Source organism: Megalobrama amblycephala, linkage group LG1 (assembly GCF_018812025.1).
Source record: "Megalobrama amblycephala isolate DHTTF-2021 linkage group LG1, ASM1881202v1, whole genome shotgun sequence".
In the NCBI taxonomy this organism is placed as follows: Eukaryota; Metazoa; Chordata; class Actinopteri; order Cypriniformes; family Xenocyprididae; genus Megalobrama; species Megalobrama amblycephala.
This window is the reverse complement of record NC_063044.1, coordinates 33,489,147-33,561,235: the sequence shown is the minus strand read 5'-3', so window position 1 is coordinate 33,561,235 and position 72,089 is coordinate 33,489,147. Positions and strand designations below refer to the sequence as shown.

The 72,089-nt window shown below is 37.8% G+C and overlaps 3 protein-coding genes and 1 long non-coding RNA gene across 5 annotated transcripts; 2 read left to right on the top strand and 2 right to left on the bottom strand.

Moving 5' to 3' along the window:
- Positions 1–11,524: 11,524 nt before the first annotated feature.
- On the top strand, positions 11,525–12,865 carry LOC125266283 (SH3 domain-containing protein C23A1.17-like). Its single transcript, XM_048186839.1, has one exon. The coding sequence runs from the start codon at positions 11,525–11,527 to the stop codon at positions 12,863–12,865; it is 1,341 nt and encodes a 446-aa protein (XP_048042796.1).
- A 19,868-nt stretch (positions 12,866–32,733) lies between these two features.
- Positions 32,734–46,644, top strand: LOC125268269 (zinc-activated ligand-gated ion channel-like). Of its 2 annotated transcripts, none has more exons than XM_048190337.1 (10): positions 32,734–33,170; positions 33,265–33,327; positions 33,470–33,603; positions 34,041–34,085; positions 37,420–37,526; positions 39,847–40,019; positions 40,142–40,266; positions 40,601–40,811; positions 45,123–45,278; positions 45,366–46,644. In XM_048190337.1, the coding sequence occupies exons 2-10, from the start codon at positions 33,273–33,275 to the stop codon at positions 45,692–45,694; spliced, it is 1,335 nt and encodes a 444-aa protein (XP_048046294.1). In that variant the 5' UTR covers positions 32,734–33,170; positions 33,265–33,272; the 3' UTR covers positions 45,695–46,644. The 2 variants fall into 2 exon arrangements, with proteins under 2 accessions (XP_048046294.1, XP_048046303.1); XM_048190346.1 differs by having other exon boundaries at positions 32,736–33,170; positions 45,369–46,644.
- An 11,774-nt stretch (positions 46,645–58,418) lies between these two features.
- LOC125249936 lies at positions 58,419–59,287 on the bottom strand. Its single transcript, XR_007180691.1, has 2 exons — positions 59,236–59,287; positions 58,419–59,105 (listed from the first exon to the last, which is right to left on the bottom strand). It is a non-coding gene; the product is annotated as an uncharacterized LOC125249936 (long non-coding RNA).
- Positions 59,288–65,892: 6,605 nt separating this feature from the next.
- On the bottom strand, positions 65,893–68,513 carry LOC125266140. Its single transcript, XM_048186623.1, has 2 exons — positions 68,406–68,513; positions 65,893–68,324 (listed from the first exon to the last, which is right to left on the bottom strand). Exon 2 carries the CDS (start codon positions 67,720–67,722, stop codon positions 65,893–65,895), a length of 1,830 nt encoding a protein of 609 aa, XP_048042580.1. The 5' UTR covers positions 67,723–68,324; positions 68,406–68,513.
- Between the last annotated feature and the right edge of the window lie 3,576 nt (positions 68,514–72,089).

Here is a 72,089-nt window from a genome sequence, read left to right as displayed (position 1 = left end):
GTATTGCATCAGTCTCCTGTTATCAGAATATTTCCCAAATGATTTTATGTGAAGTTTTTGTAACTTGATCTTTTACGTTTAAGGCAGTAATTTGACACACAGCACAAGAAACTCGTATATGTGAAAATCAAAACAAGATTTATTGACTACTTCTAATGATTACAGGAAACTAAGGCTAAACACACACACACACACACACATACATACATGCACACACATTCGCGGAGTTGATGAGTTATGAAAAGTCCCAAGTTCAGTGCTAACTTAACTCATAACCTGAGGAAAATCACAAAAGCAGAGCTTTGGCTTGATTCTTTAGGTTTAAAGGAGTTTCACCAGTTTCCAGCAAGAGAGAGAGAAGTTTGCTTGTACCTGCGTTTGCTGTGACAGCTGAGGTAATCGGGTTGTTCCGTGACTCGTGTACAGCGGAATCCCGTTCTGGATTGGCTGTCTTTCAGGTGACGTCTTCTCGGGAAAGCCCTGTGGGTTGCGCGGAAGCTTTGAAGGATGCTGCTGGCTGGTGCAACGTGCTGTTCTGAGCGTCTGGCTTGAGCGGCTCTCTTCTTGGGAGACTTTGGTCAGATATTTCACAGAGGGTTGCGGAGTCTAGATGTGACGGCTGTCGAATGATCAGCGGCGCAGCTCGTGGTTGAAGTCGGTGTTAGATGGAAAATCAGCCCCGGTCAATCAGTTATCAATGACCCATGCGACTTTTCCGCCGTGGTCAAAGTAGCGGTGCTTCGGCTAACGGGCTTCAACGACTGTGCTTCAGTCCGGCTTCTGACCGATTTCGAGCGATTTCTGACCGACTTCTGACTGATTTCAGACTTCCAGCATTAGCTTGTTCGGACAGCATAGTTTTAAGGGAGCGATCCTCCAATGAGACGTTGCTACGGAGATTAGACACGCCTCGTCTATTGTCTATTGATCACATCGCGTGATATCTGCAGAACATTCTCCTGTTTTATTAACAACTTTATAAAGTTTCTTAATATTTTCCTGATACTGAATTTCAATGTTTCATTCACACAGAATTACAGAGAATTATAAACTCTGTATTTAGAGCTCAAACATGACACACTTCTTCCACACATATAACTAGACTGACCTAATTAAAAACAATGATTAGAAGAGAAAGAAAATGCATACGGGAATACAAACATATAATGCATTGAATCCAACATGTTAGTAATCACATCATAGCAAATGTTATTCTGGATATAGTTAATACTTTAAGTAATCGACAATTGTCCCTTTTGAGATTCAAGATTGAGTCCTTAAGCATAGTTTAAACTTTGACCGGAGTCACGAGTGACCGGGTCAGGATGGATTGCTCACACAAGGGAGGTATTGATAGGACAGATTCGTCTTTAAATCCGTTGATGGGTGTTTTCCTGTTCCGTCCGATAATACAAGAGGGTTTTGTGAGAGAATCAATAGATTTAATGTGATCAGATCCACGTGATGGGTTCTGATTAGTTTATTGCTGATGAGCTAAGAAGTCCTTTAGACAGAGTCCTTTGTTAAAAGAAGTCACGTCATCACTTCTGTTAAGGCTAGGTGTTTCCTGTCAGGAAATGGATCTTTTGGACCAAATGAAGCTTTGTTCAATCATGTTGTTCATTGATAAAGTCATTGGTAAGTTCTGTCGAGCGATGCCCTACACATTCCACAATGAATGTATTGAAAAAATAATGGTAACACTTTACAATAAGGTCATTAGTAAATGCATCTAACAATGTGCAATATATTCTTACAGCATTTATCATTCTTTCTTAATGATAATTAATAAAAATGTTCATCTTAGTTCCCAGTGTTTAACTAATGTTAACAGATACAACAGTTGATATTAAAAATGTATTAGTAAATGGTGAGATTAACATTAAGATTAATAAATGTTGTAGAAGTATTGTTCATCGTTTCTTCACATTAACTAATGTAGTTTACAATAAGGTTTCATTTGTGAACATTATAAGTGTTACTGTTTCTGCAGAATTGTTAGAAATACAAAAACAACAAATAATCATTTACAGTGAAATGAAAAGAAAAAAGGATGACTGTAGGTTAATTGCTGTATGACTGTACACATTGCATCATGGGTGTAATGTGAACAAATGTCATAAAAACAGGTTAGTGACGCATTTTGTCTGATAAAAATGAGGAAATTGCAGCAATGTTGCACATAAATGTGGATTCATCCAAACTTTGACTGACAGTGGAGGAGTTGGGCATGACTGTTTTGATGATGTTTCTTATTTACTCTAGAAAAAGAGAGACAGACAGTAAGACAGGGATGTAAACATGAAGGATCAAGGGAAAATAAGGAAATTATAAAATCCTAATAGTCCTAATAATAATAATAATAATAATAACAACAACAATAATAATAAAAGTTTAATGGCTCCACAAAGGTCCACACCTTTTGTCCACAAAGAGAATACTACAGAAAGAAATGCAGATATTCACAGAAATCATTCACATCCTCAGTCCTTATGAAAAAGAAATGCACATTTAGCACATTTTTAAAAAAAAAAGAGTTAAACTGAATGTAATGTTTGCATGTTATTTACAACAAAATTAAAATGTATCACAGTTTAAATGCATTTATGAATACTAGAGTGCGTTTTGACCCACTTAGCATTCAAGTGCATCAATTTTATAATTATTCTTTAGTCTTTGAAATATGGTTAAAGTGTCCTGATGAATGTACTGACAAGCATTTATGGTAAAATATACTTTAATGTAATTTCTATTTAAGTCATGTATTTACGTATATTTGTAATTATACATTTGTAATGAAGTTGCAATTTAGTACATTTATTAAAATATATAAATTTTAAATGTAATCAAATAATACATTATACTTGCTTTTGCATGTTAATCAAAACATCAAAATAAGCGTACCTATTTATAGCACCTCAAAAGATTATTAAAACATGATTTAAAATGTACTGCATAGTAAAACTTTTAATTTGATACTATTATGAATTACACTTTATAAAAAGTGTGCTAAGAAACAGTCATGTAAGTGTGTAAGTATTTCATTAATATTATACGATCTGCAAGTAGGGTAAGCGTACCTATTAAGCCCACTTAATTCTAAGTTTAGGTGTTTTTCATAGATATTGAAATGGTTTATAAGAAAAATAATTGTTTAAAATTGATTAAAATGTATTGTATTCCTCATTGTAACACATAAGGTGGGCTTAAATGGTACCACAGTGAGTAATGGTGAAAAAATACAATGTTTTCTTTAAAAATGTAAGATATGTTTACAAAGATATGGATGGAGCTTAAATATAATGTGGACTAAGCATCATAGTCATTTTCATTGTGCCCACATTGAGAAATGTTAAGTTCCCTTTCAAGGGAACTCGCACTGCGTAGTCGCTATGGGAACGCCTCTGCGTGATGTCGTCATGAAGCACATATGAAATCTTTCCAATCAGGGAACGGTACGTCACCGGCGGGTGACATCACTGACCAGGAACTATAAAGCCAGCCCAAACACACTCTCATTCAGTTTCTGTGTCTTCAGCAAGCGCGTGTGATCTTGTCTGTCCTATTTATTGTTGTCTGTCTACCATCATTAATTTTGAAAGAATATTATGGCGAGCGAACAGCAATTTAGGAAGTGTGTGCATCCTTGTCCCCATTTCATCATGAGCGGGGACACACACGACCTTTGTGTTGTTTGTTTGGGAGGGCAGCATGCCCAGGCAGCTCTCGAGGGGGCTGCCTACATGCATTGTGATCAGTTCCTGCTGAGAACGTTGCGCTCCCGCCGAGCCCTCTTCGAGGAGGGTGGCTCGGTTCGTGCGCCTCAGGGCTCGGGCCCCGCTTCTGCTGAGGCAGGGCGGCGTCTTATGTCCTGGGGCTCGCAGATGGATGTACCAGAGGGGCTAGAGACGGGCCCGGCCTTATCTCTGCCCTCACCTGCTGCATTCGTGGTGTCAATTTGGAGGCAGGAAGCACGCGTTGCGGTTTCTTCTGCTCCAGTTGACACCGTCACATTAATGGCGTCTAGTTCTGAGGAGTTACACATTGTTAGTGTGACAACGGGAGAGTCTGAAGACTCGCCACTTCCCTCTCCCGCGAGCGAGGAGCTCATGGAGGTGCTTACTCGCACTGTTGCCAAATTGAACATCGATTTGCCAGCCGAGAAGCAAGAGCAGCAAACCCACAGTAAGCTTGATGAACGCTTTTTACCATCAAGGTCTGCTCAGCCTCCACGTCGGGCGCTACCGTTTTTTCACAATCTCCACACTGAGGTGTCGAGATCGTGGAAGAGACTGGTTTCATCCCATGTCTACACCCCTCAAACCTCCACATACAGCAACGTGGTTGGTATGAGGAAACACGGGTATGGGGCGATTCCAAGAGTGGAAGAGACGCTTGCGAGCCATCTCTCTCCGCAGGTGGCGTCGTCCCTTAAAGCCCCGACATTGCCCACTAAACCACTGAAAACTACCTCAGCGTTAGTGGGCAAAACGTACTCGGCAGCGGGTCAGGCGGCGTCATGCTTGCATTCTATGGCCATCATCCAAGCATACCAAGCCGACCTGCTGAAGGACTTGGGTAACAGTGATGAAGTTAAGTCAAGTCAAGTCAAATTTATTTATATAGCGCTTTTTACAATTGGTAATTGTTTCAAAGCAGCTTTACATATTAGAAGCACAGAAAAAAGAGAAGTGGTTAAAAATAAGCTGTACAAGCAAGCGTGGTAATATGTAACATATACAAGATGGTGCTACATTAAGCCAATGTCGGCTGACTCCCAGGGGTGGAAAAAACCCCCATAGGAGAAAAACCCAGCGTGCTAACACTGGGAAAAAAGTCCTAGGAGGGAAAAAAACCCTTGGAAGATATATATAATATATGTAAATGGATATGGAGATCAAAATCTGAATTATACATTTTTATTATAGAGATTAAAAATAGATTATAAATAAATATATGTAAGCGGATACGGAGATTAAAAATCTGAATTATAGATGCAGCCAGAACTGGATCTGTAGGCCCATTGTCTCCTGGGCTACGTTGTAGTCAGGTCCAGACACAGGTTCTCATCTGATCTGGATACGGCCAGGATCCAGCACCCGGCAAACCTCAGGATAAGCAGAGAGATGCCATTCTTATTCTGATGTACAGGTATATCTAGTGTTATAGGAAATGTTCTTGGTTCCGGCCGACCTAATTATTGCAGCGTAACAATCCTTTAACGGATTTTGAAAAAATGTTTATGTATTGATAATGTGTTATGTGTATGCAAGAGCAAAGAGATGTGTTTTTAGTCTAGATTTAAACTGACAGAGTGTGTCTGCTTCCCGAACAATGCTAGGAAGATTGTTCCAGAGTTTAGGTGCTAAATAGGAAAAGGATCTGCCGCCTTCAGTTGATTTTGTTATTCTGGGTATTATCAACTGGCCTGAATTCTGAGATCGCAATAGACGTGAAGGACTATAATGCACCAAGAGCCCGCTTAGATATTGGGGAGCTAAACCATTTAGAGCTTTATAAGTAAGTAGCAAGATTTTAAAATCTATACGATGTTTAATAGGGAGCCAATGTAATGTTGACAGAACTGGGCTAATATGGTCATACTTTCTGGTTCTAGTAAGAACTCTAGCTGCCTCATTTTGGACCAACTGTAGTCTGTTTAAAAGCCGAGCAGAACAACCACCCAGTAGAGCGTTACAGTAATCTAGTCTTGAGGTCACGAATGCATGAACCAACTGTTCCGCATTTGTCATTGAGAGCATATGTCGTAATTTAGATATATTTTTAGATGGAAGAAGGCGGTTTTACAGATACTAGAAACATGACTTTCAAATGAAAGATTGGTATCAAAGAGCACACCCAGGTTCCTAACTGAGGACGAAGATTTAATGGAGCACCCGTCAAGTGTTAGAGAGTATTCAAGGTTTTTTCGTGAGGAAGTTTTTGGTCCAAAGATTAGGATATCAGTTTTTTCTGAATTTAATAATAAGAAATTTCTTGTCATCCAGTTTTTAATGTCAGCTATGCATTCTGTTAGTTTTGTGAATTTGTAGGTTTCGTCAGGGCGCGAGGAAATATAGAGCTGAGTATCGTCAGCGTAGCAGTGAAAACTAACACCATGCTTCCTAATTATCTCTCCTAAGGGCAGCATGTACAGAGTGAAAAGCAACTGTCCTAGTACTGAGCCTTGTGGTACTCCATATTGAACTTGTGATCGATACGACATCTCTTCATTAACTACTACAGACTGATAACGGTCAGATAAGTAAGATTTGAACCATGCCAAAGCAATTCCACTAATGCCAATATAGTTTTCAAGTCTTTTTAAAAGAATGTTGTGATCGATAGTGTCAAAAGCAGCACTGAGATCTAATAACACTAATAGAGAAATACAGCCACGATCGGATGATAAGAGTAGATCGTTTGTAACTCTAACGAGAACAGTCTCAGTACTATGGTATGGTCTAAATCCTGACTGGAAATCCTCACAGATTCCATTTCTTTCTAAAAAGGAGCACAGTTGTGTTGAAACTGCCTTGCATCACCTATGGCTGAATCTGTCCGACATTAAGGACAGAGATAAGTCCTTTCTCTTGGATGCCCCACTGAATCCTTCTGGCCTTTTCGTGACGCTATCAATACTGTCACTGAGAGGTTTCAGGAGGCGAAGAAGCAGGCTGTTCTTCCTCGCCGTGCCCAAGTCCCTTCAGCTGCTGAGCGGGAGCAGCTGAAGCCGTGTACGAGCTCCTCGCACAAGCACAGGCAACAACAGAAGCAGAGTGTTGCTACCCGTGCTCCCCCTCCGAGGAGTTGGGAGTCGGAGCGGCGATCTCAGCCGAAGCCTTCTAAGGGCAAGACAGACCTGAGGGCTGTCATTGCGGCTAAGAGTGCCTTGGCAAAGAAGTCCTGAGGGTGGTGCCCTCCGGAGACAAACGGTGTTCACCTCTTCCATCGGTGCCTGTGAATCTTCGGTGCCCTCAGGGAGGTGCTCTGCTAACCCCGCTGTCAAACCGCGGCACAGTAGTTCCTCAGGTGTCACCCGAGGGTGGTGCACTTTCTCTGCAGTCAGCCCAGTTGTTCCCTGCCGAGGTTCCGCTTCAGGTCACTGTGCTGGCTGCCCATATAACACCAGAGGCCAGTCTCAAGAGGCTGGTTCCCTTAGTAGATTTTTTTGTCAGAGTGGAAAAATCTGTCAAAAATATCTCAATGGGTCCTGCACACGATAGAAAGAGGGTATGCGATTCAGTTTCGAACACGCCCACCTCAATTCAATAGGGTCATACCCACTGTGGTGAATTCAGAGCAGGCTCTGGTGATGGCACAAGAAGTAGAGACTCTCTTGCGAAAGGAGGCTATAGAAAGGCTTCCTCTTCCCAGCAGGGAGTCAGGATTTTACAGCCGCTATTTCATTGTGCCAAAGAAAGACAGAGGGTTGCGTCCGATTCAAGATGCTGACAGTCAAACACATCGTGTCACAAATCTGATCCGAGGACTGGTTTGTCATGATAGATCTGAAGGACACATACTTTCATGTATCAATCCTTCCGCAACACAGGAAGTTCCTGAGGTTTGCTTTCGGGGGCGAAGCATACCAATACAGGGTTCTTCCCTTCGGCCTAGCATTATCACCCCGAACCTTCACGAAATGTGTAGATGCGGCGCTGGTGCCCTTGCATATGCAGGGCATCTGCATACTCAACTACATAGACGATTGGTTGATTCTGGCTCAATCAGAGCAAATGGCGGTTCAACATCGAGATGTTGTTCTCGCTCACATGAGAAGGTTGGGGTTGAGACTAAACGTGAAGAAAAGTGTGCTTTCTCCAGCTCAGAGAACCACTTATCTAGGCATGGTATGGGATTCGGTGATCATGCGGGCCCGTCTGTCTCCGGCACGCATGACATCAATCCTGTCGAATGTCTCACACATAAAGCTAGGCCAGTCACTCACTGTCAAACAGTTCCAGAAACTGTTAGGTCTTATAGCAGCAGCGTCCAACGTGATACCTTTTGGCCTGCTGAACATGAGACCACTACAGTGGTGGCTCAAAACCAATTGGTTCTCACCGAGGGGGAATCTTTTTCGTATGATCAATGTCACGCGGTGATGCTTACTTGCTCTGGACATATGGAAGAAACCTTGGTTTCTGTCCCAAGGACAGGTGTTGGGTGTCATCAGTCATCGAGTTACTCTAATGATGGATGCATCCCTCACGGGCTGGGGGGTGATAATGAGTGGTCGCTCGACTCAGGGTCTGTGGCAGGACCATCATCTCTCATGGCACATAAATTGCTTAGAAATGATGGCGGTATTGATGATGGCTTCCTCCCAGACCTCAGAGATCGACATGTGTTAGTTCGATCAGACAACACAGCTGTGATCTCATATATAAATCATCAAGGGGGTCTGAGGTCACGCCCACTTTACAAGTTCTGGCCGGCCTGAGTATGGTTTTCGGATCTGATATCCCTTCTCGATGGGTCTCCGATGGAGATTCCGATCAGGAAGGACCTTCTCTCTCAGGCGGGCGATCTGATACTGCACCCCCACCTGGAGTCATGGATGCTGTGGGCGTGGCCTCTGAGGAGGCACAGCTCATAGATTCCGGTCTCTCAACTGAGGTTGTTGAGACCATACTCCAGTCCAGAGCTCCCTATTGTGCTGCAGGCATTCTGTCCACCTCCCTTTGAGTCACCGGACCAGGAAAAGTTAAATTTGCTGTGCCCAGTTTGAGCACTGGATGCTTATGTCCACAGAGCAGCCATGTGGAGAAAGTGCGATCAATTATTTGTGTGTTTTGGAGCACCAAGGAAAGGGCTCCCGGCATCCAAGCAGAGAATGAGCAAGTGGGTGGTTGAGGCCATTTCACTTGCTTATGAGTCAACTGGACAGCCTTCGCCATTGGCTGTTAGGGCTCACTCTACGAGGAGTGTGGCTGCCTCTAAGGCTTTTTTATCTGCGGTTTCCCTATCTGACATTTGTGATGCAGCAGGATGGTCATCACCACATACGTTCATGAGGTTCTATGAACTAGACCTCGGCTCCACTCCAGGGGCACAGGTGCTTCTGTAATGTGTGCACCTTGGCTTCACACGTACGGTCACTTGCTCATATGATAGAAGTTGGTATTGTCGTTCCCATAGGGACTACGCAGCGAGAGTTCCCTTGAAAGGGAACGTCTCAGTTATGTATATAACCTTAGTTCGCTGAATAGGGAACGAGACGCTGCGTTGCCATGCCATACTCCCAGCATGCCCGTAAGCGACTTGCTACAGTATTTCAGAAGCTGAATGAGAGTGTGTTTGGGCAGGCTTTATAGTTCCTGGTCAGTGACGTCACCCGCCTGTGACGTACCGTCCCCTGATTGGACAGATTTCATACGTGCTTCATGATGACATCACGCAGAGGCGTTCCCATAGCGACTACACAGCGTCTCGTTCCCTATTCAGGGAACTAAGGTTATATACATAACCGAGACGATTTTTTCCTTCAGGGTTAGCTTGTGTTGGCGATAGTTTGCATGTGTTTTGTGTCGCTGTACCATTTAAGCCCATCTTAAAAAAAGTTAATTTATGAAAATAATCTGAACAATTTATGATGTATTTATTTGTAAATTAATTGTAAAATCAATCACAAAACATTTAGTGTTTGTTGTTCACATGCTTAATTCTTTGACAAGCTATCTTTTAGTAAGGGTAGTGGTTTGACCTTAAGATTAGCTTTGTGAGCAAGCTAATAAAACTCATCTTTCCATCTAAAGGAGAATGATGTAAAATGATAAAGTACTATTTGTTCATACACAAAAACAATTCAATTCGAAACCGGCTATCTCAACATTGACAAATGTGATTTTGCAATAAAAAATGTCAAGGAAGTAACAAATAACTGGATTTGCTAAAATAATGAGCGGCATAAAATATGATTTGCTCTTTATTTGAATTTTACTTCAAAGTTGAAAGCGGACTTAAAGGATACATGGGCTTAATGGGTAGACTTTAAAGAAGACCAAAAAAAAAAAAAACAATTCTCAGATTTGCGAGATATAAACACACAATTGAAAGAAATAAAGTCAGAATTGCAAGATATAAGCTGTGTCCGAAACCGCTCACTCGTTCACTCATTCACTCATTCACTAATCCCTATATAGTGTATGTCATTTGAGAGCACTATATCTGCATGGAGTGAACGAAATGAATTCGGATGCTGACGTATACACTGTGTGTCGGAGAGCTGGAGCTGTCGCAGAAACGGCTCGATGCGATTAAACTATTTTATCCTACATGTTACTTATGTTATGCAATAATGTTAATAACAATAACAATCATAATGACTTTATTTTGTAATCATACATGCCTCCATGCCAGCTTTGTAGTTTCATCGATTGTATAATTGGTTTGTCATGTTTAATGTGTTCATAATCATTAAATACTATAAAATACTGCAAACAAAAAAATCAGAGAGAATTGTGGGTATAAAGTAGTGAACGAATGTAGGGAATGAAGTCGTTCACTCAGAATTCGGACACCACTACGAAATGGCTTACACCCAATATAGTGGACTATATAGTGGATAGGGGGCTGTTTCGGACACAGCTATAAACTCAAAATTGACCCTTCGCCGAGAGTTTGATTGACAAGCGATCTAACCAATCAGAACGCCGCATCCGCCATTTTGTCCGACAAAGCAGCCAGTAGTTAGAAGATTTACCTCGGTGGAGTTAAACTTGAAAAATTGTGTATATTGACCTATCTACACATTTGAAACAACATTCCTTCTCATGTTCATTCATGTTTATTTGATGCTATAAATGGACTAATAGGAAGAGATGATTGGTTAACGAGCCTCTTGAGCTGAGGCGCTACCGCAATCTGTCACAACCATGGTCACGACATATTAAAGAGCCACAAATTGAATTTCTTTAATAACTACACAGTTTGAAAGCTGGGACTTTGTTTAATATCATAAGTAACCTGCTTTGTCTTGTCTGTCGACGTGTTGTCAGCTTCCTCTTTGTTCTGCGATGTATTTTTCACTGTGTGTGGAGTGACAGCGCAACTTGTCGGACAAAGCAACAATAACTAAGGGGGGCGGGTCTTTGCGAAGGGTCAATTACGCATTATAAACTCACAATTGCGTGTTATAAATGACATATAAGTGATATAAGTGACATAAGTGACATATTGCCTTTTATTTCAGTTTAAAAAAGATAAAAATCTTTGTCATTTTCGTATATCACTTGACAGGCAGTTTGGTCGCTCTATCTAGTGGACTGCTGTTTTTTCAGGACTATGTTAAAGACTTTTGTGAACTTGCTCATCTTGTGGACTTTAATAATGTGGCACTAAAAGACATTTTTCATTTTGGGGTTAATTAACCCATTAGGAATATATTGATTATGCACTCTTGCTCAGTGGTTCATCATTTACTGTGGGTCTTGCAGATGTGGAGCCCTGCAATCCCACAGAACCCTCCATGCCAGAGTGTTTACATGCCCCTACTGTCATGTCTGGTGTTGTTCACGTCATGCCTGCCACACCTGTTCACGCCATGTCTGCCAAGCCAAGGCCTGTTCACGCCATGTCTGCCAAGCCAAGGCCTGTTCATGCCATGCCTCCCAGGTCAGTAACTGTTCACATCAAGTCTGCCATGCCAGGGCCTGTTTACGCCATGCCTCCCAGGTCAGTACCTCTTCACGTCAAGTCTGCCATGCCAGGGCCTGTTCATGCAATGCTTGCCACGCTAGAGTCTGTTCACAACATGACTGCCATTCCAGTGTCTCGTCCCGTCATAGCCACCAAGCCAGTGTCTTCTGACAAAATGGCTGCTCTGCCTGTGTCTTCAGACAAGATGGCCGTTCCACCTATTTCTTCAGACAAGATGGCTGCTCCACCTGTGTTTACTGACAAGATGGCTGCTCCACCTGTGTTTACTGACAAGATGGATGCTCCACCTGTGTTTGCTGACAAGATGGCTGCTCCGCCTGTGTCTTCAGACAAGATGGCTGCTCCGCCTGTGTCTTCAGATAAGATGGCTGCTCCACCTGTGTTTACTGACAAGATGGCTGCTCCACCTGTGTTTGCTGACAAGATGGCTGCTCCGCCTGTGTCTTCAGACAAGATGGCTGCTCCACCTATTTCTTCAGACAAGATGGCTTCTCTGCCTGTGTTTTCAGACAAGATGGCAGCTCCACCTGTGTTTACTAACAAGATGGCTGCTCCACCTGTGTTTACTGACAAGATGGCTGCTCTGCCTGTGTCTTCAGACAAGATGGCTTCTCTGCCTGTGTCTTCTGACAAGATGGCTGCTCCGCCTGTGTCTTCAGACAAGATGGCTGCTCCGCCTTTGTTTACTGACAAGATAGCTGCTCCACCTATGTCTTCAGACAAGATGGCTTCTCTGCCTGTGTCTTGTGACAAAATGGCTGCTCCGCCTGTGTCTTCAGACAAGATGGCTGCTCCACCTGTGTCTTCAGACAAGATGGCTGCTCCGCCTGTGTCTTCAGACAAGATGGCCGCTCCACCTATTTCTTCAGATAAGATGGCTGCTCCACCTATTTCTTCAGACAAGATGGCTTCTCTGCCTGTGTCTTCTGACAAGATGGCTGCTCCGCCTGTGTCTTCAGACAAGATGGCCGCTCCTCCGGTGTCTTCAGACAAGATGGCCACTATGCCAGAGTTTCTTTATGTCATGCCTGCCAGTCTACAGACTGTTTACATCATGCCTGCCCAGCCAGAGATTGTTTACGTCATGCCTGCCCAGTCTGAGCCTGTTCAATTTATGCCTGCCACGCCTGAGTCTCTTTACAAGATGGCTGCCATGCCTAAGCCCTCAGTCAAGATGGCTACCATGTCAGAGTCTCTATAGTGCGCAGCATTTACAATTGTGGCCACAGCTATCCTGTGTGTATGGGGCACACACACATCCATGCCAGAGCCTCTCTACAGTATGGTCGCCTCGCCAGAGCCCTCCATCCCTCCCCCAAGACCTCCACCACTCCACAACCTCCTCCTGGACTTTTGAGTCATGTCTAGTTTTGTTTTGTTTTGTTGGGCGTCGGGAGCCACCCATAGAGGGGTGGATCTGTATCGATAGTTTTGTTTCATGTTCTTGTTTCATTTCTTTTATTTTGTAGTTTTATTCATGTTGCTTGTTTGTGTCAACTGCAACCAGCACACAGGCCAACCTAGGTGTCCTGTTACAGATATATGGTACTTTTATGATCCGGAAGAATGCTGTAGAGACTAGTGACTTATTCTTCCTGAGAAGGACAAATAAACTCTCTTAATCCTATGTATTCTCTATATAACCACTTGGGAAGTGTATAAACACGTATCCAATTTTCCCATCTCATGACATTCCTTTTATAGGCTTTATTCTATGCATTAATTCTCTATTTTGAACTATTTTGGTATTAATCCATAGTTCCATAGTTGCAAATGTATAGTTAACTGAGATCACACTGGCAGCATGTTTGGTGTCTACGGACTCCAATTTTCATTTCCTATTTGGTAATTTATGTTACGTTACTAACTCTGTGACACGTTAGTATTATAAGAATCTAGAAGGTTATTCTCTCATTCATCCAATCCAGTGTCTTATGCTAATATCTTGCTACAGAACAAAGACTCGTAAAACTTCCCTCTGAAAGGGAAACTCCTTATTAGCTCAGACACCTCAAGAGGGTGTGACATCTTCACCCCTTATATTCACTGATCACAAGATCAAACCCTCTTCTCTTCCTGCTCTTCCTCCTCTTTTTCTTTTTTTACTGACTAATGCTGACGTCAAGATGACGCTTTAAGAAGCTAGAAGCTTCTAAGGAACCCCAAGCTTGTGCCAGGCTTCGGCCTAGACCTTCCATTCACCAAAGATCCTCTGAATCCAACTGGTTCTCTTTCATCAAGACAACATCAGCAAAGATTCAACGGGAGCCTCCACAAATTGCATCAGGACAGTTTTAATTCAACTTGGAGAGACATGCAAGTATCAAACTTAGTCTCATTATCGGATACATTGGGTATCCTTACCCCTTTTAAAGAAGGGCCTGTTAAAACTAAACTGATGGTTTGCTCAAGGCTGTTGATCTGCTGAATGTCCAACAATGCTGTAACTTCTTGCTTCCTGTACTCTGCTTTAGCTCTCTCTCTCTTTGTAAACTGTATGCATGTATGTGTGTGAATGTTAGAGTAGTTTAAGTGTTTAGTCTAGTTAATAAAGTCTTGTTCATGTCACATGTAAAGTTGTCTGTGTTTTGTGCTCATAGACTGGAGTCCCTATTCATGTCGACCCTGACTACAGGCTTTTAGTAGTATTGTACATTAAGATTGTTATTTCCCATAACCTGGAAATGAACATTTCTTAGAATTAACAAAACAATTAACACTGTGCGTTCATTGGACAACAGGTTAATTGATTGTAATATTATTATTACATTAAGTTAATTTTATTAGCTGATTCAAATATTAATAATTAATTATAACTAGTTATGATTAATTATTCATATTTATTTTGAGCTAATTTGCTACAAATGGTGGAGAATGCGGGCATGAATAAACAAAGGTTGTGAGCTTAAACCACTGTCAACTTAAAAGTGTGCATTTGATAATTCCAGTCAGAATATGTCAGACGATGCGCATTTTGGTCACTAATTGCTGGCTTGTTAAATGCTGATAAAGTGATAGCTTGAATTGACTGACATCTCTACTGTAACTGAAAGAGTCTTGACACATTTTAGCATATGTTCAAATGGTATCAGTGTAAAGTTAATCTGATTTTAGCGAAGAAATCCTAATCTCAGTATTAGAGCATAAGCCTGTGTTGACAAAGGAATCTCAGCTCAGCGGCATGTAAACTGTACCAGAATTGATTATTCTGCTTTGGTTGGAGAAATACCAATTGCAGTATTGCTTAACCTGTTTCTGATGAATGACTCTCAGTACAGTGTTATATAAATGTAGATTTGGGTAATGCTCCCCTTTTATAGTTAAGATTGATGTCATTCATCTAAACTTTGGCTGCATCTACAAGCATAGCTACCTTTTGACCAAAACTGTGTTTCACTCGCTGAAAGGAACATCAGTATTCATGCACAAGATGGACTTAACTATATATGCTTAAACAAGCTTTGACTTACAGCAAACTGTGTAATTACTCTTTAAACAAGTACAAGACGTTGTTTAAAGTAGAGAGAAAGGTTTACATGAGTAAAATTTGCAAATTCGAAAACAAATTTCAATTTTACTGAATGTAATATCAAGTTTTTGAAAATCTGAAAGTATAAGCGTCACATTTTAACTCTGTACTTAACTAGTTTGAAATGAGCAGACAGTCTTCATGAACTGTTTGAATTGCTGTGGTGTGCATTGGTTCCCATGACAACGACTTGTCACAAGAAGTGCTAACTCATCACCTTGTGACGCCATGGTGTAAACAAACCAGGCTAGTTGGCTAAGCTAACCCCACCTAGCAGCCCCCCCGCTCAGGCTAAGCTAACTAATAGCTTCTACAGTTAGCGCTTAGCATCATTTACGTGAAGCCTTTAACTACAGCTTGTGTGTATGCAGTGTGAACTGATCTAAACCCATTCTGCTGTTTTAGTCACTTCTTTAAATCTTTTTATTGATTTTAATTACAATAGCAGTCAGCTATTAATTTTTACTAGTATTATTTCTTTCATCTTTGTGATTTATTTACATCTTCCTTTTTAGTCTTGTGTGGTTTAATTTCCCAATATAACCACAAGCAACTAGACATACTCTCCTTCTTGATTTTGTTTATTTACAACAGTTGCTTCAATTTTATGAGCCAGTTACAAAGGAATCTGAATGATTGCTATGGCATAATTTTGACCACCACTAATAAGCACAATCTAATAGGAAAGCTCTCCTCTTCCTCTCCCTTTCTCTTTTCCATTTGTTCAGAGGTCAAGCCTGTTGTGAGCCATCAGTAAGAAATACTAAGAAATAATTTGACCACAAGAACCATCTTAAGTCATTTATTAAACCTAGCTGTATTTTATACACCTGGCTGCTCACTGCCTTTAGCCCTAAATTCTGTTTGATCTTGCAGTAGTCTCTTGCCCTTACTCTCACCACAAGAGTGCCTAAATGCTGCAGATGCTCAGCCTAACTGCCCAGATGGCAGACCGAAAGGACTGGCTAGGTGTCGTGAGGAACACCCTCCTAACCAGTGCTGCTGATCAATTACAGCACCAGAGCCAAAAGCAACTGAACAAAGATGGAAGAGAAGTAAAGGCAGATGACTCAAACCAGAGGTGTGATCACAATGATCTGACTGAAGTCAACTTCTTCCTGGCCCACATCCTCACTGTTTTGAAACAGGAGGTGAACAACCTCAAACTCCAGATCACAGAGACTCACAAGGAGTTGATGCATGCTAAAAGCCACATAGACCAGCTAGAGATGGAGGCTCGGGACAGACACAAGGACCCTGACAGAATAGAGACACAGAAGAAAAGCCACAAACTGCAAACAGCTCTGACAGCTGCTCAGCAACGAGAGCAGCTGGAAAAGGCAGCCAGAGAGGACCTGGAAAAGGAACTCTTTCACAAAGAGTCACTGTTAAAAACAGCAAATTCTGAACTCTCGGAAAAAGACGCCAGAATCAGGGCCTTTGAAAGTCACCTGGATAACACCCAAGATGAACTTGGCATGGCCCAAAGAGAACTGAGACTCTCTTACCTGCAGCAAACAGAACCACTGCAGGAGAAACATCTCACTTCACCACATGGAGTCAGCAGAAGAACCTCCCCAGCCAAGCACAGAGGTACAGAGGGGGAAGCCAAAGCCTTCTGCTTGACACCTTATCAACCAATTTCCTGAAATCCTCTGCAGCTGCAAAAGGAGAAGGATTAATTCAGACAGACTCAGGTACCAGACCTACCACAGGGAGAAGCCGGGGATGGAAAGCCGGGGATCCTCATCCTGCAGACCCCGCAGGACCTCCAACAGCAGGCAGCAACCACCTCTTCCTCCACGCCCTTCACACAGCAGCCATCCAGATGCTGCACAAGGACGAATGGACACGCCTGCATCGGACCCACAGGAGCTTCTAATGCTAGTAAAAGAGCTCCTTGAACAGTTCTTACCTGAGAAGTACTCAGAAGCACAAGATTCTGACCACTCACACAACACCACGCAGCCCTGCTCAAGCCAGCCACGCCACAAGAGCAGAGTGACACTGCAAACTTCGGTAACACTTTATAATAACGTTCAGTTATAAGTCACTTGTAAATTATTAGTTAATGATGAACTAATCATTTACAAAACATATTTATATGTTCATAAATGATTGATAAGTGATATGTTAACATTTTATGAATGTTTTATTAATTCAGTTATAGGTCATTTATAAATTATTAGATAATGTTTAACAAATCATTTACAAAACATGAATATACATTCATATATGATTAATAAGTGATATACTAACATTTTATGAATGTTTTATTAATTTGGCTATAAGTAATTTATAATTTATTAATTAATGATCAGTGATTAGTTAATGAGTATTAGTAAATTATCATTAGTAAATGCTCAGTATATGATTTATTGATGAAGTTGTAAGCTGGTCAGTGTTCAAAAGCACAAACATGCAGGTATGCTAAAGCACTATTTTTAAGAGTAATTTATTTGTTTTGAAGTGGATAAACATTTATAAATGCCTTACAGTCAGGTGATTCCAGTGGATTATATTAAATCCTTTCACTCATCAGCACAGACTTGTGTTCTGTGTGGAGTGTGTGGGGTCTAGTGATGAAGTTAACTTCTGAACCGATTTTACCTTCCACTGAAGCTCACATCAGGTGCACAGAGTTAAACACTCCATGTGTGTCAGAGAAGACAGCTGTCTATACCCTCACCAGTCAGCACTTACACTGCACTACACATTACAAAGTGTTCAACACCTGTTATAGATGGTGTAAACGCATGAATAAATCATTTACAAAGCTTTCTGCATACCCTATTCTAAAGTGTAAACTATTCTTCACTTGTAAATGTGTTTCGTGTCATTTGTAGACCTTTTTTTCCTGTTACAAATTATTTGTATATGTATACAAGTCATTTATAACACTTTCTGCATACCCTAGTGTAAACTATTCTTCACTTGTAAATGTGTTACACATCATTTATAGACCTTTCTTACCTGTTACAAATTATTTGTATATGTATACAAATCATTTATAACACTTTCTGCATACCCTATTCTAAAGTGTAAACTACTCATCACTTATAAATGTGTTACATATCATTTGCAGATGTTCCTGTTACATGATCCATCTCACTCCATCACAAAAAAATAAATAAATAAATAAATAAATAAATCAATCAATCAATCAATCAACACTCTGCCACCGTTTAACGAGCACTTAATCATTTAATTTTTATCTTGTTTTTCATGGAACAGCTCCTCACCATAACATAAACTGTTAATAAACGTAGTCTATTATTTTGTGCATTATTTTTAAATCTTCAGAAGTCGTACGACACCATCGTGTGAGGAAAATATTCTTGTAACCTAATATAACCATTATACATTAATAAACGTATCAATCCGCCGTTTCATAACTTTCAAAGTAAAATTGGCACGTCTAGCAATATGACACAGGTTTGCGGCAATGACGTCAAACCTCGCTCCTTATTGGCTGTCACATATGATTTGCGACTACCATAGAGTGTTTGCGACATGCCGAATTTAAGTTGCTGTGTTAGATTCAACGCAACGCTTAAAAGGATGGAAATGCAGATCAGAGGAATGTTTGCAGCGATTAAACACTTTAATTTCATTCTGTAACTCACACAAAATTATATTGTCAAAATGGTTATGCTTAAGGTTATAGGGTGGAGTAGGGAGCTTAAAATTATTCTTTTTATACAACAGTATATCAACTAAGATAACAGTCACTGTTAATATATCTATATTACGTTTTTATTTTTGTGAAGTGGCTAAAAAGTGGTCGTGTTTAGGTATAAGGGGTGAGTTAGGGGCTCAAAGATATCTATATGATAGTAAAATATATTTGCATAAAAATATTATAATTTGGTAACACTTTAGAATAACTCACGCTATGAAGTATTAGTTAAGCATTAGTAAATTGTAACAAACACGCCAGGTTCCAGCACCGTCCAATCACAGCGCACACCTTCCCCTGAGTACTGATCACCGTCACCTGCACCTCATCAGCGCACTCATCACCAGCACTATTTAAGACACACTCACACTCAGCCACATTGTCCGGTCTCATTTGCATCAAAGGACTTACCTGTATGCTGACCTCAAGGACTCTTCTGACTACTTACCTGTTCTCCGGGTTTCCTAAGCTCCTTCCTACGATTCTCGTCTGGCGTGAAGTGTTGTCTGAAGTCATCAGCTCCATTCAGCAAGTATCATTCTCCATTGTCACTCTGCAACTACAAAGGACTGTGTCATTCTCCATATCACTCGTACATCACCAAAGTGCATCTGCTACTCACCTGTCTGCATCATATACTCTGCTTGTGTCCAATAAACAAACCTGTTTTATCTATCTTCTGTCTCCTGCCTGGTCCTATCGTAACATAAATAGTTAATTCATCATTTATAAAACATTAATATACATTAGTAAGCCATTTATAAATACAGCTATAAATGCTTTGTTCTTGATTTATAAGCATATCTATAATGAGTTTAATAATTGTATTTTCATACTTTATTAATGATCAATTTATCATTTCTAAATTATATATTACATTATTCACAAACCAGTAATTTAGGAGTTGTCAGTGGTTCATAAGATCATTTAGGAAGTGTAAGTAAATGATTAATAAAATATTTAAATGTACATTTATGCATCTTATTATTTAGACAGATAGTATTAGTTACTCAGTGTGTTAATAAATGCTTTATTAACATATTCCTAGTGTCAAAACTACCTCGGTACTAACTTTAAAACATTAGAGAACAGCAGTGCAGAAGATCACTGAACCTTTAAATCTCATTTATAAACGCTTTACAAAGCATAAATAGTCCTCACTTTAGATGAGCTCACAAAAATAGTTAACTGACTACTTCTAAATGTTTTATAACTACCTGAATTAATCATGAATTGCAGTAGGAATATGTGTTAATAAAACATTTACTAACACACTAAGTAACTATTACTATGTGTCTAAATAATAAGATGTATAAATGAATGTTTAAATAGTTTAATAATCATTTACTTACACTTAATAAATGAACTACTGACAACTCCTAAATAACTGGTTTGTAAATAATGTAATACTTAATTTAGAAATGATAAATTGATAATTAACAAAGTATGAAAATACAATTATTAAACTCATTATAGATATGCTTATAAATCAAGAATAAAGCAATTATAGCTGTATTTATAAACTACTTACTAATGTCTATTAAAGTGATGAAATAACTATTAACTAATGCTTAACTAATGCTTCATAGTGTGCAGTTATTATAAAGTGTTACCTATAATTTTTATATGAAAATATATAATTTAAATATCGGGATTCGTATAGATTTTTATATCCTGTAACTGAAAGATATACTTTGCATATGGCAAATAAATGGTAAATTTACAAATTGCAGTTTGTACATAATTTATAAAGACGATCTGCAAATGATATGTAACATTTATAAGTGATGAATAGTTTACACTTTAGAATAGGGTATGCAGAAAGTGTTATAAATGACTTGTATACATATACAAATAATTTGTAACAGGTAAGAAAGGTCTACAATGTGTAACACATTTATAAGTGATGAATAATTTACACTTTAGAATAGGGTATGCAGAAAGTGTTATAAATGACTTGTATACATATACAAATAATTTGTAACAGGAAAGAAAGGTCTACAAATGATGTGTAACACATTTATAAGTGATGAATAGTTTACACTTTAGAATAGGGTATGCAGAAAGTGTTATAAATGACTTGTATACATATACAAATAATTTGTAACAGGAAAGAAAGGTCTACAAATGATACGTAACACATTTACAAGTGGAGAATAGTTTGCACTTTAGAATAGAGTATGCAGAAAGCTTTGTAAATGATTTATTCATGCGTTTACACATCATCTATAACAGGTGTTGAACACTTTGTAGTGTGTACTGCAGTGTAAGTGCTGACTGGTGAGGGTATAGACAGCTGTCTTCTCTGACACACATGGACTGTTTAACTCTGTGCACCTGATGTGAGCTTCAGTGGAAGGTAAAACCGGTTCAGAGGTTCACTTCATCACTAGACCCCACACACTCCACACAGAACACAAGCCTGTGCTGATGAGTGAAAGGATTTAATATAATCCACTGGAATCACCTGACTGTAAGGCATTTATAAATGTTTATCCACTTCAAAACAAATAAATTACTCTTCTTAAAAATAGTGCTTTAGCATACCTGCATGTTTGTGCTTTTGAACACTGACCAGCTTACAACTTCATCAATAAATCATATACTGAGCATATACTAATGGTTTGTTCTTCATTTGTTCATGATTAACAATTGTTTATTGAGATAATACTAAAACAATTTTGTCATAAATACTTCAGTTATTATAAGTGATAAATAATGGCTTGACTAATAACTTATAAACCATCTACTAATGATCTGTTTGATTTATTTAATTGAGATAACTTACAACACATTTGAAATTGTTAGCATAACACTTGTTAATCATTTATGAACGTATATTGTAATGTTTTGTAAATGATTCGTTCATCATTAACTAATAACTTATAAGTGTCTTATAACTGAACTAATAAAACATTCATAAAATGTTAACATATCACTTATTAATCATTTATGAACGTATAGCCATGTTTTGTAAATGATTTGTTCATAATTAACTAATAATTTATAAATGACTTATAACTGAACATTGTTATAAAGTGTTACCCAAACTTCAGGCTGCTTCTGACTGAGAGCAGAGGCTACAATCACCGGTTGCTCCTCTACCATCAGACCTAGGTGAGTCCAAAACCCTCTTCACACTACAACTCCTGTAACCTCCTCCTACAACCACCTGCTTCACAGGCGTCCACACGACAGGTGACACTGTCAAGGCACCTGCTACTTCAACACCTGCTGAGCAAGCTCAGAGACCTGAACCTTGCCACCAGCAAACATCTTGCCCACATTAACGGTACCAACACTAACTGACAGGTGACACACTGTCAAGGCACTGGCTGCTTTGATTCCTGCAGCACCAGCTCAGAGACCTGAGCTTGCCTACTGTCTACATCAACCGCCATGGAACGATCACCACTCCAGAAGACACATACAACCAGAGTCCATGACAGCCTTCCAGCATTGTGTGCTAGTGGTGTGCCTGATCTTTCTGCACCTTCAACGTCGCTCGCTGTTGTCCACAGAAAGAACAACAACGATCGAAAGGGGGGATATATGTAGCGTCTGGACCAATCAGGCACACAAAATTAGTCAATATATTTAATGAATTACCTATGAACTCACTTTATCAAAGTTTTGTGAACCCATCCCCCTAAAACTGCAACCAGCACACAGGCCAACCTAGGTGTCCTGTTACAGATATATGGTACTTTTATGATCCGGAAGAATGCTGTAGAGCAGTGGTCACCAACCTTTTTAAGCCCAAGATCCCTGACTTCGACCTTTATGAAAGACAAGATCTACTTGATAGAAAAAGACAGCCCAGATTGTATTTAGTATTTTTTTCATGGCCAATTTAGATTCTGATTTATTTATTTATTTTTACAAGCAAATTGGCTAATTCTGATACTGGTTGCAGATATTTTTTATTAATATTATTATAATAAACAAAAATATAGCCATTTCAAATTAGAGGTAACCACTGCTTTTTAATCACAGTCCAAACAAAGATGCCACACACGTTGCATGAGCAGTTGTTTTTCATTTGAATTAGATTTAATTTAAAGATTTAAAGCAAAAACAGAACGGTCTGACTTTATCTTTGAGAAATTATGCTACACACACAAAAAAAAGCTTGAAACAAAAACAGCAGGCTGAATGAGCCGCAAATTCACTCTCTGACAGCAGGTGGCGCTTATGGAACAGCAGTGATACAGCGTTTCCTTGGTTACCGCTGTAAACAAAGCTGAACTGCGCTACTTTATTCTGAGGTAAGAGGAAAATAAAATGCTGTTGCCATCGAAATTCCTTTTAGAGATGAATTCATATAACCCCTCACCCCCAATTCAATATTTATATTTTCTTCCTATATTTCGAGCATCGTGAACAGTGAGCTGCTCTGCCTGCTACATAATTTTCTCCTCTTCGCGTCTGTCTTCAGCGTCTCTGGCCTCTTGTTAACGGCCGTTTACAGACTCAGACATGAGGTGGGCTATTTAATTTATCACTGTCCCATTAGCTCCCGAAAATAACAGAAAAATAAATACAAAAATACAGTACAAAGACTGGAGAAATGTATTTTTGTATTTCTGTTATTTTCGCGAGCTACTGGAACAGTGATAAAGATCGACCAGTCGATCGCGATCGACAGGTTGGCGACCACTGCTGTAGAGACTAGTGACTCATTCTTCCTGAGAAGGACAAATAAACTCTTAATCCTATGTATTCTCTATAAAACCACTTGGGAAGTGTATAAACACGTATCCAATTTTCCCATCTCATGACTTTCCTTTTATAGGCTTTATTCTATGCATTAATTCTCTCTTTTGAACTATTTTGGTATTAATGTTCCATAGTTGCAAATGTATAGTTAACTGAGATCACATTGGCAGCATGTTTGGTGTCTACGGACTCCAACTTTCATTTCCTATTTGGTAATTTATGTTACATGTTACTAACTCTGTGACACGTTAGTATTATAAGAATCTAGAAGGTTATTCTCTCATTCATCCAATCCAGTGTCTTATGCTAATATCTTGCTACAGAACAAAGACTCGTAAAACTTCCCTCTGAAAGGGAAACTCCTTATTAGCTCAGACACCTCAAGAGGGTGTGACATCTTCACCCCTTATATTCACTGATCACAAGATCAAACCCTCTTCTCTTCCTGCTCTTCCTCCTCTTTTTCTTTTTTTACTGACAAATGCTGACGTCAAGATGACGCTTTAAGAAGCTAGAAGCTTCTAAGGAACCCCAAGCTTGTGCCAGGCTTCGGCCTAGACCTTCCATTCACCAAAGATCCTCTGAATCCAACTGGTTCTCTTTCATCAAGACAACATCAGCAAAGATTCAACAAGAGCCTCCACAAATTGCATCAGGACAGTTTTAATTCAACTTGGAGAGACATGCAAGTATCAAACTTAGTCTCATTATTGGATACATTGAGTATCCTTACCCCTTTTAAAGAAGGGCCTGTTAAAACTAAACTGATGGTTTGCTCAAGGCTGTTGATCTGCTGAATGTCCAACAATGCTGTAACTTCTTGCTTCCTGTACTCTGCTTTAGCTCTCTCTCTCTTGGTAAACTGTATGCATGTATGTGTGTGAATGTTAGAGTAGTTTAAGTGTTTAGTCTAGTTAATAAAGTCTTGTTCATGTCACATGTAAAGTTGTCTGTGTTGTGCTCATATACTGGAGTCCCTATTCATGTCGACCCTGACTACAGGCTTTTAGTAGTATTGTACATAAGATTGTTATTTCCCATAACCTGGAAATGAACATTTCTTAGAATTAACAAAACAATTAACACTGTACGCACAGTGTTAATTGTTTTGTTAATTCTAAGAAATATTGGACAACAGGTTAATTGATTGTAATATTAATTTTATTACATTAAGTTAATTTTATTAACTGATTCAAATATTAATAATTAATTATAACTAGTTATGATTAATTATTCATATTTATTTTGAGCTAATTTGCTACAGCTCATATTCAAGTCAAGTGGTTGCTTTGTTTGTTTTTTTTCACCACGCCCACGCCATACTTACCCTATTGTCTGATTTTTTTTCTCCCAACCCCCCCAATTTTTTCCCCTTTCTTTAGACTTGTTTTATGCTCCAAATGAATGTGTGTGTGCACCTCATCTAATATGTGAAGCAGTAAAACAGCGAGACAAGTGCTGATCCAGCCAGAGACAAGAAATCCCAGGTGAAAGTACAAGCTGGAGGGCGAAAGCCCAAGGCCCCCAGCCCCACATCACACCCACCCACAACTAATCAGAACCTCACATGACAGGGACTAGTATGCCACAGCCAACCAGGGTCCAGAAGCAGCGAGAGAGAGAGAGAGAGAGAGAGAGATTTAAATGTAATCTTATAAGTATTTTATTTATATTTAATATTAGTCTGTGTTACTACCTCTTCCTGACCCCCCTCCCCCTAATCATGTGTGAATATTGATGGTGTGTCATTGAGGATGGTTTCAGACAAAGAAGGTCAGTGGATTCATGACTGTAGGAAGTTAAAGAGAGATGACCAAGAAGGGTGTAATTCTGATGTATTAATTTGAGTGGAGGTAGACATGTTTTCCATGGAGATGTACTCTATTAGTAAATTTTTCCAAGTTGTAATGTGTATGGTGTTCCTTGATTTCCAGTTCATGAGGATTGTTATCTTGGCAATAGTTAGAGCCACTAAGAGTAATTGACTGTTTGTACTGTTTAAACTGATTATGGATATGTCACCTAATATACAGAGGGAGGGAGAAAGCGGGATGTGACATCCCATAAGGTTGGATAGTGAGTCAGTAACGTTTACCCAGAAATTTTTAACTGAGGTGCAATCCCAAATAGCGTGTAAATAGGTGTCTGTGGTATTTTGTGTGCAATGTGAGCATGTTTCTGAAGTAAAACCCATTTTAAATAATTTCCGTCCAGTTAGGTGAAATCTATGAAGTACTTTATACTGTATAAGTTGTAAATTGGCGTTTTTTGTCATGAAGTAGATATTTTTGCAGATTTGTGTCCAGAAAGTGGCATTGGGAGCAATGGATAAGTCTGATTCCCATTTAGCATTGGGTAGGATATTATTTGGATATTATTTTATATATTTTGGAGAGTAGTTTTTTTGGTGATGTTATATTAATTAGCTCTGAGATTGGAGGGAGAAGGTCTAGATTAATTGTCTGAGTGTCGATTTTTGATTGAATAGATGATTTGATTTGTAAATATTCCAGAAAACAATTACTCCCAATGCCGTATTTCTGGACCAAGTGGGAAAATGGTGCCAGGTTATTATTAAGGAGGATGTGTTGGAGTTGTGTGATGCCCTTATCTACCCATGTGTGTGTAAGTTGAGTGGCTTCTTGTTATCTATAAAATCTGGGTTATTCCAGATCGGGGTGTATTTAGATGGTGCAAGAGAGGTGTTTGTGATTTGATGAAATTTCCACCAGGCTGTCAGAGCTGCGGCTATTGTTGGTGTTTTAAAACAGTGATGCTTTTTGATTGTCTGATTATAGAAAGGTAATTCTGAAATGTTAATGTCCTTACAAATTGACTGTTCAACATCTAGCCATATGCTTTCTGATGGGTTAGGATCCATTTGTATATATTTTGGAGCTGAATGGCCAAAAAGTAGTGGTAGAAATGTGGTGCTTCCAGTCCTCCTTGTTTTTTTTTGTTTCTGTAGTGTAGTTAATTTAATTCTTGGGGTCTTATTTTTCCAATAAAATTTAGTGATGATTGAATCTAGTGATTTAAACCAAGTGAGGGAGGGTATTGCTGGAGTCATTGTAAATAAATAGTTTAATTTAGGGAGTATAGTTATTTTAATTACTGATATTCTGCCCATAATGGATAGTGGTAAATTCATCCAGCGATGAAGGTCATCATTTATTGTTTTAAGTAATGGTGTAAAGATGAGTCCAAACAGCTCTGACAGCCTGGGGGAAACATTAATGCCCAAGTATGTGATATAGTTGGGATGTCACATCCAAGCTGTTGGAATGTAATGAAAGTATGGCTGATTTACCCCAGTTGATTGAGTATTCAGAGATATTTGAAAATGAATCAATGAGTTTAATTATTTTTTGTAATGATGATATGGGGTCTTGTAAATATAGTAATATATCATCAGCGTAAAGACTAATTTTGTGGTGCATGTTTAGTGTTTGAATTCCTTTAATGTAGCTGTTTTGACGGATGGCTGCTGCTAATGGCTCAATGAAAATGGTGAATAATAAAGGGGAGAGTGGGCATCCTTGTCTAGTCCCCCGTTGCAGTGTGAAGATATGTGATGTTAGTCCATTGGTGATGACAGTGGCTGAAGGTGATGTATACAGAATTTTGATCCAATTAATGAATGACTCCCCCAAACCAAACCTCTCTAATGTGGAAAACGGGAATTTCCAATTGACCCTATCAAAAGCTTTTTCTGCATCAAGAGTAACTATGATGGTTTTGGTTTTTTGAGTTGATGAATAATGCATCAAGTTAAAAAAAGTCTGTGTGTGGATGAAAAGTCTGGTTTGGATGAAAGTCTACCTTTGATGAAACCGGTTTGATCTGGATGGATTATAGATGGTGTGACTTTTTCTATTCTATGCGCCAGTGCTTTGGCGATAATTTTAATGTCTACATTAATTAGGGAAATCGGACGGTAACTTGATGGTAATGTTGGGTCTTTATTTGGTTTAAGAAGGAGTGAAATTGTGGCTATGTTCATACTATCTGGGAGTTTTGATTTTTGTTTTGATTCATTAATCATACGGATGAAGAGTGGTGATAAGATGGACCAAAAGTGTTTGTAGAACTCAGCAGGGAATCCGTCGGGGCCTGGAGCTTTATTGTTTGAGGGCATTAAAAAGTTCATGTTCTGATAAGGGAGATTCAAGAGAATTTATGTGATGTTTACTGAGTTGAGGTAGTTTGATATTACTGAGAAATGAGTCAATGTCTTTCTGATCTGGATCTTTATCGGAGGAATATAATTTATGAATTTTGAAAATTTTGAAAATTTGAAAATTTTGAAAGATTTGATTTATTTCCTCTGGTGATTTGGTGGATTTCCCTGCTGTGTCCATGATCACTGGTATTGTAGCTTTTTCCTTATTTTGTTTGATTTGATTTGCCAAATATTTACCAGATTTGTTACCATGATGGAAGTTTTCTTGTCTTAGCCTATGAATTAGGAATTGTGTATGTTTATTGATTAATTTGTTCAATTTGAGTTTATATTTTCTTAATGAATCCTGTGTTTCTTCTATTGGGTTGTTTATGTTAATGTCTTCTAGTTGTTTGATTTTTTGTTCCAATTCTACTTGTTGATCCTTTTCTTTCCTTTTTTTGTAAACAGAGAATGAAATTATTTTTCCTCTTAATACTGCTTTTCCTGTCTCCCACAGAAGAGATGGAGATGATTCTGGGGAGTCATTCATCTCTAGAAAGCATGCCCACTCTCTTTTGAAATAACTGTCAAAATCATGATCTTTCAAAAGAGATGTGTTAAATCGCCATCTGGTAGTGGGTTTATGTTGACTAGTTGTGTTCCATTTTAATGTTACCGGAGCATGATCACTAATGACTATTGGATGGATCTTCGATTCAGAAATATTTGATATGATAGAATTGCTGGTGAGAAAGAAATCAATGCGGGAATATGAGTGGTGTACTGGTGAGAAAAAGGAGTATTCTTTACTGTTAGGATGCTGTAGATGCCAACTATCGCCAAGACCAAAATCACTCATGAACTGTTTTATGGTTTCTGCAGATTTCCAAATGCGTTTATTGTCTAAACTATTACATCTATCTATTGTTGGATCTAAAACTGTATTGAAATTACCTGCAATTATGACTGGACAATTAGAAAGATTTAAAATTGAAGAGAAAAAGGTCTGAAAAAAGGATGGGTCATCTGTGTTTGGGCCATATAAGTTGCCAATTGTGACTGGGCTATTATTAATTGAGATGTTTATGATAATGAAACGTCCCTCAGGGTCTGTAATGGTGGTATTATGAACAAAAGAGATTTTTTTATTTATTAGAATGCATACTCCTCTTTGTTTTGTGTTGTAGTGAGCTGAGAATAAATGACTGTATTTTGATGATTTAATTTTGTTATAATCTGATTCTGATAGATGTGTTTCTTGCAGGAGACATATGTCAGCTTGTAGTTTATTTAAATGATTAAAAACTTTGACCTTCTTTGTCTGAGAACCAAATCCCCGAACGTTCCAGGTTATAAAAGTGATAAATGACATGTTTTAGAGAAAAATAGACAAAAATGTATATTAATGTGTGGGTCTGTTAGTACTGTATATGTATACAAGTGAGTGTATGTATTTGAGTGTGTGTAGTAATGTATATGCAATGTTGTTGGCAGACTAACAAAAATACAGAAGCACAACTGACAGAATATACACAGCAGAACAGCAACAACAAAACAGAAACCATTAAATGCAAACATATGGTGGAACATGGGAAGGGGAACACGAGACCTAGGTGCAAAAGTAGGAGCAGATCAAATAGATTAACGAACGAAAGAAAGAAGTGAGTGTGTTTAGTTCAGAAAAAGAGTGTATTTAGTTCAGTTTATGATTATGGCAGTTATTAACTCAGGAATGGAAGTGAAGTGTTTAAAAAAGCCAGGGAGTAATGTCCTTATCGCGATATAGTTGTCCGTCTATGTATAATTTGTCCACTGTAATGATTGCCTTTTTTCCTTCATTTATTTTCTGTTTTCGGATTGGGAAGAGTTGTTTCCGGCGTTCGATAATGTTCGATAATATTGTTAATTGAGTCCATAGTTTATGCCTTTGAGTTGTCTGCCTTGCCTCTGAACCAGTTCTTTGTGTTTATAGTGTTCGAATTTTGCGATGATCACTCGTGGACGGTTGTTGTTGTTTTTGGATCTGATACGGTGAACACGGTGAAAGGTGATGCTCTGTACTGTTTCCGCTGGTAATTTGAGTTGTTTTATCATGAAATCCTTGACTGATTTTTCGGGGTCGTCTGGAGTTTGTTCCGGGATGCCTGTAAAAACTAAATTGTCCCTCATGCTGCGCAATTGCAAGTCCAAAATGTTAAATATCGGGGGGGTGGGGGCTGGTTAGGGCAAGGCGTTGTCCTTTGCTATTTCTTTGAGATCTTCTCTGCAAATGAGTTTTATTGCTTTATTGAAAAAATTAACATAAACCCTGCCCCCAAGAACACGCAACAAAGGGGTGAGGCCATGTTATTGCAATACAGTACGTAACACAAATGCAATAGCATGTCATAAAAGCAATATTATATTCTGTTATATTCTCTCTTACAACAGTTCCCACAGGAGTGATTTATAGATTATCATGACTGAATATGCTAATCAATGACTTAAAGACAGTTAACTCCACATCAGCTACATAAATCAACTAACCGTTCAGAAATGTCCTGTTGCATTCTACATGTTGTCACTTCTTCTTGAGTCTCTCATTGTCCGACTCTGGTTTGAGCATAAAAGACCGAACAGTTTCTGACATTTTCATTTTCAGAGTCTGTGTGAGGTAATCGGAGCTGGTAACACTGCTAATATGAGCTCTTGAAACTCCGCCCTCTTCTTGAGAGCAGCAGCTCATTTGCATTTAAAGGGACACACACAAAAACAGAGCGTTTTTGCTCACTCTCAAAAAGTGACAAATTTAACATATAAAGATTATCTGTGGGGTATTTTGAGCTAAAACTTCACATACACATTCTGGGGACATCATAGACTTATTTTACAGCCTGTAAAAGTGGCATAATATGACCCCTTTAAATCTTTTTTGAGCACTGCGGAGCACCGTACGATGACTGTTGCACTTCACTGTAATTCGGATGCATTTTAAAAAGATGTAGCCTACACTTTCATTACTGAAATGCTGGAAAGTATTTACAAGAACAATATTTCTTGACCGCTCAAAGGAGAAAGAGAAGAAAAACACGTAAACATTTGAAATGGGCTGTTATATGGCAGCAAATATATATATTAAAATATAAACCAAGCAGATTTCTGTTTACCTCATGTAGCCTAAATAAGATATTTTTAAATTACATCCATCATTTTGAGATAAAATAGCCTACAAGACAGAAAACCACTATATTGCGTCTATCTTTCTTTCTTTTGATGATAAATGCTAAATATGATATTATTTTCCTATTATTAATTGAAATATTAATTTATTCCTATTATTCCAAGCATATGACATTTTATTTAGAGCAGACAATCATGCAACCACATGAGCAGTGTGTTTCCAGGTTTGAAGGATCACTAAACTCTGTCCGGCATCTGAATGCATGAGTTTCATCACTGAGGTGCCATGCAAATTTATTTTTACAGGCATCCACATTAGAAACAATAACTTTGTCTGAATAGTGCTTATGTTGTGGATGAATTATCAGTGCACATTATTCCAGGTAAATTTCAGAAGTGCTAAAAGTAATTGTTGAACTGTATCTGTCTTTAAATGTAAGTTGATTAACATTATAAAAAAGCTGTCTCTTTTAAAATTGGCCCACATTTCCACTTACTTGTGAGCTGTTATGGCTTATCGTTCTCTAATTAGCCTAATTGTGGGTGTAGAAAGCTTTTTTTGTTTAATTTTTCTCTCACTTTAAATGAACTAATTTCAATAAACTGAGGACATTATCCCAAACACAGCATCATCGGGCTAGTACACAGTCCATATATATATATATATATATATATAGCTATGGAAAAAATTAAGAGACCACTCCAAGTTCAGAAATCAATGTTAAGTGGTCTCTTAATTTTTTCCATAGCTGTATATATATATATATATATATATATATATATATATATATACCATTTAACCATCATTTCATTGCATGTATATCATTAAGCTGACATGAAACGCTCTAGACAGAACATGCTTGAGGCAAAAATCTAATTTACAAAACTCTCCAATGATGCGTGTTTTCTTACCCAGGAAAGTTGTTAGGGTGTGTGTAATCTGAGACTAACTATTGTTCTCCAAGCAGCTATCATAACAAGATTAAATGCACTATTGTTCCCTTCCATTATCACCACACACAGGAAAAACCTCACGGACACGAAGAGTTAGCTAATGTCAATCACCTGTTCTGTATGTCAACCTTTGTTTGGTGGAAGACCTGGAGGAAACTACAGCTGGGCTAGACTTTAATATGGTCAGCATTTGCAGTAAAAGCATGATTTACTCTTATGTCCATATGATATTATTGATAGCATGATATTACCCTTATGTTTTTCCAAACTTATGACTTTCTTTTGGAAACGCAAACCGAGAATGTTTTAAAGAATTTTTTTCCTTGCAGTTACAACGAATAGGGACAACATTTCTCTTTTTGCATTGGGCATACAGGTTTGGAACAACATGAGGGATGACAGAACTTTAATTTTTAGGTAAAATATTCATTTAACAGACATTGATGTGGTAAAAATTGAGATTAAGAATACTTCTATAATTAAACTGCACAAATATGCAAAAGGTTGTTATTTATTTTAAATATAGCCTGCATGCATTAACCTGAAGTGTGCAAAGTTGATCATGCTTCACATGGACATAGATTAGCTATACACTATAAGTGTTACTTACTCAAGTCATCAAAATGATATTAACTACTGATTAGTTAATGTACTACTCATTTGTCCTGCATTAATTCCTGTAGAGTTACCAATTATGGAGAAAAAAAAAAAAAAAACTGCACTCCATGTAATCTATGTACGTTCATCAGGCAATTAAAGCATCTTCAGCTAATTAAACCTTTTTTACTTTTAAAAACAGTTGTGTATATATACAAGTATGGCTCAGTGATTATAGTCTTTGTTACCATATGTAAAACCTCAGGGAAACAAAAAGCTTGCAAATGAGGGTGACACTTCTGCATATGCTGCATGTCCTTTATGAAGCGGCTTATAGATTGAGGTTCTGTTTGGCTTTGAGGCAAATGAAAGGCCTGGAGGTAGTTGATGCTGCAGTGCAAACTGCCTTTGTACTCATAGCCTTGAAGCCCATTTAGAGGCATATCAGAATTTAAAATCTAAAGTTTACACAAAATGTGCATGGGATGAAATTTAATATGAGCTGGCTCAATTTTGTTTGTTTTTCTGTACTTTGACGTAGTATATTCAAAGAGCTCCTAGAGCTCCTTTAAAAAGCCAACTGATGCTTGTTCATGTAAACTACAAAAGGCTGAACAGCTGAAAACAGCCGTTTTGGGAGAAACAGCTTTGGGAAAAAAAAGTTTTGGGAGAATTTAATAATTCATTCAAATTGGCTTGCAAAGGTAAAGTATCAGATTCTTAAATAGTTGTCATAAATATATACATGCATAAGAGACATCTGATTATAAGAGAATAAGTTATTCATTTATTTTGTAGGGTCTGAAATGGTTCTTCAACACAGGATCTCATTGTTGTTCCTCATCTTTTCATGTCCGATTGGTAATCTACTTCTATGCACTTTCTATTGTAATTTTGACATTATGTGGTTGGTTAAAATTGTACAATTCTTCGAAAAGTATTAAGGATGCAATGCCTTTTCATTTAAAAGTAATGTTTCTAACATGTGTATCTGCTCCAACAGTGTTGACAGATTCATGTAACAATCGATGTCTGGCAAATATAATAATTGCTAAGAAAATGAAGAGTGCACCACAGGCTAATAATTGTACTGTCAATGTAAACATCACTTCAATGCAATATGAGACACTGTCTTTTGTAAGTATTAGTGTTTTTACCATTTTATAATTTCTGTCTTATTTCATGCTCTACATAACTGCTGTTAACAATATTAAACTGTATTTCAATGGTCCACTTTAGACACTCTACTAACTATAACTTTGCAACTACATGTCAACTTATTCTACTAACCTGAACCCTAACCTAACCTTAACCTAACAGTCAAATGCTCTAAGAGTTAATTGACATGTAGTTGCAGATTTACTTATAGTTAGTAGAATATCTAAAGTGGACCATCGAAATAAAGTAAACTCAAACGCTTTATGAACTACTTGCTTTTGTTCCATATGACATAAAAAATAGATTTTACTTATTATACAATTAACATAAATTTAAAGTAAATTTTACTATACTATTTTTTTTCAATGTAATAATTTTCACATGCAAAAAACTTAAAATTTTGTCACCATGTTTAGGATACGAAAAATATGCAAATGAGCAGCCGTGTCAAGGTAAACATGGTAAGTATGGATATATTTTTGATGTTCACTTTTAAAAGAAAAAAACACCTGTATCTCTTATAATATTCACAATTTATTGATTTTAGAGTGCAAAATGTTACCTCAGTGAATCTGTTTTTAGAAGTATATTTGGTTACACTTTATTTGATGGTCCAGGCATTCTATTAAAGGATTAGTCCACTTTCAAATGAACATTCCCTGATAATTTACTCACCCCCATGTCATCCAAGATGTTCATGTCTTTCTTTCTTCAGTTGAAAAGAAATTAAGGTTTTTGATGAAAACATTCCAGGATTATTCTCCTTATAGTGGACTTCAATGGCCTCCAGATGGTTGAATATTAAAATTACAGTTTCAGTGCAGCTTCAAAGGGCTTTAAACGATACCAGACGAAGAATAAGGGTCTTATCTAGAGAAATGATCTGTCATTTTCGAAAAAAAATGTAAATGTATATGCTTTATATAAACAAATGATCGCTGTATGTCCTACACCTTCCCTATTCTACTTACAGGAAAAATGTAACTGGTGCTGCGTTCATTCCGTAAGTAGAATAGGGAAGGCATAGGACATAAAGTGTAAACTTTTTTGAGAATACGGAAATGCGGTTTTGGTGGAAGCACTTACAAAGGCGATCATTTGTTTATAAAGCATATACATTTACAAACCCGATTCCAAAAAAGTTGGGACACTGTACAAATCGTGAATAAAAAAGGAATGCAATAATTTACAAATCTCATAAACTTAGATTTTATTCACAATAGAATATAGATAACATATCAAATGTTGAAAGTGAGACATTTTGAAATGTCATGCCAAATATTGGCTCATTTTGGATTTCATGAAAGCTACACATTCCAAAAAAGTTGGGACAGGTAGCAATAAGAGGCCGGAAAAGTTAAATGTACATATAAGGAACAGCTGGAGGACCAATTTGCAACTTATTAGGTCAACTGGCAACATGATTGGGTATAAAAAGAGCCTCTCAGAGTGCCAGTGTCTCTCAGAAGTCAAGATGGGCAGAGGATCACCAATTCACCATGCTGCGGTGAAAAATAGTGGATCAATATCAGAAAGGAGTTTCTCAGAGAAAAATTGCAAAGAGTTTGAAGTTTTCATCATCTACAGTGCATAATATCATCCAAAGATTCAGAGAATCTGGAACAATCTCTGTGCGTATGGGTCAAGGCCGGAAAACCATACTGGATGCCCGTGATCTTCGGGCCCTTAGACGGCACTGCATCACATACAGGAATGCTACTGTAATGGAAATCACAACATGGGCTCAGGAATACTTCCAGAAAACATTGTCGGTGAACACAATCCACCGTGCCATTCACCCATGCCGGCTAAAACTCTATGGGTCAAAAAAGAAGCCATATCTAAACATGATCCAGAAGTGCAGGCATTTTCTCTGGGCTAAGGCTCATTTAAAATGGACTGTGGCAAAGTGGAAAACTGTTCTGTGGTCAGACGAATCAAAATTTGAAGTTCTTTTTATAAAACTGGGACGCCATGTCATCCAGACAGTGTCCCAACTTTTTTGGAATCGGGTTTGTACATTTTTTTTTTTCGAAAATGACCGATCTCTTCACTAGATAAGACCCTTATTCCTCGTCTGGTATCATTTAAAGCCCTTTGAAGCTGCACTGAAACTGTAATTTTGACCTTGAACCATTTGGTGCCCATTGAAGTCCATTATATGGAGAAAAATCCTGGAATGTTTTCATCAAAAACCTTAATTTCTTTTCGACTGAAGAAAGAAAGACATGAACATCTTGGATGACATGGGGGTGAGTAAATTATCAGGAAATTTTTATTTAAAAGTGGACTAATCCTTTAACTACTATAAGTAACTTTGCAACTACATGTCAGCTAACTCTCATTAGAGTATTAGTGGACTGTTACAGTAGGTGTTAGGGTTTGGGTCAGTAGAATAAGTTGACGTAGTTGCTTAAAGTCAGTCTGGTGATGGAGCATCAAAATAAAGTGTTAGCAGATATTAAGCAGACAGTCTACTGACAGTTGACATGTACAGTGGCATGAAAAAGTATGTGAACCCCTTGCAGAATCTGTGAAAATGAGAATTATTTTAATAAATCAAGAGGAATAATAAAAAATGCATGTTATTTTTTTGTTTAGTACTGTCCTGAGTAAGATATTTTACATAAAAGATGTTTGCATTTAGTTCACAAGACAAAACAATTGCTGAATTTATTAAAATAACCCCATTCATAAGTATGTGAACCCTTGATTCTCAGTACTGTGTGTGGTTACCTGATGATCTACGACTGTTCTTATGTTTTGTGATGGTTCTTCATGAGTCTCTTGTTTGTCCTGAGCAGTTAAACTGAGCTCTGTTCTTCAGAAAAATCCTCCAACTCCTGAAGATTCTTCCGTTTTCAAGTATTTTTGCATATTTGAACCCTTTCCAGCAGTGGCTGTATGATTTTGAGATTCATCTTTTCACACAGAGGACAACTGAGGGACTCAAACTCAACTATTAAAAAAGGTTCAAATATTCACTGATGCTCTAGAAGGAAACACGATGCATTAAGAGCCGAGGGGTGAAAACTTTTGAATTCAAATATCAAGGTAAATTGTACTTAATTTTTCTGCCAGGAAACATGCAAGTATCTTCTGTTGGTTCCGAAGGGCAGTACTAAATGAAAAACGACGATATTTAAACAAAATAAGAAATATTGTGACATCTTTATCCTGTTCAAAAGTTTTCACACCCCGACTCTTAATGCATCATGTTTCCTTCTGGAGCATCAGTGAATGTTTGAACCTTTTTTAATAGTTGTGTTTGAGTCCCTCAGTTGTCCTCAGTGTGAAAACACAGATCTCAAAATCCTACAGTCACTGCTGGAAAGGGTTCAAATATGCAAACATGATTGAAAACTGATGAATCTGCAGGAGCTGGAGGAATTTTCTGAAGAACAGAGCTCAGTTTAACTGCTCAGAACAAACAAGAGACTCATGAAGAACCATCACAAAACAAGCAAACAGTAGATCATCCAGGTAACCGCACACAGTTTTGAGAATCAATGGTTCACATACTTATGAATGGGGCTATTTTAATAAATTCAGCTATTGTCTTGTGAACTAAATGCAAACATCTTTTATGTAAAATATCTTACTCAGGACAGTACTAAACAAAAAATAACATGCATTTTTTATTATCCCTCTTATTTTATTAAAATAATTCTCATTTTCACAGATTCTGCAAGGGGTTCACATACTTTTTCATGCCACTGTAGTTGTAACGTTACTTATAGTCAGTCTAAAGTGGACCATCAAAATAAAGTGTAAGCATATATTTTCTCTCCATAGAAGTGGAATGATCATGAACTAGGGTGGAATGACACAACATCTAATGTTACAGCCGTTATGTTACCGGTTGACAAAATCTGGACTCCTGAGTTAGTTTTGGACAATGCGTAAGTGACCTCAGAGCTTTTTTTCTTTTTTTTTTTTTTTTTTTTTGTGGCATGGCATGCAATTGTCTGTTTAGTATAGAGGTTACGATGACCCACCCACCCACACTTTAGTTTTTGCTCTTGACCAAAGACAACACAAGATCTCATCTCTGCACTTTTGATGAATGGCTATGCTATTTTTTAATTTTGTCACTTTTCCTGATATCAACATTTGTGAGTTTTGTGAGATGAGATTTGTGAGATGAGGCTAACTAATCTAGTTTTGTTTCTCTGGAACATAGTGACCTGTGACATTGAATTAGGTTGAATTTCAAAGTTTTTTTGTAAATGAGGAATTTGTGGTCACATTCATTAAAACCTATAGGCTTGAGTAAAATCATTAAATTATAATTAGTGGCCAAGCACCGAAGGTGCATAGGCACCTATTATATCTGTTGGCGTTCTTCTTCTTCTTCTTCTTCCGCTCTGGAGATCTATGGCAGCCCATAAAACTGCTTGCAGGAAAGTTGTGAAATTTGGCACACAGTTAGAGGAACTGTGAACTGTGTCCATAGCATATTTGGTGTCTCTAACTCAATCCCTCTAGCACCACCAGCTGTCCAAATTTGCACTCATGTTTATGTTAATACCTTTTGAACCATAAGGATTAGAAACAAAATTCTTTTTTCCTCTGATTACTCTGGATCAAGACAAATCGATTGCACCCTGTGATTTTTCCGCCATTTTGAATTTTCTGAAAAACCTACTTTTTCAAACTCCTCCTAGACCATTAACTCCGATTTTCATGAAAATTGAAGAAAAATTCATCTTTAGACAATGCCGACAAAAAGTTATGGAATACAAGTAGATTTCTCAAACCGTTTTCGGAAAACATGCGAACAAATTGTACGTAGCGCTTATGAAAATAAACCTAATGCTGTATCTCTGCAATGCTTTATTGTATTCAGACCAAACTTAGTCCATGTCATCACAAGCATGACCAACATGAGGTAACATGCAACATGCGTTTCGGTGCAGCGCCACCTACTGGTCCGGAGATACGAAAAATGGCTATTTTTGCTTTTAAATTCTGATGGGTTTGTCCAAAAATCATAACTTTGGTCTCATCGGATTCGGGGCATCATGCTGAGTCGAATGATATCCAATTTTTCCATATCGGCTATTTTGGCCGTCGGCCATTTTGAATTTTGTGCTAAAATGCTGTATTTTACGAACACATTACAATAGTGTATCATCACGGAACTCGGTATGGGTCATCAGCACAATGCTCTGAAGGAGCCTGAGAAGTTTCAGACCAGCGCCACCTAGTGGAGAATTTTTTTTTTATAAATGCTTATAACGTTTGATCTGGTTGGCTTATTTTCAAGGGAGTCACATCCTTAGACTCACGAATCCTTGCCCAGTCCAACGATACCAAACATATTAGGTTTCATATTAGGTTACCAATGGTACACTAATGGTACATTGTACCATTACGAAACTCAGGATGTGCCATCGGCACCATGCTCTGAAGGTACACAATAAGTTTTGAGATAGCGCCTCCTTGTGGTCAAATTTTATAATGAAATTTTAAATGCTACTAGCTTTATATAAATGTGTCCTATTGTAATGAGAATGATTCTTAATTGATTCCGTGGGTCATGCTGAGAGCATTGATGCCAATTTTGCCATAGATAGCCAAACTTCCTGTCAATTTGATTTACTCCTAGAAGGTTCGTCCAATTTTCACCAAAATCGAATCATATCATCTTCAGACCATGTTGGTAATATGTTATGGATTTCGTGTTGATAGACGAAACCGTATTCACATATCAAATCAGTGAATTTGAGACTTGATGCCAAAATGACTGTTGAGTCTGTATCTCAGCAATGCTTTCACATATTGATACCAAACTTAGCAAGTGTCATTGTCACCTCACTCTCACCATACCGCATGAATTTGGTCACAGCGCCACCTATTGGTAGAAAGTGATAAAACAATAAATCTTTACTATTGACAGTATATATCATTTTTCAGCTCTTTTGCCTAAAATGATCTTAAAAGGTCTTTAATTGCTCACTGTTCCAGTTGTTCTGATGCTCACAGCCGTGTTGGCTGGCTTGTTGTGCCACTTTTGTGCTTGGCCCCGTAATTGCTGCTTGCAGCTATATTTATAATTATAATTATAATACAAATAAAATAAATAAAAATATTAAGAATTTTGTAAAAGATTACTTAGGGGTGAAAAATTAAGTGAAGCTAAACATGACAACATAGGACTCATGACTGCATGGTTCCCAGCTTGGGTGAATGTCACATTCTTTCTCTTTATGCATTCAGGATAGATGTAACCGTGAAGCCGTACACTAATGATGTTCAGGTGACGAGGAATGGAACAGTGGACTATGCCATGATCTTGTTCATAGCAGTTAGCTGTAATGATATCAACCTTTTCAGCTATCCCTTTGTGAAAGGAGAATGTTCTGTGGCCATCAATGGATGGAACCAAAGCTGTAAGTTGACAGAAAATTGATAATTTGTTCTTAACCAGGGACATTCTTCCAGAATTTATAAGGACAACATGTAAAAGATATCTGAATAACTGCTAAACATTCTTTTGTTTGTGTTGATCTAGATTGTGAGCTTAATCTCACCCACCCTAATAGCATAACTAATGTTGGAGGCATTCAAGGAGAGTGGGAGACTGTGAACGTGACAGTAGTACAAGATGAAACATATAAAAACCGCAGATATCTCTCGGTAACTACTGACTTCTTTCTGATTCTTACTTCTATGCCCGGGTTCACAGACAAGGCCTAAGCCTAAAATGCATGTTTGAGCTGTTTGGTATCGGCAGGTTACACTATCAAAAATTTTGAAATTGGAATGTAAGTAATAATAAGAACATTTCTTAATTCTAAGAAATGTTAATTTCCAGGTTATGGGAAATAACATTCTCACTGTACAGTAGTCAGAATCTGCATGATTAGGGACAATATATAAGCATGAAACACGGACAACTTTATGTGTGACATGAAGAGTGGACATAAATATTAAACTGATACATATTATTTTTCCTTTCATCTGTTAACAGGTCTCTTTATCTGTCAGTCCTTTCAGTGCTGTTGTGACCCTGATCCTGCCCAGTATACTAATAATGCTGGCTGACCTGGTGACCTTTGCTCTGCCAGTTCAAGGAGGAGAACGCAACAACCTTAAGGTCACCTTGGTCCTGAGCTTCACCATGTTCCTCCTCATCCTCAATGATCACCTGGCCAGTGGTGGACGATGTAGCCCTATCCTCCGTAAGTAAAAGAACAAAACAACAGGCCTCTGTCAGTGTAGCCCTGAGTAACTGTCATATTGTGATACAGTACAACAGAAACAACCTTTACGCATACTTTATGCAGGTTTGCAGGTTGTGTTGAACATACTTAAAGTTGGCATAAAATGAAAGTTGCATCTGACAATACACACACTACCAGTGAAAAATGTGGAATAAATGCGATTCTTTATTGTTTTTGAAAGAAGCCTCTTCTGCTCAGCAAGTCTACATTTATTAAATCCAAAAATACAGTAAAAACAGTATTATTGTGAAATATTATTACAATTTAATATAAAATTTAAGTTTTGCTGCATAATTAGGGGCCAAGCGTTGTTATTATCCATATCTGTTGGCATTCTTATTATTATTCTTCCACTTCTTCTTCTTCTGCTCTCGATTTTATGGCTGCCAATAGAACCGCTTACGAGAAAGTTATGAAATTTGGCACACAGATAGAAAATTTGGAGTCTCAATCCCTTTAGCGCCACCAACTGTCCAAAATTGTGCTCAAGTTTATGGTAATCATTTCCTTGAGGGCTAGAAATAACATTTTTTCCCTCTGATTCCTTGGCTCAAGACGATTCGATTGCACTCTATGATGTCATTTTACATCATGAAATTTTTTCAGCTATATTGAAATTTCCAAAAAACTACTTTTTCGAACGAAATTTGAACCAGATCATCTTCAGACCATGTCGACAAAAAGTTATGGAATTCAAGTTGATTCGTCAAACCATTCTGGAATAATGCACAAACAAATTAAATGAAGGGAACGCCATCCGCACTGCTTTAGCGTATTCTGACCAAACTTGGTGTGTGTTATTACAGCCATGACCTTGAGGTACAGTTTCGGCGCAGTGCATTTTTGCTTATAACTTCTGAATGGTTTGGCCAAAAATCCAAAAGATTTTTGATTGACCAAACCACTGAATAACAGATCAACAAATTTGATGGCATGGTGATTTTTTTTTTAGCCATTCTGACTAGAATAATTTAAAAATGTCTTTAATTACATTGCAGTGCAGTTCCTCTGAGGTGCCATGGTGGCATAACTCATTGTGCTTTTTTTGTGCTTTGCCCCAATAATTGCTGCTTGCAGCTGTATTATTTGTTGAAACCATGATCCAGCAAGGATGTAGTATATAGATTAAAAGTGACAGTAAATACATTTATAATTTTTTAAAAATTCAATTACAAATAAATGTATCACAAAAATATGAAGCAGCACAACTGTTTTCAACATTGATAACAATCAGAAATGTTTCTTGAGCAGCAAATCACCACATTAGAATGATTTAAGAAGAATCATGTGACACTGAAGACAGTAATGATGCTGAAAATTCAGCTTTACCATCACAGGAATAAATTACAGTTTACAATATATCCAAATAGAAAACAGTTATTTTAAATTGTAATAATATTTCACAGTATTACTGTTTTTACTGTATTTTTGATCAAATAAATGCAGCCTTGGAGAGCAGAAGAGACTTCTTTCAATTACTCAAATTACTTAATAATTACTCCACACGTTTGACCGGCAGTAACGCATTTCATAGAGAAACTTATCTAAGTCTTATCTAAATAAATAAACTGAATCTCTTGTGAAAACGTGATCAGATTTTATCAAGACTCTACCCTCTTATTTCATCCCAACCTACATTTTTTATTGTTCGAGGGCCAAGTGCCATTGACAAACATGATCAAACAAAGCTACTGTATGTTATGCACCTTTTGAATGAAAAGGAAATAAGGAGGTCAGCTGCCATTTCGCTCGTAATGCATCTTGGTTCAAAGCAGCAGAGTTTAAATTCCTTGTTTTGGTGTGCTTCCTCATAATACATACCATAGCGATTATTGTTGGGAGAGTGGGCAGGCGAGTAGGCAGAGCTTCACTGCTGTCCAAAACACATTCAGGACAGTTTACGTTTCCAATACAAATATGATGTGATCAAATTCATTTTTGACTACCCCGTGTTTGATTTTAGTGATCCAATTACAAAACCATCCTAACTGGTGTAAACAATGCAATGCAGAGCAATACTGTGAAACCTGACGCTTGACAGATGAGCTCAGTGTGTTGTAGAAGACAGCAAAATAGCATGACTGCTTGAGCATATGTGTTTTTTTTTTGTTTTGTTTTTTAATCTCACATTCACTTTTCATTGTTGATTAGGTTTAGATTGTGGTTAATGTAGGGAGCATGTTTGTTTCAAACCCTATAGAGCATTAACCTTTTAATGCTGACAGCAAAGAGGACACAGGTAGGTAGGTGAGACACAAAATGATCCCCAACAAGAGGGAAAGGGCACTATACAGTAAGGATGACCACTGGAACCAGCCCCAGGGAATCAGCAGGCAGGGAAATCTCCGGCTGGATATTGACAGGACTGAACAAGGCAAAACTCTACAAGATTACAACAGAAACAACACAACGGGCTGAGACGGCAAGATAATAAGAAATACAAAACAGAAAATAATAAAGGAGAAAAAAGGGTAGAACAGATAAATAACTCAAGTTACTTAAAACAACAATAAAGAAAAATAAAGTAAATAACTAAAATATATAAATATGCTAAGCAAAATAAAAAAGTACAAGGCTGAAAGAGAAGACTGGAGAATAATTAAAATAAAACTAAACTAGTAACTAATAACTAAATAAAAACTAAACTAGTGACACTAATCATGATAATAGTGACTTCAAATAAAACATCAACATCTAAATCTCTGTCTCAATAAGAACTTCAGTAGATGTCTGAGAGAAATAAAGTCAATCTGGTTAGTAATAAGTGAAGCTGGTAATGCTGTTTGTGAAGTTGATTAATCCCCTGGTGAGATCTTGAGAGATTTAATGTCTTCTTTTATCTTCAGTTTATTTAATCTAAGGCTGTGGATGAAGTCAGTTTTTGTATTTCTGCTCATCTTTTTTTTTTTGTTCTTTTGTTCATCTTTCCTTCAGTTATTCTGCTTGTTAACAGCAGGTGTTCATCACTAATGCTCAATCATCAAGTCAAGTCACCTTTATTTATATAGCATTTTTTTTTTTTTTTTTTTTTTTTTACAATCCAGTTTGTTTCAAAGCAGCTTTACAGTGATAACAGGTAACATGCTGTACAGCAGTTCGAGAAGAAAATAGTGTCATTGTCCAGCTTAAGCAAGTTCAGTATTGATTCATTCCGTTATTCATTTAGTTAATAATGGTTATTAATTTAGTTCATTTATCTATATACCAGCTCTGGAGAAAAACAGTGGTGTCATCATCCAGCTCAATTCAGTTCACATACAATGGTGTCAATGCAGGCAGATCAGTAATATAAGTGTCCCTAAGGAAGCAAAGAAGGTGGCAAGGAACCCAAACTCCATCAGGTAACAGAATGGAGGAAAAAACCTTGGGAGAAACCAAGCTCAGCCAGGGGGTCAGTTCTCCTCTGGCCAACAAAAGAAAAGTGCATTATTATGATTCAGGCAGCGTTACAGGTCAGAAGTCAGATTGGAATCGGTAGCATTCAAATATTCATCCAGTTCCCATTACTTGAAGATTACTCTCATTATGCTAATATGGAGCCAAAGCTGGCCATAGGGTCTGTGTGGATGACCTGTCTGGTTTTTGTGGTCTTTGCTGAGGATCTGTGCAGATGGCTGTAAAGTCAACAAGGCCTTCACAGGGGCTTCATTGTAGACACAATCTCTGCTGGCACTTGAGGGCTGCATTTTGGTCGTGTCTAGGTGCAGGTCCACCATCTGATCTGGATATAGACCGGATATAGCTGACTATGGTAACCACGGGATTAGTCTGTGGTTACTATGGTAACCACAGACTAATATGGCTGCCCAAGTTTATGCAGCCAATCAATCCTTTAACAGATGTGTATTATATAAATTGATAATGTGTTATGTGTATGCTAGGGTAAAGGAATGTGTTTTTAGTCTAGATCTAAACTGACAGAGTGTGTCTGCTTCCCGAACAATGCTAGGAAGACTGTTTCAAAGTGTAGGATAGGAAAAGGATCTACCGCCTGCAATTGATCACTTATTTAATCACTTATCTCATTAACTTCAACACTTCAGTTTTGTTTGTTTGTTTGTGTGTTTGTTTTTTGCTTCAGTGTTATTTCAACACTCTGTAGTGTGAACACATATAAACACTGATGGTGTTAATTTAACACTGGGGATTTTGCTCTGCACTGATGTGACAAAATGTGATTTATCATTTATAATATTGTACAGTGTATTGTATCTACAATTAATGAAATGCACAGGTAAATTATTATTTGCTCTGTATTTTGCTCCAAAGATTATCACTTCTGCTTCTGTCTGGTCAATCTGGTGCTGAGCATGGTGATGTCTATTGTGTTGACACGTCTGACATTAGATGAAAGATTCCTGCTTTGTAAATGCTCAAAGAACCTCAAACCCTCCCCCAGAACTGCCAGTCTGCGTCAGGATGAAGGTAAGAATTTAGAATACAGCAAACATAAAGAGTTAATTGCTTGAGACAGACTTGTAGTGTGTTTATGCATATATATATCTTCATAAGCAGATGCTGGTGTGATTGCAATAACGAAGTCTAGTGATCTGCCTTCAGAGGTGGCTTCCCTCCAAAAAATAGTGAACTTTTTGGAAAACATCGACCAAAAAGAACAAGTGGAAAACCGCAACGTGGCCTTTGTAGATTGCTTGGACAAAATCTGTTTCTGTTTTTTTTTATTCATTGACATCATTTATATCATCATTGTTGTCATTGTCACCAGAACAGATCTGTGCAAAGAAAAAAAGACAGTTTTCTGGGATACGGAAGATGATTATTTTTCTTTTTATAGTGTTGGTTATCCTGAATATTTTATCAATGACACAGAAAATTACTGACCTTTTTAAATTATTTAAGAACACATTATGATTTGAATTTTGCAGAGTTCTCATAGATGATTTTGATCTACAACTTTTCTGTATGTGTTGTCCATAAAACAGAATTTGATTTTATATTGTCTTTAAACCTTTGTGCATTTTTTTTTTAAATAATATACTGTATTGTACATATTCACTTACACATTTGAGGAAATTCATTAACCGTGTCATTAATAAAGGCTTTAACTATTTGATTTAATTTTATTGTATTTATGTTGGACATAAAAAAATCCATGTCATCATATGTTAATAGGGGATTTGGGGTAGAAGTCTCCTAGTAGTGTGTTGTTGCTGGAGTCTTTATTACTATTTAAGTGTTAAATTAAATTTTTACATGCATTTCAAACCTTTCTATTTTTCATCATAACTTTTTGGCCAGTCGAGTGGAATTTTATTTATTTAGCGTATGGTGTACAAAGCAATTGTATGAAACATCATGTGACCACATACACTACAGCGACAATAGAGGCCTATAAGAGATTGTGCAAAGAGGTTAGAAAGTACCCTCATTTGTACAACTCTAGCATGAAAGAACACAAAGATATTTACATGGGTTGTAATTTGTGACGAGAGGTTGCTCAAAACTGCACATGCAGCGAATTCCTGTGTATGCATACAAGTCGAATGAAGTATACTTTGCAAGGCTTTGGATTGTGTACAGCATATGCATAAAAGTATACCCAGGGCTTTACAGTTGTTGTGTTCACGTAATAATGCTCTGTTGATTGGTAAATGCCCACTAGGGGGAGTTATTGTATTATGTGAGGAATATGTATGTATGTCAGAGGAAGAGAAAATGTGTTTTGGCATGTAATGTTTAAATAAAGAGACATGCGTTACCTGGATGTAGTCTCTCTTGATGTATGTGACTACTGCACAACACTGCAATTGATCCACTGCTGGCTGCAATAAGTTATTAAGCTGTAAGTCAGTCAGGTTTGCATGGTAAATGTTAAACTGCACTGTATTCATTCACAAAGGGACAACCAGTCCAGCTACAGAGCAAAACACAACTTTAAACAGAAACATCACCACAAACATGTACGTAGCTCATTAAAACTAAATGATTGGGTGTTAATGCCTCCCTTCCTCCAAGAAGTTGTCCACATTTCTAGCCTTGAAGTAGTTTGCTGGCTCATATTACACAAGGATTTCCCTCACCACTAGTGCCTTTTAACCATTTAGCAGCATTATTCATGAACATTTGACAATTAATACTACTGCCAAGCCAGCCACATGACAAGAGTCTTTGACATTGCTCTGTTACTGACATAAAAGAATAATTTGTGACACACACACACGTTCGTTTTTGTGAATTGTGGGGACATTCCATAGGCGTAATGGTTTTTATAATGTACAAACTGTATTTTCTATCCCCCCTACACTACCCCTACCCCTAAACCTAACCATCACAGGAAACTGTGCACACTTTTACTTTCTCACAAAAACTCATTCCGTATGATTTATAAGCCTTTTGAAAAGTGGGGACATGGGGTAATGTCCTCATAAGTCACCTCTTTTTTGTAATACCTATGTCATACCCATGTCATTATACACATTTGTGTCCTGATATGTCATGCATACACACACACATTGGTCCATGATAAGATTATTCATGTTAGACACATTCATGGTTATCTGATTGTCAGAGAACAAAGAAAAACAAAAACAAAAGAACCCTTACAAAAAGTTCATTTTATTATGCAAACTTCAGTACAGTTCAAACATACTCAGCAAGTAAACTTTATGTAGTATATTAATTAATTATCAATGCACCTAGTTTTCCCCATTCAGTTAGGGGATTAGTCATGCCCATCACCTGTGTTCGGTTAATCACCTCGTTAAGATCCTTTGTTTGCTTCATGTATTTAAACCCTGTGTTCACCCTCATTCCTTGCTTGTCCTCGTCTTTGTATGATGCGTGTAACTTTTATGTCTTATCATTAAAGCCTGTATTCATCTAATCTTCTTCGTTCGCCTGTTGTTTGATACCACTTGTGACAGTAGTATTTTAAGTGCACTGTTTCAATAATTCTTAGGACTGAATTGCCCCACTTTTTAATTTATAAAAGTGTTATTTTAAATTTACGTTGAGTGTAACAGCAGTACACTTTAAAAATGTTTTTCTTTGTGATCTACTTTTTAATTAGAATCTTTTTTTTAGTTTATGAAAGTACACTGAAGTATACTCTCAGTAAACTACAAGTACTAGGTTCCTGTTTAGGTATTATTAGGTAATTGTGATCAATTCATCTATTTTCCAAACCGCTTGTCCTATGTATGATGTTTTGTTATATTACAAACCTGATTAAAAAAAAGTTGGGACACTGTACAAATTGTGAATAAAAACAGAATGCAATGATGTGGAAGTTTCAAATTTCAATATTTTATTCAGAATACAACATAGATGACATATCAAATGTTTAAACTGAGAAAATGTATCATTTTAAGGGGAAAATAAGTTGATTTTAAATTTCATGGCATCAACACATCTCAAACAAGTTGGGACAAGGCCATGTTTACCACTGTGTGGCATCCCCTCTTCTTTTTATAACAGTCTGCAAATGTCTGGGGACTGAGGAGACAAGTTGCTCGAGTTTAGGAATAGGAATGTTGTCCCATTCTTGTCTAATACAGGCTTCTAGTTGCTCAACTGTCTTATGTCTTCTTTGTCGCATCTTCCTCTTTATGATGCACCAAATGTTTTGGATTATTTTTAAGAGTTTCTCCTGAATCGGCAAATTAGGAGCTACTTTTAGCCTTAAGATGTTTTGTGAATATGGCACCAGGGGTCGTATTCACAAAACATCTTAAGGCTAAAAGTAACTCCTAAATTGCAGATTTTAGGACTCCTAAATTTTTGCTCTAAGAGTATTTCACAAAGCATTTTAGCGCTAAAACTATCTCCTAAATCTGTGAAACATTAGGAGTAGTCAAGAGGACTCCTAAGTCACTAAGATCAAATCACAAACAGTCCTAATCCACCCAAAGACACTGTACACCATTGATGCAATAGCGATAGAGCCTTAGGTGCTGAACTTTTCTTCATAAATGCAATACATTTTGATTTATAGATTTGAATATAGATTTTGAGATGCCAAAAATAAATCTTTAACAAATAAATAAATATTGTCTGATTACCTGTGGCAGTGGTTTTCATGAGTTCACATTTACAAATGATTGAATAGAGTAAAAAAAATAAATTAATAAGCATATTTGGTGTGCTGTCCAAGGGGATCGAGGGCTCCGAGCTTGGAATTTAGCCCAGACCCAAAGTTCTCCCCGTATCCCCAGCCGAGAGTGAGGGACGGGTTGGCGGTGGGATGCAGAAAACTGTCAAAGTAACTATAGGTGAGTGGGCTCTCGTCTGTGTATATATACCTCCTCTCGAGCTGATTAGAAAGACTGTTTGAATGTGTTTCTCCCAAACTTTGTTTATAAAACATAATTTGTCGCTTGCATTCTCTTGAGATGCAGACATCCAAGGGACGGACGATTAATTGTATATACTTTAATTAGTTTTAATTAGTGACACTTAGCCTACATTTTAAAACCTTTATTAGAATATGGCAACATTTTTATTAAAAATATTTATTTGAATAGGGCAACATTTGTATTTTAAAACCTTTATTTATAATATGGAAATATGACACCTTATTCGACAATATTTCTATGATTAAATCGCTGACTCCTCCCCCATCAGCCAAGCACTGTGTGTATACTCCATAGCAACGAGGTCAACCCCGTCCTTACTCTTAGCTTAAGACTTTAGTCGATTCCTTAGTAAGTTTGTCTCCGCAGCTTTGTGAATAGGTTTTAAGAGAAAACTCTTAGCTAAAAACCTTTACTGCTATTTAGGAGAACTCTTAGTGGTAAGATAAAATGTTTTGTGAATACGGCCCCTGGACTGCAGGCTGGCCATTTCAGTACCCGGATCCTTCTTCTACGCAGCCATGATGTTGTAATTGATGCAGTATGTGGTCTGGCATTGTCATGTTGGAAAATGCAAGGTCTTCCCTGAAAGACGACGTCTGGATGGGAGCATATGTTTTTCTAGAACTTGGATATACCTTTCAGCATTGATGGTGCCTTTCCAGATGTGTAAGCTGCCCATGCCACACGCACTCATGCAACCCCATACCATCAGAGATGCAGGCTTCTGAACTGCTGAAGTGCTGATAACAACTTGGGTTGTCCTTGTCCTCTTTAATCCGGATGACATGGAGTTTTCCAAAAAGAACTTCAAATTTTGATTCGTCTGACCACAGAACAGTTTTCCACTTTGCCACAGTCCATTTTAAATGAGCCTTGGCCCAGAGAAAATGCCTGCGCTTCTGGATCATGTTTAGATATGGCTTCTTTTTTGACCTATAGAGTTTTAGCCGGCACCGGCGAATGGCACGGTGGATTGTGTTCACCAACAATGTTTTCTGGAAGTATTCCTGGGCCCATGTTGTGATTTCCATTACAGTAGCATTCCTGTATGTGATGCAGTGCCGTCTAAGGGCCCGAAGATCACAGGCATCCAGTATGGTTTTCCGGACTTGACACATACGCAAAGAGATTTTTCCAGATTCTCTGAATCTTTGGATGATATTATGCACTTTAGAGGATGATAACTTCAAACTCTTTGCAATTTTTTCTCTGAGAAACTCCTTTCTGATATTGATCCACTATTTTTCGCCGCAGCATTGACCTAATAAGTTGCAAATTGGTCCTCCAGCTGTTCCTTATATGTACATTTAACTTTTCCGGCCTCTTATTGCTACCTGTCCCAACTTTTTTGGAATGTGTAGCTCTCATGAAATCCAAAATGAGCCAATATTTGGCATGACATTTCAAAATGTCTCACTTTCAACATTTGATATGTTATCTATATTCCATTGTGAATAAAATATAAGTTTATGAGATTTGTAAATTATTGCATTCCTTTTTTATTCACAATTTGTACAGTGTCCCAACTTTTTTAAAAATCGGGTTTGTATTTAAAATGATTTATTCTGGCAATTGTTTTTTAAAAGAAGCCAGCATGAATAACGTGTGTTACAATACCCACACCTTGGAATATAATAAACATATATAAACGTATCCAAATGTTTGTTTCTGTGTGGGTAAAATGTACCATGTGCTATTTACTCTAAGCTATTCCATCCCAAAATTAGCATGTTAGTCTTGAACTTCAATTTAAACATATGCTGGAGTACTACCTCAAAGACGCCATTGTGGGAAAAAAATGTATTTAATAGTGTACTATATCAAAAGAGTCAACACAACTGAATCTAAGTATACTTAGAATGTTTAATTATATTCTGCATTTTTGTTTTTTTAATTACAAGTATATTCCAAAGAGGCTTTTTAAGTATACATATGCATAATTTTGTTGGTATATCCATAACATAAAAAGGAGACTGAAAGGCTATTCTAACAGCACACTTAAATTAACTTCTTTTTTGGGGAAGACATGACAAAAAGTATTGAAAATGTCCACAACCATTAAAAAGCTCTTACTAACTCCTATTTTTTTTTTTTTTTTTTTTTTTTTTTTTTTTAAGGTTCTCTTTCTCAATTTCTCCATTTTCATCCCTGCTCTACTCATCTGATGTTCCTTATCTGTAAGATGCTTTGGATAAAAGAGTCTGCTAAATGAATACAGTCATATGAAAAAGAAAGGACACCCTTTTGAAATTTATGGTTTTATGTATCAGGACATAAAAAAAATCATCCGGTCCTTGGCAGGTCTTAAACAACAACATGACATATTACACCATGTCATGGTTATTTAACAAAAACTAGGCCAAAATGGAGAAGCTATGTGTGAAAAACTAAGTACACCCATACTACTTTAATAGGAATTAAGAGGGTAAGTAGCAGTCAGGCACTGCTAATCTAATGCCCTTGATTAATTGATCATCAGCAAGTGTGAGAACCTCTATAAAAGCTGAAGTTCTGGCAGTTTGCTGGTCTGGAGAGTCCATTAATCTACATTAAGGAAGATTATTCACAAGTGGAAAACATTCAAGACAGTTGCCAATCTTCCCATGAGTGGAAATCCCAGCAAATTCAACCCAAGATCAGACCATATAATGCTCAGGGAAATCGCGAAACACCCAAGAGCTACACCTCAGACTCTACAGGCCTCAGTTAACATGTTAAATGATAAAGTTTAAGAAAGTACAATTAGAAAAAGACGGGACAAGTATGGCATGTTTGGAAGGGTTGCCAGGAGAAAGCATCGAAGGATACACCTCATGCATCCTCCGAATTCCTGTGAAAGAAGGGCACATTTGAAGGTCGTATTAGGAGTGTCCTACATACTTTTCTGAAATGATACAGCCTCAATGCTGTATGCAGCCTTCGAATCCGACCTCCGGAGGACGCAGCCTTTGAAATGAGACACAGCTGTGTGTGTGGAGAGTCCTTATAACTGGTGCAGGTGATGAGTGATAGCTGGTGGTGATCAGCGGTTAGATGGTGATTGTGACTGGGTGATTGCAGACGGAGTGCAGGTGAGTAGAAGGAGGGATGATTGGAAATGTAGTTCAGAGTGGATGACAGAGCTGTGGCCTGTTACATGAGTTTCAGAGTAGGTTTAGAGATAAATCCAAACTGGTTAAGATCAGGATCAACTGTTGCACAACGCTCGGTATAAACTTTCTCTGTCAACTCAGGTTTAATCCAGAGTTTGCGATTAAACCTGAAGCGCGTGCACCTGAAAATGCAATCACACGGAACATGCAGAGTGTCCTCTTGATTCACTTCTCGCGAGAGAGCCGCACAACTCACTTCTCTTCTGAAGATTAACAGATCATTATGAAAAATATCATGAAATTAAATGCATTTACAAGGCAGGAATAAACACTGCTGCTGAGAAGGCTGCTGAAAGAAAATATCTGACTATATCAATGCATGTGAATCAAAGAAATTGATTCAAATTGCTCAAAACAAATTGCTCAAAAGATGAGCAATTTTGTCTCTAAAATGTTTTCACTATAAACTGATTTAATTTGGAGTGAGCGATACAGGGGAAGTGGCTTTATTGCATCAGATACGTGTCACTTTACTCACAGCTGATTGGTCCAGTTTGGGATCTCTAACCCAGAATAAAACCTGCTCCGGAGCAGGTTAGCCGTGTAGCATAAGTTACCATAGCAATGAAACCAATCCACCTTCATATGCCAGAAAAAACAGAGTTTACTCAAACTAATCTTGAACTTACCTGGGTAGAAACTGAAACTGGCTTTGTGTAACAGGCCACTGGTGACCATGACAGTACTCCTTCAACTTTGGTTCCAGGTCAGCGCTGTTAGAAACCCATTTTTGGACATGGGGAAACACAGGAGGGCAGCAATGGACGGATCCATTGGAGCGCTATGTGGAGGGCACTGGTGTGGGGTGAGCTGGCGAGGCCAAATGTGTTTCAGAGGGGGCTGGATTCTGTCTGGTCAATCTGGTGCTGAGCATGGTGAGGTCTGTTGTGTTGACACGTCTGATATTAGATGAAAGATTCCTGCATTGTAAATGCTCAAAAATCATCAAAACACAAATGTATGAAGGTAAGAGAATACAACATTTTTGGAAAACATGGACCACAAAGAGCAAGTGGCAAATGGCAATGAGGGTTTTGTAGACAGCTTGGACAAAATCTGTTTCTTTTTTTTTTTTTTTCATTGACATAATTTAAATAATTTTTGTCATTATCACCAGAACAGAGATTTACAAAGAAAAGAAGGATTTCTGGGATAAGGAAGACAATTCTTACTTTTATTTGGTTGATGGTTTATATTGACAACACAGAATAGGTTATGATTTTTTTTTTTTTTTTTTTTTATGCACAATTCAGCTTGGTGATTTGGATCTACAGAAACAGAATTAGATTTTATATTGTCTTTGAACATTTGTGCATTATTTAGATTTTTTTTTTTTTTTTTTATTTTTTTTAAGTAAACTTAACCTCATATAGTTATTTATATGTTATTTTTGCACTTCAAGCACATTCCTGTTTAGGTATTAATTTTTATATTTTCTACCTTTAACTGTACTAGACTTGAAATTATCTCCTACACTACCAGTGGATTAAAGCCAAAGATACAAAATGTATTAAAGAATAAAACTTTTTGCTGTTTGACTTGTTTTTTGGACCAATCATTTTTTTCAAACTGCTTGTCCTATGTATGGTGTGTTTCGTGATAAGATTTAAAATGATTTATTCTGCATGGATAGTCTGATACAGCATCCTCACACCTTTACATAAAAGTAAAAAGTTTAACTGTTTCTGTTGGGTTAATAGCACTGTGTACAAATATGTACTATGTGCTATTTACTCCAAGCTATTCCATCCCTAAATAGACTTGTTGCTATAAACTTGAATTTATAACTTTATAAAATATTGTTATAAAATACCATGTAAAACCTATGAACACTACCTCGAAGAAGTCAATATGTGTAAACAAAAAAAAAAAAGGTATTTATTAATGTACTCTATCAAAAGAGTAAACACAACTAAAGCCAAGTATACTTAGGATATTTAAAGCTGCAGTCCATAACTTTTGCCTCTTTGTCGCCTCCTCTGTTTGAAACCTGCAATTGCAGTGATTGGCAGAATTATCATCTTTACGTGGGCTGTGCATCAGCACGGCTTGTCAGCGCGGATGAATCTAGTGTTTTGAGGTGCTATGTGTCACTGTCAGTCACCGCATCAGTGTGGGTCTTCACTGTACATCGAAATTACAAACGCTACATCTTGTATGTATGTCCAAAATAAGATGTTTTTCCAGTAAATGTCATCTGAAGAAGTAAGTAACATGTCATCCATTTTTTCCCCCATAAATCGTGCTACCAATAGTGCAAAATTATTATTGTTATTTGTTCTTGAATTGTTAATGTTAAAAAAATCAACATTGCATGACTTCCTGTATGCAGATATTATTATCGTTATCCATAACTATGGATTAAGTGAAAACATGTGCTACTGTCTTATTACCCAATGAACCATTGAAATGTCTTACCTGTCCAGCAGAAAAATAGCCATCATCCGTTTTTAGGTCACGCCACCTTTCAAAAGCTCTGCTAACATTTATTCTTGTTTCTGCACGGCCCCGGTCGCTTTCCCTTTTTTACTGTAGGCACTCAGCAGTCTTTTACTTTTTACCACAGTTGTCAATGATGATTGTCATTTTGAACTTTATGTATTACAAGCCACCATATCAAGTTTAAATTCATTCCAGCTGTTGTAAGAAAAGGCTAAAAATTATGTGCCACCAGCTGTATCGCGTACTAGCCAGTATGCGATATAGCCTAGCCAGGACCCCTTCTTTCTGCAAACTCTTCTTTCCCGCAAAATCCTACCAGTACCAGTGTTGCCAGATCTCGCGAGACAAATAAGCAACCAGGTCTGTGAAAACAAGCCCAAAACAAGCGACTTTTTCTACTATGAAAAAATTTGTATATTGACGTCTTTCCGCGTTTGAAACAACATTCAATTCTCATGTTCACTCATGTTTATTTGACACTATAAATGGACTAGTAGGAAGAGATGATCGGTTTACGAGCCTCTTGAGCTGAGGCGCTAGCAATCCGTCATGACCATGGTCACGACACATTAAAGAGCCACAAAACGGATTTTATTGTTTGAATTTCTTTAATAACTACACAGTTTGAAAGCTGGGACTTTGTTTAATATCGTAAGTAACCTGCTCTGTCTTGTCTGTCGACGTGTTGCCAGTATCCTCTTTGCTCCACGATGTATTTTTCACTGCGTGTGACGTGACAGCGCCACGACTTGTCGGACAAAGCAACAGTAACTAAGGGGGGCGGGTCTTTGCGAAGGGCCAATTAGAAGCGGGATGTGGGTGGGGAAAAACTCTCCTGTGTGTATGGGGAAAGGGGAGGACAGAGAGAACAGGCTAGACAAACTCCTACATTTAAATAACATATAGAAAATATCTGCTTGACAACTTATTATGGAGCTGGGATCAAGCCCAAAATAAGCAACTACACTTTAGAAACAAGCCCAAAAAAACGTGACCCGCGACTACCAATATTTGTAAGCGACTTTACAGAAAAACAAGCCCAAAGTCGCTTATAATAAGCGGACTTGGCAACACTGACCAGTACCACACAAATTATAAAACATCATTACAAGCTAAATCGAGCAAAGGTAAGGAGATAGCTTTGAACACTGATTGGTTATGTACTTGCTCAAAAATTGATTTTGGATTATTTTTAACCAAAGTTATGGACAGCAGCTTTAATTATACAGTATTTGTTTGTACAGTATAGGTATAAGTATATAGTCCAAAGACTTGAACTATATATACTGGACTTGGACTTCATACACACACACACACACACACATATTATATATATATATATATATATATATATATATATATATATATATATATATATATATATATATATATATATATATATATATATATATATATATATATGAAATAAAAATAACATGTAGACTCATTTTTGTTTAAAGTAGTATAACCATTAAAAAGGGCTTACTATACTGTACTCCTATTTAAAAAAAAAAAAAAAAAAAAAAAAAAGCTACAACATCTTTTCTGTATTTCACATCTGCTCTAGCTAATCAGACTTATACTTGGTGTTGTGTACTGCAAATATTGCTGGCTCTTAAAACATTGCTTTGGATAAAAGAGTGAATGCTAATGTATGTAAATGTATAATAACAAGCATTTATTCATTAATGTAGTTAATCAATGTGTTAGGGTTCAGTTTTAAATTCTATCAGTCTGTGTAGTGCTGATTTCCATATTAACTCCTGGACTGCAGATGGCAGTACAAGCCCAAAGCTGTATGTGTCAATCAAGGAAGGCAAAAACATCTGAGAGCTGTAAATGAACAATCCCATTCATCTCAGGAAAATTATATCATGTCAACATTAGTTATGTGTGTCAAGGTTTTCCTGGAGGTCAGAGAAGGAAAAACATGGAGAACAGCACAATGTAAAACATCACTGCTTCAAACTCGAAAGAGTTTATGATAACGTTGTAATGATTTTCTTTATTATGCTTACCTCAAGGACTCCAGACGAACTACTTACCTGTCTCAAACGTCTCCAGTTTCCCTCGTGTGCTTCTCCTGCTGTGTGTGAGTGTTCCCAGTCTCCAGTGTTCCAAGTCTCCAGCGCCATTCCAGTTCTCCTACCCTACAACCACAAAAAGGACAGTATCACCATTCAGCACTACTATATCTACCTCCACATCACGTATTACTCACCTGCACTTCTGTTGAACTCAGCTGGTATCAATAAACCTTAATGTTTGTTTTACATCTGCCTCCGTCCCTTCTGTACTGTAACACAATAAGAGGCCGGAAAAGTTAAATGTACATATAAGGAACAGCTGGAGGACCAATTTGCAACTTATTAGGTCAATTGGCAACATGATTGGGTATAAAAAGAGCCTCTCAGAGTGGCAGTGTCTCTCAGAAGTCAAGATGGGCAGAGGATCACCAATTCCCCCAATGCTGCGGCAAAAAATAGTGGAGCAATATCAGAAAGGAGTTTCTCAGAGAAAAATTGCAAAGAGTTGGAAGTTATCATCATCTACAGTGCATAATATCATCCAAAGATTCAGAGAATCTGGAACAATCTCTGTGAGTAAAGGTCAAGGCTAGAAAACCATTTCCGTGATCTTTGGGCCCTTAGACGGCACTGCATCACACACAGGAATGCTACTGTAATGGAAATCACAACATGGGCTCAGGAATACTTCCAGAAAACATTGTCGGTGAACACAATCCACCGTGCCATTCGCCGTTGCCGGCTAAAACTCTATAGGTCAAAAAAGAAGCCATATCTAAACATGATCCAGAAGCACAGGCGTTTTCTCTGGGCCAAGGCTCATTTAAAATGGACTGTGGCAAAGTGGAAAATTGTTCTGTGGTCAGACGAATCAAAATTTGAAGTTCTTTTTGGAAAACTGGGACCCCATGTCATCCGGACTAAAGAGGACAAGGACAACCCAAGTTGTTATCAGCGCTTAGTTCAGAAGCCTGCATCTCTGATGGTATGGGTTTGCATGAGTGCGTGTGGCATGGGCAGCTTACACATCTGGAAAGGCACCATCAATGCTGAAAGGTATATCCAAGTTCTAGAACACCATATGCTCCCATCCAGACGTCATCTCTTTCAGGGAAGACCTTGCATTTTCCAACATGACGATGCCAGACCACATACTGCATCAATTACAACATCATGGCTGCGTAGAAGGAGGATCCGGGTACTGAAATGGCCAGCCTGCAGTCCAGATCTTTCACCCATAGAAAACATTTGGCGCATCATAAAGAGGAAGATGCAACAAAGAAGACATAAGACAGTTGAGAAACTAGAAGCCTGTATTAGACAAGAATGGGACAACATTCCTATTCCTAAACTTGAGCAACTTAGTTTAACTCAGTTTAAACATTTGATATGTCATCTATGTTGTATTCTGAATAAAATATTGAAATTTGAAACTTCCACATCTTTGCATTCTGTTTTTATTCACAATTTGTACAGTGTCCCAACTTTTTTGGAATCGGGTTTGTAAACAAATGAGCATAACTGTATTTTATTTCTACTGTCTAATCGATTGACATTTCCCCCTTTATTAAACAGGAATAAGAGTCAATGAAAAGAAGAAAAAATAAGGAACTTAATATAGTTGAAGAGTATAGGAAAACAATTTGTTTAATATGGGAAATACATGCCAATGTGTTTCATTCCACAATAAATGTACTGAAAAAATTATTAGTAACACTTTACAATAGGTCTGATTTGTTAACATGCATTATCTAACAATGTGCAATATATTCTTACAGCATTTATTAATCTTTCTTAATGGAAAAATAAAAATGATCATGTTAGTTCCCAGAGCATTAACTAATGTTAACAGATACAACATTTGATTTTAAAATGTATTAGTAAATGCTGAGTTTAACATTAACAAAGATTAATAAATCCCCATAGTTTTAATTCACATTAACTAATGTAGTTTACAATAAGGTTTCATTTGTGAACATTATAAGTGTTACCATTTCTGCAGTATTGTTGGAAATACAGCTGCAATATACTTTGAAAACAACAAATAATCATTTACAGTGAAATGGAAAGAAAAAAGGCTTTTTGAAATGACTGTAGGTTAATTGCTGTATGACTGTACACGTTGCATCATGGGTGTAATGTGAACAAATGTCATAAAAACAGGTTGGTGACGCATTTTGTCTGATAAAAATGAGGAAATTGCAGCAATGTTGGCACATAAATGTGGATTCATCCAAACTTTGACTGATAGTGGAGGAGGCGGGCATGACTGTTTTGATGATGTTTTAACTGTTGCTTATTTCCTCTTTGAGATTTCTTCAAGAAACAGAGACAGACAGAGAAACAGGGATGTGAACATGAAGGATCAAGGACAAAATAAGGAAATAATAAAATCATTAAAGGGATAGTTTACCCAAAAATGAAAATTTGATGTTTATCTGCTTACCCCCAGGGAATCCAAGATGTAGGTGACTTTGTTTCTTCAGCAGAAAACAAATGATGATTTTTAACTCCGAACATTGAGGTCTGTCAGTCGTATAATGCATGGCAATAGGAACCATCTATAAGAGTAAAAAAAAAACATGCATAGACAAATCCAAATTAAATCCTGCAGCTTGTGACGACACATTGATGTTGTGAGGCATCAGTATAGGCGTGAGAGATCACTTCCATCATCAGAGCACGTTTTCAGACCTCACCAACCAGATGCTCAAGGCAGTTGGACATAGTGGTGTATTAGAGGTAAAAAATGATACACATTCTGATTTCCCGATACGTTACAACAGTGATGATCAAAAGAACATGGACAAAACAGTCACTGTGAACGAGTGCAGAATACGAGTGCCGAATGCTCTATGACATTTATGCCGTCATCACCTGGGTGTTCATAGCGTGCAAGTGCAGGTGAGACATGAACAGCTCACGTTGCTATCTGTGTTTGAATTAAAACTCATTTAAACCTTGCCAATTTAAACATTTGTAAGACAGAAACGAAAACTCATGGCACATACGGAACCGTACCGAAACTGTGACCCTAAAACCGTGACAGACGGAACCATGAGTAATCTGAACCGTTGCAGCCTTAGTTTTGACCCATTTAGGATTTAAGTGCATCAATTTTATAATTATTCTATAGTCTTTGAAATATGGTTAAAGTGTACTGATAAATGTACTGACAACTTTTAATTTGACATTATTATGAAGTACAACATAAAAAGTGTGCTAAGACAGTCATGTAAGTGTGTAAGTATTTCATTCATATTATAAAAAAATACACTTTAAAAAAATACACTTTTAAGTGCACATTTAATACACTTAAAAAAACTTCATTTTCACAAGGCCTTGCACATTTATTTATTAGATATTTTGACTAATTTGTAGATGATTTATGGATGCTTGTTTCCGCCACTAAATAAAAAAATAAAAAAGCTAATTATGACTTTTTATCTTGCAATTCTGACTTCTTTTCTCAGATTTGTGAGATATAAACTTGCAATTACGAGTTACAATGTCAGAATTGCGAGTTATAAACTCACAATCGCAGGATATAATCTCGCAATTCTGACTTTTTTCTCGCAATTGCAAGCTTATATCTCACAATTCTGACTTTTCTCATAATTGTAGGATGGAAACTTGCAATTACATAGCAATTACATTATAATTACATTATAAAGTCTGAACTGTGAGATATAAACAATTCTGAGATAAAAAGTCAGGATTGCATGATATAAAGTTGCAATTCTGCGAAAAATATATGTAACATGCAATTGCGACTTTATATCATGCAATTCTGACTTTATAATTCCCAATCCTATGGAAGTTTTTTTTTTTTTTTGCCACTGAATACAAAATAAAAAAGGTAATTGCGACTTTTCCCTCACAATTGTGATTTACATCTCGCAATTCTGTCTTCTTTTCTCCGAATTTTGAGATTTGAGATTGCAATTGCGAATCATACAGTCCAATTCTGAGGAAAAAGTACTTTATAGTACAGATATAGTATAGACATATTTCAGTTTATATTTCACAATTCTGACTTTTTTCACACAATTCTCTTTTAACTCACAATTCTGACTATTACCTTTTTTGTTTTTTATTTTTTATTCAGTGGTGGAAACAAGCTACAAAATACAAGTGTAGTAATCTCAGATCGTTTTAACACTTTTTTTTTTTAAACCAATTCCATATAAAATTTAAATAAATAACATAATATTTAAATAAAATAATATTTAAATAAAATATACAAAAAGCAACGGGGAAATCAACTTGATAAAAATCAAACCCAGTCGAAGGTCACAAAATTCAGTTTTGCAGGGCTCATGCTCTGAACAAACATTTTCACATATGTTTTTGGGGCACTTCCTGTCAGCAATTCCCATCTAAGCATGACACTGCATTTCTTCAAAGCAAGAAATTTGGCATAGACATTATTGAAGTGGTTTGATTTGACTTCCTGTCCATCCACAAAGGTGTGTGCACATCAGAAACAAAGACATAATTGAGCGTCACTGAACAAGATCCAGTTGAAAAGCCGGACACAATAGCACCTGATCTCTCGTGTTTCCTCAGCTGTCTCTCACTTTCCCCACAAAACACACCCTCACTGCCTCACTGCCACACTGTCATGCCTTTGTCATCTTTTCTCTTCAAACTCCATCACATACAGCTCACCATTCATTAATGAATTATTAATCTAATGCAAACACACAACCTCACCCTAGACAAGAGCTGTGACCTCAAGAATAACAATTACTTTATGACTTCAAATAAACTCTTTAATAATCCTCAACAAAGATCTCAAGTGGGTTTGTAGTGCTTCCTTGTTCAGAACAATCAAAATGGCTTTAAAATTAAAAATTAAATAATCATGAGATCATATACCATTTAGTGCAGAAAACCAAAAATATTGATCACCATTTTTTTTCTTTAATAAACTGTACATCAAGAATGAAAATGTCCCTTTCCCCTATAGCAATAACAAAAATAAATAAATAAATAAATAAAATAAAATAAAATAAAATAAAATAAAAAAAAGTCCTGGCCCAGATCCATCTTTCAAGAGGAACTATGTCAAGAAGAAAAGTCTACTTGTCAAGCTTTTTCATGGCTTCCATATGTTATTACCTGCACTTCAAACTGGTGCGAAGTGCATGAAAGCGTGATAAAATTTCTCGTGACAATGTAATTTAGCAAATGCTAAATTAAAGAGCTCTTCCATGGAGTAAATCTTACACAGTTAAAAAAAAAAAAAAAAAAAAATCACCAGGAATTTGCATGATTAAAACGTTTTATTTTACAATAAATGACTGTATTCAGAAAAGTACTGTGGAACCAATGCATGCTGGTCATTTTCTTACCAATGACTGAATCAACAGCAGAAAGATGCAAACATCACAGTAATTCACTGCTCGTTTCACTATGAATTCACGTGATAAATTTGTCTTTGACCATAGCACTATAAAAAATGTAATCGTTTACTACTGTAATTGTTTTGAAGTCACTATAATGTTGATCAGTGTTCCATTTGTATATTCATATTCAAACTTCGGTAACACTTTACAATAAGGTTCATTAGTTAAACATTAGTTAATGTTTTAAATAACATGAACTAACCATGAGCAATACATTTGTTACAGTATTTGTTAATCTTTGTTTATGTTAGTTAATAAAAATACAGCAGTTCAAGTTTGTTCATGTTAGTTCACAGTTATAACCATCCCAGTTACTTTGCACAGGTCAAGCTACAAGAGTTTAAAGGGGAATCATCTTTTGTGCAAGAAAGGTCTATTAATAAATAAAGTCTTGAACAAACAAGAGTGCAGTTTCATTTAGCGTGTATTCAAACAATTTCTCACATTCAATATTTCACAATACCCAATATACCACAAGTCCTCAAAAATATACATACATATACAATTCAACAATTTCATCAAAGGCAAGTGTATGTGCATATAGGGAATCAAATTGTCCAACACAGCTGTTTGAGAACTTAACCAGTTCAGGTATTGAAGGAAAGCAATGTTATCTTTTGTTGAGTATAGTTACGAAGGATGAAGAAGTTGATGAGGTCGTTTGTTGTCCTATGCTTGGATGTCTGGTCAATTTCAGCATTTCACACCACATGAACCAAGGGTGGCTTCAGCAACACAGTGTGTATGTAAACATGTAGAGGTAGCCATAGTTGACTAGCAAAAGCTACATGACAGTAAAATCCTCTATAAAGGGAAAACAATATACCAATAAAACTAAATACATTCCATGCAAGTTCATTACAATGACACAAACATTAAACTTACGTTTGAGCAGGAAACAAACAGTTTCTCAAACAGGATTAGGCAACCAGGTGGTAACAGGTAGTAACCAACTATGAGGCACCATCAAACAGACCCTACCATTTACTCTACTGTTTCCTGTTATATACCATAATAAGTACGCTCCATCTCCCCCTAGAGTCCAGGAAGAGCATAGCAACCATAAATACAATAAACCTGACAGGCAGTGACTGTTACATATCCACCCCCTCATGTTAGAACTTTTTCTACCTTGCCAAAATAAGGTTTCAAATTCTGTACATGGAAAGTATCTGCATTTTCTGGATGTTCCATGAACGAAACCAAGCAATTAACAGGACCAAGGCATTTAACCACTTTGGCAGGACCTTTCCATTTGGCAGCCAATTTGGCCATAAAACCTTCATCAGCACGTGACAGAGGATGCGTACGAACCCATACTAAATCTCCAATTCGAAAATGAACTTGTCGTCTTCGAAGATTATAGTACTTGCGTTGTTTGCTCTGGGCTCGTTCAACATTTCTTTGCACAGTTTGTAGGAGTTCCTGTGCCTTTTCGAGGACGGGGTAGGCTGGGCTGTTTGGATCAGGTGGTCTCGGGATAGCTCTTTCTAGAGGTCCTTTCAATTTGCGACCAACCATGACTTCAGCTGGAGTGAATCCCGTACTTTCTTGCCATGCCGTGTTGATAGCAAATCTGAATTCTGCTAGCCACTTGTCCCAAAGGCGATGATGGTCCTGTACATACGATGCAATCATGGTCTTGAGTGTTCGGTTTACCCGTTCAAGTCAAATTGGTTTGTGGATGCGCAGCAGTGGTAAGCTTCTGGATGACATTCCATTGTTTGCAGATTAGACTGATGAGTTGGGAAGTGAATTGCGTTCCTCGATCAGACACCAAGTACCTTGGGGTGCCCCATCTGGTAAAAACTTCCTCGACAAGAATGCGTGAAATTTGAGGAGCTTTGGCTACTCGCAGAGGGAACAATTCCACCCACTTTGAGCAGTAATCAACTATTACTAGCAGATGTTCATTCTGTTTTGAACTTCTGGGGAACGGTCCCATAAGGTCAATACCCAGCATATACCCAGGTTCCACTATCGGCGTAGACTGCATATGGCCAGCCAACTTCGATACAGTCGGTTTGTACTTTTGACATACCTGGCATTCTTTGCAATGCTTCCATACATCAGCACGTATCATTGGCCAATAGTATATGTCTACCAGTCTCAACAATGTCTTGAGTCTGCCGAGGTGCCCACTCAATGGGTTGTCATGAGCGTAATTTCAAGAAATCAGCTCTCAGTGAGGATGGAATGACAAGTTGAAGTTTTTCTCCTTTATGCCCTTGAGATATGCTTCTGAAAAGAAAGCCATTCTTCATGACATAATGGATCCGTTTGGGCTCAGGACTAGGGGTTGATTGAATTTCAGCAATGAGTTCTTGGATTTCTGCATCATCTTGTTGGGCTTTGGCAATGTCTGACCATTCTATAGGAAAGGCTGCAAAGGTAGTTGAAGAATCCTTGGGATTTAACGGAGTGAGTAGGTTGAGTGATGAAGATTCCGTAAAACTACGGGAAAGTGTGTCTGGAACAATGTTACATTGGCCTTTCCTATACTTGACAGTGAATTCAAACTCCTGGAGACGGATACCCCAACGTATCAATCGGGATGAGGGTTTGGGATGGTTGAAAACCCAGGTAAGAGCAGCATGGTCAGTGATCGCTTCAAATGGTCTTCCCTCAAGGTAAGGTCTCCATTTTTCTACTTGCCCATACCACAGCACAACACTCCTTTTCTGAAACGGAGTAGGACTTCTCAGCTCCTCTTAAAAGACGTGAAGCATAAGCGATTACATGTTCCACTCCTGCAATATCTTGGGTTAGAACAGCTCCTACTCCCAGGTCGCTGGCATCCGTCTGTACTTTGAATGGTTTACTCAGGTCGGGGGCAATGAGGAATTGGTGCACTAATCAACTCACGCTTAATCAACTCAAAGGAATTCTGACATTCTTCGGTCCAACTCCATGTAGCTCCTTTCTTTTTCAAGGCATGTAATGGTGCAACTTTCTCTGAGAATTTTGGAATAAATCTCTGGTACCAGCCCGCCATACCTAGAAATCGTTGCACTTCCTTCAGAGACTTCGGTACAGGGAAATCGTTCACAGCTTTGACTTTGTCTTGGTCTGTCTTTATTCCCTCAACTGAAATCACATGTCCAAGAAATTTCAACGACTTCTGCATTAAGTTGCACTTTTGAAGATTCAAAGTTAAGCCTGCTTTGTGTAAACATTGCAACACTTCTCTCAGATGGTTAAGATGCTCTTGCTCAGACTTGGAGTACACTACAATATCATCAATGTACACAAAACAGTTTTTTCCTTTCTGATCCTTCAACACAAATTCCATAAGACGTTGGAACGAGGCTGCAGAGTTTTTAAGGCCAAAAGGTAAACGTAGAAATTCATATAGCCCTGATTGTGTCACAAAAGCTGTTTTGTGAATACTTTCAGGGTCCATCTCAACTTGCCAATACCCACTTTTAAGATCAAGGGTACTGAACACTGCAGCTCCATGCATAGACTCAAGGATATCATGGATCTGAGGCATGGGATATCCATCCAGATATGTCTTCGCATTTAGCCCTCTGTAATCAATACAGAACCTTTGTCCACCTCCCTTCTTTGGCACTAGGACTACCGGTGCAGCCCAAGAAGAAAAGGAAGGCTGGATGATCTTCTTATCCAGCATTGACTTGATCTCTTGTTCAATGAAAGTTTGTTTTCCTTGTGATACACGGTAAGCTTTCTTACGAACAGGCACTTCGTTGGTGGTGATAATGCGAATGTCTAACCACACTGGTGTGTCCGATTTCACTTGTACAGACAGTAGGCCATTCTTGAAGTAGATGATGAAGTTGTGACTGGAATATGGAAGAGGTATCAGCATTTGTGATCAACTGTTGAATACACTGCCTGGTTTCTGTTGTTTCCTCTGGAATAGGTAAGGCAATGAAAAGTGACAGCAGTGCATCTTTAACAGGAGGGGTCAAGAATGAAAATGTTTCTTCTTGATAATCAGTGGTAGCAGGTAAAGTATACAGAGCATTGCCAATATCCAAATGAATTCCAGTTATTACCAGAAAATCCATACCTAGTACCACGGGTACTGTAAGATCATCATCCTTCATTACAAACAGTTCGACCTCATACATTCTTCCATGTAGCTCACATTCACAATGCCATACTCCTATAGCATGTAATACTTGACCATTGGCTTGCTTGAAAGTTTGCCCACCACTTGATTTAAGCTGTTCTTTATGTCCCAGCTTTCTCCAACAGGACTCTTGTATCAGAGTTAATGAGCTTCCAGTATCGACCAGGGCTTGAAAATATCTTCCTCTGACCAACAAAGGCAAAGACAAAGTTTTTAAGTTGTACTCACTCATCATAGGCTGTAGAATGCGGGTTGAAGAAGGATTTAACTTGGACTGAGAATCTCGTTCAAGTGGGGATTTTCTTTTCTGGGTTTCAACATTAACCTGACACCAATACCGCTTCGCTTCCTCAAAATCCCTCTCAATTTGTGTTCCAGTTCTTACCAACTCACTCACTTCCTTCACATTTCCTCTCAGCAAACTCGCAAGTCTGGGGTTACAATTTCTCAAAATGGCCTGAACAATCTCTTTTTCTGTCATCTCTTTCTTCCATCTTAAGCAAAGAGCTCGGTAGTGGTAAGCAAAATCACGAATGGATTCTCTGGAACCTTGTTTCCTTTCTAAAAGACGTTTTGTAGCTTCAGCTTCATAATCATCAGTAAGGAAAGCATGCAAAAACTCTTGTTTAAATTGCTCCCAGGTAAGTACATGTCTTCTCTCAGCCAACCACCAGTCTTTAGCCGTCCCCTTTAACACAGAAGTAAGGGATGCAAGGATTTCAGAATCTGTGAGGGGTCTAATTGCAAAATACTCCTCACAACGTTCTATGAAAGAGACAGGATCATCAGAATCAAATTGAGGAAATTCAGCTTTTACAGGTGGACGATAAAATATATCATTTACATTGTCTGGTAAGCTGGCAATTTGGTTAGATCTTGCATGGTGAGCTGGTGCAGAAAATGGAGGAGAAACTGGAGTAGATACAACATGAGCATAGCTTTTAATTTTGGCATCAATCTGAATGTCTCTTCTTTTCAGACAGTCAACCATTGACTTTCCCAAATCTTGGATGCTTAACTCAAGGCTCTGCTTAACCCGTTCACATTCTCTTTGAATTTTATAATTCAATCTCTCTTCCAGCAGCTTATTCTGTCTGCTAAACTCCATTTGGGAGCAACATTGACTTAGTTTTTGTAGACAGGTTTGTACTTCACCTTCTAGAGCTGTAACTCTCTCAGTCAGTCCATGACTAAATTGTTCGGTGGGACGTAAATCAGGAGCTATATCATCTGGAGGAGGAGGAAGAGGAATATCAGGTTGAACATCAAATTCATTTTCGTTGTCTGAGTTAAGGTACAATTCACTAAAAGTGCTTATGAGATCTTTTATTGGAGGTGGGTCTCTTCTAGTCACAAAAGGACCAGCAGTGAAATCAGCAGCGGGTTCATACTCATCCTCTGCACCACGTGATGATATTGACATTGCTATAATACAATACACACATTAAACAAAACAAACACTACATAGACCTTTCACTTCAATATGCAACTTAAGTTTCCCCGTACGGGCCACCAATCTATAACCATCCCAGTTACTTTGCACAGGTCAAGCTACAAGAGTTTAAAGGGGAATCATCTTTTGTGCAAGAAAGGTCTATTAATAAATAAAGTCTTGAACAAACAAGAGTGCAGTTTCATTTAGCGTGTATTCAAACAATTTCTCACATTCAATATTTCACAATACCCAATATACCACAAGTCCTCAAAAATATACATACATATACAATTCAACAATTTCATCAAAGGCAAGTGTATGTGCATATAGGGAATCAAATTGTCCAACACAGCTGTTTGAGAACTTAACCAGTTCAGGTATTGAAGGAAAGCAATGTTATCTTTTGTTGAGTATAGTTACGAAGGATGAAGAAGTTGATGAGGTCGTTTGTTGTCCTATGCTTGGATGTCTGGTCAATTTCAGCATTTCACACCACATGAACCAAGGGTGGCTTCAGCAACACAGTGTGTATGTAAACATGTAGAGGTAGCCATAGTTGACTAGCAAAAGCTACATGACAGTAAAATCCTCTATAAAGGGAAAACAATATACCAATTAAACTAAATACATTCCATGCAAGTTCATTACAATGATACAAACATTAAACTTACGTTTGAGCAAGAAACAAACAGTTTCTCAAACAGGATTAGGCAACCAGGTGGTAACAGGTAGTAACCAACTATGAGGCACCATCAAACAGACCCTACCATTTACTCTACTGTTTCCTGTTATATACCATAATGAGTACGCTCCATCTCCCCCTAGAGTCCAGGAAGAGCATAGCAACATAAATACAATAAACCTTGTGATAGGCAGTGACTGTTACACAGTGTATTAACCAGCTTTGGGGGAACTTACTCTGAAACTGTATTTTGACAAGCTACAAGCTACTCATAAATCAACTACAGTCAAGCTACCCTTCTGAAAAACTAGATAGGTACACTACAAGTTACTATCAAAAAGTAGCTAGCTACATTGAAACTACTTTGAATTTTACAATGACAGCTTATTACAAATAACTGAATAACCCTTAATGAAGAATGTTTAAGTAAAATGTTTGGGGTTTAAAACAACGCAATACACTACAATTAATTTCAAAGTATATTGTTTTATTTTGTAAACTATATCAAAGGATACTATACACAAATGTAGCCTATATCTCACACTGACTGTCAAAAGTTCAAAATTGCTACAAATGTCACATCTGGCAGACAACTATACGCATACGATGCAAGTCGACTTGCATCAAACGAGTAACCCGTGACATGATGTATGATGCAGGATGTAGGAGTAGTGTAAGACGCCTCTCATGGTTTAAACAAATAGGGCTGAGCAACAAACTCAAGCTCTTCTTCTCTTATATTGAAATCCTCCAACATTTCTCTTTAAAATGTCTAATTTTAGACTTCTAATTTGTGACCGGTGTTTTGTTTCGCTCTATCCTCTGTGCTTCTGTGTTCGTCATTGCGTCATGTGTTGGGACAGAGGTCACTCTTCCAACGCAAATTGATGCATACGGCCGTCTACATGAAGCTAGTTATTATAGTTTATAAAAGTTTAAATATTAAATATTAAGTTTAAGTATTTTTCTTGAAAAAACGCTTTGCTTCAGAAGGCCTTATTAACCCACCAGAGCCTTATGGATTACTTTTATGATGGATGGATGCATTTATTTGGGCTTCAAATCATATCATGGAATAATTTTAATTTTTGGGTGAACTATCCTTTAAAATCAATAAGCCTCGAAAAGAACTCAAAGCGTTACCCACTCTGCCGGGCTCAGACAGACCATAATCAGCATGCAATCACAAATTTAGTTCCCTTTCATGGGAACTCAAGCTGCGTCGGAACGCTGTGGAAACGTCGTGGGAACGCCTCTGCGCGATTGGGTCATGAAGCACGTATGAAATCAGTCCAGTGGGGTGATAGAACGCCATAGGTGGGTGACATCACGGACCAGGAAACTATAAAGCCTACCCAAAAACATATTCATTCAGCTTCTGTGCCTTCAGCAAGCGCTATATGTGAAATTGTGTGTCCTATATATTGTTGTCTGTCTTTCAGTCACACAATCACATTATTGTTATTATGGCGAGGGAACAACTACTCAGACAGTGTGTTCATCCCTGCCCTCATTTCATTACGGGTGGGGATACACACCAGATGTATATGTTATAAACGAGTCTGCACGCCATGTAAGTCAATAACAGCTGAACTTTATTCGGCTCCGCTCTCCAGTGGAGTCCTAACTGTTAGCGCCCTCACCTGGTAGGCAACACACGTATTACATCTCCCCTTTTTTCACTAATATTAAATAGTAACAGAACATAACAGTATTTAATACCTAAATGGGGACAGCATTACTAACAATTAAGGAGTACCAACTTAACTGTAAACAGTAGTTACTAGCAATATGCATCACCAAAGTGTTTCAGTTTATAAATTTAATCTCATAGGTGGTTTACGAACTCTTTTAGGATATCTCGCTTCTGTGATGCTGGGCTCTGTATTGGACTGGATATTGACACTGGGCTCTGAAATTGCCCCGGACTGCGCATCAAGTTCATTACTTCCCTCTTCTCCTGTTGGTGGCAATTGGGTAATGAAATCTTGTTCTGAATCATCTGCGATGCTTTTTTTTGTTGTTCTCTTGTCTGTATGAGATGTCTTCTATTCCGTCTGAGTTGTTGTCCATTACTTTCCACAATGTAAGAGCGTGGTGCTTCACATACTTCAACCACCTTTGCTGGCTTCCACTGTGCATTCTCCTGGACATGCACGTAATCACCAGGCTTAAGACCTGGCAGGTGTCTGGCACCTCTGTCATAGTACTGTTTTGTTTTGAGCTGGTTGCTTTTGAGTTGTCTGTGTATGCCAGTCATACATTGCGGTTTAAGCAGTGCTTGTGCAGTGGGTAGCTGTGTTTGAAACCTACGTCCCATTAACAATTGCGCCCGAGATGGAAGGTTTTCCAGGGGTGTGTTTCGTTAGTCTAGGAGCATGATGTATGGGTCTTGTCTGTCTGCCTTTGCTTTTTTGAATAGTGACTTAAACACCTGGACAGCCTTTTCTGCTTTGCCATTACTTTGTGGGTACCTTGGTGATGATAATGTGTAATGTGTTTGAATCCATATGACCGACTGAAAAGAATAAAATCAGCTGATACATAAGCTGGGCCATTATCCGTTATTATCACTTCAGGTATACCGTATCTAACGAATTGGTGCATGCAGATGTTAATGATGGTTGTGCTTTTGATGTTTTTTCACTTTTTCCACTTCGATGAAGTTAGAATAGTAGTCCACGAGTACAATGTACTGTTCCGAATCAAATTCAAAAAGATCATAACCCACCTTTTGCCACGGCCTCTGTGGGATGTCATGCCCTATCATGGGCTCCTTGCAGTTCCTTCTCCTGAATGTATTGCATACTGGGCACTTGGAAATCAGGTCAGTGATTTGCATTGACATGCCAGGCCAGAACATTATGTCTCTTGCAAGTTGTTTGGTTTTTTCAATGCCTTGGTGACTGGTGTGGAGTTTGTGTAACATAAATCTTTGTTTACTTTGTGGAATGGCAATGCGGTTATCTTTTAGGAGTACGTCATCTTCAACAGTCAGTTAATCACGATAGTCCCAGTAAGGATTTGCCTGGTCAGGTAAGTCATGTTTGTCTTCAGGCCAGCCATTTAGGACAAAACTTAAAACTTAACGATGGGCAAAATGGAGTCATTTCTCGTTTCTGTTTTTATTTCCAACAGACGTGATGGTGCGATGGGCAGTGTAGCAACGGTGCACACTTGTATATCATCATCAGCTGTGTCAACATCTGTGTGGGACTGATAATTTCTGCTTAAAACATCAGCTATGTAGAGCTCTGTTCCTTTTTTATATGTCACTGTCATGTCGAATTTCTGAAGTTTCAGGAGCATTTTTTTGAGTCTGAGAGGGGTGTCAGCTAGGGGTTTTTTCATGATCATTTCTAAGGGCTTATGGTCACTTTCTACTGTGAAGCATCTGCCAAATATGTACTGATAAAATTTTTCACATCCAAATACAATAGCTGCCAATTCTTTTTCAATTTGTGCCCAACGCTTCTGTGAATCAGTGAACGCTTTGTAAGCAAATGCTATAGGACAGTTGTTTTGAAGTAGCACAGCACCTACCCCACAGCTGGATGCATCTACACTGAGTGTCACTGGCATTGCTGGGTCATAATATTTGAGAGTAGCTGTTTCTGAAACCATCCTTTGTAACTGCTCAAAACTCTTGTCATGGGCTTCTTCCCAACACCAT

Bases quoted from the DNA above. Each gene is read 5' to 3' on its own strand.
- LOC125266283 (XM_048186839.1), top strand. From the start codon at position 11,525: ATGCCTGCCACACCTGTTCACGCCATGTCTGCCAAGCCAAGGCCTGTT.
- LOC125268269 (XM_048190337.1), top strand. From the start codon at position 33,273: ATGGTTCTTCAACACAGGATCTCATTGTTGTTCCTCATCTTTTCATGT. The intron at 37,527-39,846 runs GTAAGTGACCTC...TTATGCATTCAG, and splicing joins GAGTTAGTTTTGGACAATGC to GATAGATGTAACCGTGAAGC. The intron at 40,020-40,141 runs GTAAGTTGACAG...GTGTTGATCTAG, and splicing joins CAATGGATGGAACCAAAGCT to ATTGTGAGCTTAATCTCACC.
- LOC125266140 (XM_048186623.1), bottom strand. From the start codon at position 67,722: ATGTCAATATCATCACGTGGTGCAGAGGATGAGTATGAACCCGCTGCT.